The sequence below is a fragment of the Phocoena phocoena genome, chromosome 1 (assembly GCF_963924675.1).
Source record: "Phocoena phocoena chromosome 1, mPhoPho1.1, whole genome shotgun sequence".
Lineage (NCBI taxonomy): Eukaryota > Metazoa > Chordata > Mammalia > Artiodactyla > Phocoenidae > Phocoena > Phocoena phocoena.
The window spans coordinates 9,935,786-10,007,077 of record NC_089219.1 but is presented as its reverse complement, the minus strand read 5'-3'; the positions used below and the strand labels follow the sequence as shown (position 1 = coordinate 10,007,077).

The window sequence follows — 71,292 nt, the reverse complement described above, 5'->3', positions numbered from 1 at the left end:
TCTCAGTAAAGAGTGGGCATCACTGAATTTTAATAGTAAGATACATACATAAAATGCTTCCTACTCAGGTTTCCTTCAGCCCACGTTTGGGCCACAGGCACGCATATCTCAGGCCAGGTAAGGCTTCTGGGTGATGTGCATAGTGGACCCACCAGGGCAAGATCTCAGGACATCAATTGAGGTTGCCAGTCTGCAGGGGCTCAGTTACATTCCTGCATCATCTGCAAACCATCTACCAGTTTTTATTCTGCTTCAGGCTCCTGCTCTATTACCAGCATCTCCAGAACCACGCATTATCCATATATTAATTACCTTATCAGGAGGAAAAAACAACCTTTTGCAAACAGGGAATTTGAGATAGGCTCATGTGGTCACAGCACTGGTGAGCACAGAGCTTCCATTTAGAAGTGCTCAGGCCTGATGGAGTTTTCCCTCTTCAATGCCCCCTTCCCTTAGTTATTTTCTTAATTCATCTAAACCAAGCTATCTCTTCCTAAAGAAGAAATCATATACCCACACCACTAGATCCTAACCCCTAGTCCATAGCTTCCTAGCAGGGTGTCCCTCTCTAGAGGCTCTATCCCAGTTTGGGTCCCTACCTTGATTTGCGCGGTTATGCGATACCACAGTTCAGGATAGAGAAGCAAAAGGGACAGTGCTTTGGATATTCTAGTGTTGTGTTCGCTGTTACCTGAACAATGGTGCACTCTCACCTGAGCATCTGGTCCAGGCAGCCTTCAAGGAAGGAGTGAGATTCCAGATGGAGATCCCGGAGGTGGTGCAGCCTGAGGAACTGAGAGGTAATTTGGACAATGTGCCGCTGTTCCTGCCCCTCAAGTGCAGACATGTGGATGTTGGAGAGAAGGAGTCTCCGCACGTTACCCATCTGGCCCAGGAGAGGAGCAAACACGGCCAGGGTGGACAGATGCCAGGTGGAGTTCACTTGCACCTCCTGGATACAGTCCAGTTGCATCCTGCTCAGGACCTTCATAATATTTTCTATGGGAAATGAAAGGATCCTCAGCTTCTTACAGCACAGGTGTATGGAAGCTTTTCTCTGCTCCACCCACCTGATGAGGTATGTGAGGAATCCATCCAAGGTCCTTTCCTTGAGATGAAGTTCTATGAATACCTCCAAGGGAGCCCTGGGCTGTTTTGTCCTTGACCTGTCCTCAGCCACTTGTGCCATCAGTGAGCTTGAACATCCATGGACCCTGTATCCAGACCACATCCTCCAGAAGTCCTGGCTGGTATTTCTTAAATCCAGCACCCGCAGTTTGCACCTCCTGTGGGAAAACAGCAGATTGGCAGCTATGGCTTAAGATCCACACATAATGAAACCACAGTCTCAGCATTTAGGCAACACTCAGACTTCCCACCCGAGCTTTTACTTCTCATCCCTGACATCACCTGCTGTCTTGCCCTCTTCTTCCCTCTCTGCCTCACATTCCTCCATCTCCTTTCCCCTCCCCTTCCATCCTTCCTGGCTTTCTACACCTATTACCCTTACGCATCCCTGGCTGAGACATGTAATTTCAGGCTCCCCTGCATCTTAGGCTCTCATACACTGCTGGAAGGCATTTCCCCAAATGAGCTCAGCAATGGCCAAGTCTCTGTGTCTCTTCATTGGCATCATCGAAGCCTCTGTTCCATCCCTTGTCCAGCCACCCTCCTGACTTCAGCTTTCTCTTCAGAGCTGCCCAAAACCTTACTAGGCTCCCTTGATCAGACTCACCTGGGATGATCTTTCTGTGCAAGCAGGATATCAAGCCCAGCCAGCACTGCTTGTAAGGTTCCCAGGTGAGGCACCTTCATCAGGCCCCCCAGAGGCAGGCGTACAAAGGGCCAGGCTTGCACCATGGCCTTCAGGGTCTCGCTGTATCTCCCATAGAAGGCCTCCATGAACACCGGGGGGAAGAGCTCTGTGGGCAGATCCTTCAGAGCCGTGATGGTCGAGGCCTCATCCCTCAGCAAGCTCATTCCCGCCAGGTCCAGGAGTCTCAGGGGGTTCTGGACGCTCATCGTGACTCTGCTCCTAAAGGAATCCTGTGGAAACTTGCAGGGAACAAGGCATCTTTCTCAGGTTAAGCATGAACACCCCTTACTCGGTCTCCCCACCCTTCAGAAGAACCAACTCAGAGCCAAAGTCACTGCTCTGGCAGTGGTGGAAGAGCCTCAGTTTCGCAGAATTCCACTCTGGGCTCAGTGGGCCCAAAAGCCACAGCTTTGCCCTTGTGGGCGCCGGAACAAGCTTCTCACAAGTACCAAGGAGGAAGAAACCCCACCACTCGTCCGTCCATTTCCATTCACTGCTTTGCTCAATTAGGTTGCACTGGGAAGTGGGTACCATGAGCCTGAAGGCTGACCCCAGTCTTTTTCGGGGGAAACCTTTCAGACCACCACTTAGGGCCCTAAAACTATGGGAATAAGAGCATCTTGTGGCCCAACACAGTCTCCAATCTCAGTTTCCACAGTTAACTGCACTGGGGAAGATGAAGCAGATATGCCTAAAATGAATGTCATTTGTGCAAACTAAATCTTTTTTTTCTTTTTTTAATCTTTTGGCCGCACCACAAGGCATAGGGATCTTAGTTCCTCAACCAGGGATTGAACCCGTACCCCCTGCATTGGGGGCGTGGAGTCTTAACCCCTGGACCACCAGGGAAGTCCCTGTGCAAACTAAGGCTTTTTAATGTAAAAAAATAAAATTCCAAACAGATGTTTTCATTAAAAAATAAAATCTGGTTGGTTAAGAGATTTTTAAATGATATAAACCAAAGTACAAATCAAGATGTTTGGGATTAAGGCAAAATTACAGTTAGAGGCAAAATCAAAGCCTTACATTTGTACATCTGAAGAGAAAGAAAAATCTCCCTGCCATCCATAGCTACATGCCATCATTCAAAACCTGCTGACCATAGATAAGATGAGAGTGTCTTTAGCGGAGGTCTGTAACTTACCAGCTCTGATGTGACAGGGTGCTCAGACCTCAGATGGGGTAGAGAACCCAGGCAGTGACTCCAGAGAAAGAAATTTCTGCATATCTTCTTTGGTGCCTGAGGCTTTTATAGGCCTTTTTAATCACATCTTCCCCCTTCGCAACTACTGCCATCCAATCAGAATGCGATGCCTGGTTGGATTCCAGACTGTCCATCAGGTTAATCCTGATTGGATCTTTGCCTATAACCAGGTGAATTGATTGAATCTGGTATTCATTCAGGAGGGAATAAATGGGGGGAGGGGATTGGAGGACTCAATCATTGATTCACTGCACAAACACTGATTGAGTTTTACTAATAGGGTCAGTTATAGCCAAGAGTGTGTGACAGGGAAGAGATTATTGGTTCCTGACATTGAAAAGATAAAACAAAACTTGAAAGCATCATTGTTGGGGAATCTTTGGCCAGATCAATGTGATCAAAATGTCCCACAATTAAAGCGACTTCAAAAACACATTGGGGTCATTCCCAAAGGAAACAACATAAACTCCCATCTGTATCAAGTTGTCACTTAGATTTTACATCAGAAACATAACAGATCATGAGCCTATTCAGGGAGCAAGGGAAATGCAATTGGAGATGTTCACGATCCCCCAGGCTAAAGTCAGGGCTCCTCTGAAAGAAGTCAGGTCAAAATCACAATAAGGAGGAAGGGTGGGGACTGAGCAGTGTGGAGTAGGCCATTCCTAAAGGCACCCTTTGAATGACCCAAACAGTGTGAAATATTTTTTTTCTCTTGGGGAAGAGGGAGACTAAATGACTTTTCTCTTGGTGGAGTTTAGCAATTAAAAAGGGAAACAGTGTTTGGGGTGTTTCCTTACAGAAAGATGGGCTCAGCACAGCAAACTGGCATGAAAAGATTAAATATGAGAATGTGAGCAGAGGGAGAGGCTGGGAGCCCTGGGAAGTCAGACATTTCCAAGACTGAGACCCCTGAGGGTGGGCACTGTGGGCTGTTCGGGAGCTTGGATACAAGGGGAGACATGAACGTGGATAAGGTGCACCAAACCCTGTCCTCATCGTGGTGGCTGCTACCAGTAAATATTTTCTTTTAGGTTCTTCCCACAGAGGACGCTCCCAGATGGCAATTAGCTCCAGCCATTTTCCTGGGGGCTTGGTAGCCAAATCATAATCCCATTGGCCCCTTTCCACGTATATTATGATAATTACTATTTCCTCAAAATTAGGAAAGTTCAGCAGAAATTCTGACCAAAGTGACATCATTAGCCACAGAAATAAAATTCTGCTCTTCTCATATTAAGCACTCTTCACAAATACCAACACCATTCCCTACAAAGTTCAGAAGCTATGTTTGGTTTTTAAGGATCTGCTCATGGGTGACACCCACCCTGGGCTTCATCACATGGAGATTGTTTTGCAGTTTCAGGATGCAAAGAAAGTGTGACCCTCCCTCCACCCCTAAGAGTTCTTCTTGACTTCCGTTCCTCCATTCACTGCGATGTCCAAGTAATTCAATTGTAAAACTGCCAAAGAAGGCTAGGAGTTTTGAAGAGTGTTCTCCACCTTGGTATCTTTCCGGAAGATTCCTTTCACCACATTCCTGCTATGGGTATAAATGCCTTGTGCATAAAATTAGGTTAAACTGGATTGTACTCAATAGGTATTTTAACTCCCAGGCCACCGAACCCTTTTCTTAATAAGCTGCAGTAGAGTGAGATTAGTAACAATGATGATCACAAACCTCTCTGTTTATTGAACACGACGTGGTGAGCAATGGTGTCAGCACTTTTCATCCACTACCTCGATTAACCTTCACAGGAAATGAAAGGTTCACTGCTCTTTTCCCATTTTTAGGCTGGTGGATTCAGGTGTGGGCTTGGGATAGAAACCTGCCCACTTCCACACTGTGAATAATTGGCAGATTCCCTCAGGTGACGGGTACAGAAGGCCCCCCGAGTTGTCAGACAACCTAAGTGGTAGGAAGGACTGACTGACGGACTTCAGGTTATGTCAGTGTAAATGGGCAAATAGCAGAGTCCAAGCCGGGGATGTCTCTATAGGATCATAGCTTCTGTGAGATCCAAGGAGCTATGAGGGGTCAAAGTGTTGGAATGTTCTAGAAAAAAGCCCAGACCTCTCCCTTCCCCCTGGGTAGAGTGTAACCTCCTCTGACCACCTCCACTCAGAGCCTGTTTGCTCAGGGGACACACTGAGCATCGAGGAGGAGGGAGCACAGGTGCCGTCCTTCCCGCCCAATTCTGGGCCCAGCAGGACTCCCAGGGTCAGGTGAGGAGCCTGGATTTAGCATTTCTACCCTGTGTTCATGACCTCATTTGCAGCCCAGGTCAGAGCAGTCCTCTGAACCCATCAGGGGTACGTCCTGTCCTGCTTTTCCAGTCACAGGATCTCAAGTGAGATTCCAAAACATTGCTCCAGGGTCTTTGTTCAGGGGTTTAGAATGTTTCTGTGCATCCAGTTCCCTTTCCAGGATGAAGCAACTCGGCAGTCCTCTCTTTCTGCAGCCCACCAACATCACCTCTTCTAGAAACTGGAGGCTGGCTACAATGCTGGGACACCCTTCCACTGGGATCAGCAGAAATCCAGGAATTCTGCTTTAATTCCTCTGAGTTATTTTGGAGTTTATGACTAACCCCAAGGCATAGAGTTCCCCTCTGGATCCATTGAGGCACCCAGGAATGCTGGGGGGAGACCCCCCCCCCCAGGTTACAGAGGAGGATCTTGACTCTTCTGGTCTTCCTAGAGATAACAGCTGATGGGAGGCCCTGGGGACCAGTCCCCTGCAGAGGCTCTCCCCTCCGTGGCTCTCTTGTTCCAGCCCTTGAGCTGACAAAGTTCTCCTCAAGCCCAGTACGTCTTTTTTCTCTCCCAACTCAGATCCCTTCTTGCCCTGAGATGTCTTGTCCTCTGTGCCTTTTTGAAAGTTCAGGTCTCTGTGTTGGCCTTCCTTGCCCCCTCTAGTTCTCAACAGGCTCTGGTTCCACTCTAGATCCACTAATATCTTGCTATAAACAAGGAGCTGTTGATCTTTCTTCCTCATCAATAAAGGTTTGATGAGAACATTGCCCTGGGTCCAGGCAATTAATCCCGAGGGACAGGTTTGTAGAGCCATGGTGGGTGGGGAGGATGTCTGGGACCCTCTCCAGGAGGGATTGGACCATAGGGACTGAAGGAAGGAAGAGGGAGAGGGCAGAGAATTTCCAGAGGACCTGCTGTAGGGCCCAGAATGAGGGAGGGAAAAGAGAAATGGCAGCTGAGCAGGAGACCATGTCCTCAGCACTCACAGGGCTGTGTCCCTTCAAGACTGGGGACTTGTGTCTGAGGCCATTGGGAGCACTGAGGGCCAGCGCTTGGGACTGGGAGTTCCCAAGAGACTGGATTTGCTTGGCCTGACCTGCCTTAGGCTCCAGTGGCTACCCCTACCCCCAGCCCAAAGTCACAGGGTCTGTCCAATGGGCAGTCTGGAGAGAGCGGGTAAATAGCAACCATTCTTGATGCAAAGACGACAAGCAAGTTAGGTGGGAAGTGGAGGGTCCCCGTCTTTGGTATTTAGGCCAAGGAAAGGGATGCTCTTTGGAAATTTTGCCATTTAGCGTCGTCACGCAACACAGCGTCCATACTTTGAGAATTGTGCTTTTCAGGAGGAAATGAGAAAGGAGGTCTGACACTGTCTTTGTCATCCAAGCGACACCAGATTGTCTACTTTGACCCATAGAAAGGTCATGGGAAATAAAAGTCAAACCAGGATCCATTGCTTGCCCAGCACAAATGAAGGAGGAGCGCAGGGACGACCTGCAATGGCCTCAGGGGCACTGGCCTCCCGTGTGTGGGAAAACTCCTCTAATGACCGGGTTGAGGACAGCAGGAACCCATCGAGGTGGGGACCCTGTGGGCACTTTCACTAGGAAGTATCTAGCACACATGACACCCCCTAATACCCAATACTGCCTCCTCACTGCTTTCTACTTGATCCATTTAAATGTACTTATTTATTCTTCATATAACTGAAAATGTTTACCTTTCTCCCCATTCCCCCTGGCCGAGTGCCTGGCAACCACCATCCTATTCTGTTTCTGTGAAATTGTTCTTTTCTTTTTTGATTCTACACATAAAGATTCCATATAATAGTTGTCTTTTGACAGGATTTCCTTCTTTTTTTTTTTATTTATTTTATTTTATTTATTTATTTATTTATTTTTTAAACATCTTTATTGGGGTATAATTGCTTTACAATGGTGTGTTAGTTTCTGCTTTATAACAAAGTGAATCAGCTATACATATACATATGTTCCCATATGTCTTCCCTCTTGCGTCTCCCTCCCTCCCACTAGGATTTCCTTCTTTTTATGGCTGCATAATATACCATTATGTACATATACCGCCTTTTCTTTATCCATTCATCCATCAAAGGACATTTAGGTGTTTCCACGTTGTGGTTATTGTGAATAATGCTGCAATAAACATGGGTGTTCAGTTTTCTCTTCAAAAATCTAAGACACACACAGTGACTATAGTTAATAGAACATTGTATACCTGAAATTGCTGAGAGTAGACCTTAAGCATTCTCACTCCACACACAAAAAGAATTAACTATTAGGTGATGGGTGTCTTAATTATCCTGATCTTGGTAACCTTTTCACAGTGTATGTGTGTAATATCTCACATCATCATCATTGCACAATTTAAATATCCACGATTATATTTGTCAATCAGAAAAATGTATTTACTTAGTATCTAGAGTGTGCCAGCTGCTACTCTGGATGTCGGGGAAGCATCCAATGAATGTGACCCACTCTTATGTTAGGTCACATGTAGAGACCTTACATTCTATTGAGGTAGGCAAAAAACACATAAGCTGAAAACATAAATTTAATACAAGCAGAACTGTACCTAGACCACAGTAGCGCAGGAGGGTGAAGGGATTAAAAACGCCACCCCCCAAATGTGCCACATTGTTATGCATATTTTTGGAGCTATAGGCAATCAAGACACAGCCAATTGAAACAAAGAAAACCTTTTCCCTCTCTCTGCACTACCTAAAAGAATTTAGAAAGGGGGCCTGGCCAGAGAGAGAGAGTTATTACCAAGAGATAACTTTAACTGAATGAGGTACCTGTATGGCTGGACAAACATCTAATCACCAAACACCTGCTCTTCTGTGAATCACCCTCCTCCCCTTTGAAGCCTGGGGCCCCTCTCGCATTCTGTGTCATGAGATCACACGTAAGCCTCCATTGCTCAGCTTCTCCTGGGGTCTCACTGTGCTTGTGGGACTCCTGAACCTTCCCAATTAAACTTCTTTTTCTCTTGTGTTAATCTGTCTTATGTCAACTTGATTATCAGATCAGTTGAAGAAAGTAGAAGGTTAGAGGAATTATTCTTCCCCAACGATAATAAAAATGAATGTGCAAACTGAAACTACAACACAATCTTAATAATCAGAAGAAAAAATTATGGTTATCCCCTGACCTTTAAAACAGTTAAGAACTCTTGGGCTTCCCTGGTGGCGCAGTGGTTGAGAGTCCGCCTGCCGATGCAGGGGACACGGGTTCGTGCCCCGGTCCGGGAGGATCCCACATGCCGCGGTGCGGCTGGGCCCGTGAGCCATGGCCGCTGAGCCTGCACGTCCGGAGCCTGTGCTCCGCAACAGGAGAGGCCACAACAGTGAGAGGCCCGCGTACCGCAAAAAAAAACAAAAAAAAATTAAGAACTCTTTTGCTGTGATTATAAATATACAGATAAATAAAAACTAGTCAACTACCATTGACTTAGCACACTGTAATTTAAGATGTTGAGAATTAAAGTGTTTTATTTCCTTGTGAGAAACTTATCAGAAGTAGTGTGAGCAGTGGCTGCCTCCTTCTCATAACTGATGACAGGACATCCGCATCTTTTCTATGCTTTGTAAATTGTCATCCTCCTTACTAAGTTGGTATCAGCCTCCCACATTTGATCCTTTGGACTTCCAATGTCATGAAATTCCCCCAGAGTTCTGTGAGTGTGAACTTTCTGACCAGTGTCACCTCGTCTGGAGCTTCTTCATTCTTTTCTTCACACACTTTCCTCTTTCCTGCATCTCTGGGAGATACGGGCTGTGAGCCTGAGAGGAACAGAGACCATGGAGAGAGGGGATCCCTTGACTGGTTCAAGGTCACACATGGGAAAATGGAGGGAGAAGGGTCTGGATTTACCTGCATTTTATCCACATGAAGCACCTCACCAGTGCAGGTTGGCTCCATTTGAAGGAGAAAGGTCCTGGATCAGCAAGTCCCTGGAACAGCAGATGGGAAACATTCCTAACAGTATTAATATGGTGTACCTGATCAAAGCTGGTTTCTGTTTCCCGGCGGAAACTCATAAGACCGTGGGGATCAAGGACCAGATTGACCAGGGAGCTGGGAGGAGTTTGTTCTCCTTGGGCTGGGAACCCAGGGGATCGGGGTAAGGTTTGAGGCCACACCCACTGGACTCTGGATCTCGGGAAGGGAGAGGATGAGCCGCTGAGACCAGGACCCACACCAGGGCCTGCAGTGCAGGTGAGCCCTTTCCCTCTATCAGGTGCAGAGTCAGAGAACAGCTGGCTCTGGGTTCCTCACATATTCCTGTGTCCCTCCTCTAGAGAAGTCTCACCTGCAGGACAGCTGCACCTGTCCCTGTGCAGGAGAGGACCCCAGCACCCACCTGGGTGCAAAGTCCATAAGGGGACCAGAGGCATTTGGCAGTGGGTGGGGGAGTGTGGGAGAGGTTGTCTCCCTGGCTCTTCTCCCTGCCTTGAGTTCACGGCAGGTTTCCTTCCCTCCAAGTCCTCCTGGGATACTTGCACCTGGAAGTCAGGCAAGGGTCAGCCAAGGTCCAGTGTGGAGGAGAACTCTACTCAATATTCTTTCATAACCTATATGGGAAAAGAATCTGAAGAAGAATGGATGTATGTATATGTGTAGCTGAATCACTTTGCCGTACACCTGAAACTAGCACAACATTGTAAATCAACCATACTCCAATATAAAATAAAAATTAAATTCCCGAAAAAGATGAACTACTGACATAGTAGTAAATTATGTCCCAATAAAGAGTTTATATTTTTTAAATAAGACACTTCACATTACTTTAAAAATTTTTTTATTTATAGTTTTGGAAAACATAACAACTTTTGGTAAAAATGTGTCATTTATGTCACAGGTTGGTACTGTTATGCATAATTGAATTGATAAATGAGTTTTAAATATTTTCCCATTGTAACTAGATGACAAATATTGACAAATATAACCCAGATACTCAAAAGCTCTTTAGGATCATCGATATATTTTTAAAATATAAAGGCATCTTGAGACTGAAAATTTGAGAACAGTGGCTCTAGGAAGAGAATTTACCAATAATGAAAGCAGTGGTTTTTCCCTACTGGTGAGAAAAGTGAAGTTTCTTTCCCCCTTGTACTGTTATTTAATCCTGCACACACCATCCAAACATGCGAGTTATGGTCTGTGTGGTGAGGGTGAGCACAGGGTGGTACAGCCACACTCTGTCTACTGCTTCTCCGCTGGCTATCATAGTTCACACAGCTAAGTCAGTCAGACATGCAAATATTTGTGGGGGTTTTTTCTTTTTCACTGTAAAAGCCCTGTCTCCTTATTTTTTTTCATTTTTCTTTTGGCATATTTTCCTAGAAGAATTTTTCCAGTTTTATTGAGGTATAATTGACCTATAACATTGTATTCCTTTTCCAGTGTACAACATAACGATGTGACATGTATACATTGTGAAATGATCACCACAAGAAGTTTAGGTATCATACATCACATCACATAAATATGTTTTTTTCTCATGATGAGAATTTTAAAGATCTACTCTCTTAGCAACTTTCATACACGACACACAATGTTTTTAACTTTTGTCACTGTGCTACGACAGACACATTCCATCCCCTTGACTTATTTATTTTGTGACTGGAAGTTTGCACCTTTTAACCACTTTATGTCTTTCCCCATAGGTCTTTCTTTACTTATTTCACTTAGCACAATGCCGTCACGGTCCATCCATGTTACCGAAAGTGGCAGGACTTCTTTCTTTTTTATGGATTTATGGCTGAATAATATTCATATATATATATAAATATATACATTCATATTTTCTCCATCATCCATTGATGGACCCTTAGATTGTTTACATGTCTTGCTACTGTAAACAATGCTTCAGTGAAACTGTGGCTGCAGATTTTTTTTGAGATACTGATTTCATTTCACTCATATATACACCCAGAAGTGGAATAGCTGGATTATACGGTAGTTGTATATTTAATTTTTTGAGGAACCTCCGTACTGTTTTCCACAGTGGCTGCATCAACTTACATTCCCAGCAACAGTTTCAAGGGCTCTCTTTTCTCCACGTCCTCATCAACACTTGTTATCTCTTGTCTTTATAACAGCCATACTAAATATTCCGAGGTGATATCTCCTTGTGGAGTTTTTTCTCTTTTTTTAAATTTTTATTGGAGTATAGTTGATTTACAATGTTGTGTTAGTTTCAGGTGTACAGCAAAGTGATTCAGTTATACATATACATATACATATGTCCATTCTTTTTCAGATTCTTTTCCCATATAGGTCATTACAGAGTATTGAGTAGAGTTCCCTGTGTTATACAGTAGGCTCTTATTAGTTATCTTTTTTATATATAGTAGTGTGTATATGTCAATCCCAAACTTCTAATTTATCCCTCCCTATCCCTTTCCTCCTTGGCAACCATAAGTTTGTTTTCTACATCTATAACTCTATTTCTGTTTTTAAAATAAGTTCATTTGTACCATTTTTTTTAGATTCCACATATAAGTGATATCATATGATATTGGTCTTTCTCTATGTGACTTCCTTCACTCAGTATGACAATCTCTAGGTCTATCCATGTTGCTGCAAATGGCATTATTTCATTCTTTTTTTTGGCTGAGTAATATTCCATTGTATATATGTACCACATCTTCTTTATCCATTCCTTTATCAATGGACATTTAGGTTGCCTCCAGGTCCTGGCTATTGTAAATAGTGTTGCAATGAACACTGGGGTACATGTATCTTTTCAAATTATGGTTTTCTGCAGATATATGCCCAGGAGTGGGCTTGCTGGATCATATGGTAGCTCTATTTTGAGTTTTTAAGAAACTTTTATGCTGTTCTCCATAGTGGCTATGCCAATTTACATTCCCACCAACAGTGTAAGAGGGCTCCCTTTTTTCCACATCCTCTCCAGCATTTATCGTTTGTAGATTTTTTTTGATGATGGCCATTCTGACTGGTGTGAGGTGATACCTCATTGTAGTTTTGATTTGCATTTCTCCAATAATTAGCGATGCTGAACATCTCTTCATGTGCTTTTTGGCCATCTGTATGTCTTCTTTGGAGAAATGTCTATTTAGGTCTTCTGCGCATTTTTTGATTCAGTGATTTGTTTTTTTGATATTGAGCTGCATGAGCTCTTTGTATATTTTGGAGATTAATCCCTTATTGGTTTCTTCATTTGCAAATATTTTCTCCTATTCTGTGGGTCGTCTTTTCATTTTGTTTATGGTTTCCTTTGCCGTGCAAAAGCTTTTAAGTTTAATTAGGTCTCATTTCTTTATTTTTGCTCTTATTTTCATTACTTCATGAGGTGCATCAAAAAGATCTTGCTGTTATTTATGTCAGAGGGCATTCTACCTGTTTTCCTCTAAGAGCTTTATAGTATCCAGCCTTACATTTAGTTCTTTAATCCATTCTGAATTTATTTTTGTGTATGGTATTAGGGAATGTTCTAATTTCATTCTTTTACATGGAGCTGTCCAGTTTTCCCAGCACCACTTACTGAAGAGACTGTCTTCTCTCCATTGTGTTGATATACTCTTGCCTCCTTTGTCATAGGTTAGGTGACCATTGGCACATGGGTTTATCTCAGAACTTTCTATCTTGTTCCATGGTTCTATATTTCTGATTTTGTGCCAGTACCATACTGTCTTGATTACTGTACCTTTGTGTATAGTCTGAAGTCAGGGAGCCTGATTCCTCCAACTCCGTTTTTCTTTCTCAGGGCTGCTTTGGTGATTTGGGGTCTTTTGAGTTTCTATACAAATTGTAAGATATTTTGTTCTAAATCTGTGAAAAATGCCATTGGTAATTTGATAGGGATTGCATTAAATCTGTAGGTTCCTTTGGGTAGTATAGTCGTTTTCACAATATGGATTCTTCCAATCCAAGAACATGGTATATCTCTCTATCTGCTTGATTTCTTTCATCAGTATCTTATAGTTTTCTGAGTACAGGTCTTTTGCCTCCTTAGGTAGATTTATTCCTAGGTATTTTATTATTTTTGTTGTGATGGTAAATGGGATTGTTTCCTTAATTTCTCTTTGTGATATTTTGTTGTTAGTGTATAGGAATGCAACAGATCTCTGTGCCTTAATTTTGTATCCTGCAACCTTACCAAATTCATTGATTAGTTCTAGTAGTTTTCTGGTGGCATCTTTAGGATTCTCTATGTATAGTATCATGTCATCTGCAAACAGTGACAGTTTTACTTCTTCTTTTCCAATTTGTATTCCTTTTATTTCCTTTTCTTCTCTGATTGCCGTGGCTAGAACTTCCAAAACTATGTTGAATAATAGTGGTGAGAGTGGACATCCTTGTCTTGTTCCTGATCTTAGAGGAAATGCTTTCAGTTTTTCAGCATTGAGAATGATGTTTGCTGTGGATTTCTCGCATATGGCCTTTATTATGTTGAGGTAGTTTCCCTCTATGCCCATTTTCTGGAGAGTTTTTACCATAAATCGGTGTTGAATTTTGTCAAAAACTTTTTCTGCATCTATTGAGATGATCGTATGGTTTTAATTCTTTAATTTGTTAATATCACATTGATTGATTTGCATATATTGAAGAATCCTTGCATCCTTGGGATAAATCCTACTTGATCATGGTGTATGATCCTTTTAATGTGTTGTTGGATTCTGTTTGCTAGGATTCTATTTTGTTGAGGATTTCTGTGTTTATGTTCAACAGTGATGTTCATCTGTAATTTTCTTCTTTTCGTGATATCACCGGTTATGGTATCAGGATGACGGTGCACTGTAGAATGAACTTGGGAGTGTTTCTTCCTCTGCAATTTTGTGGAATAGTTTCAGAAGGATAAGTGTTAACTCTTCTCTAAATGTTTGATAGAACTCGCCTGTGAAGCCATATGGTCCTGGACTTTTATTTGTTGGAAGCTTTTTATTATTATTATTTGTATGCTCTTATTTATTTATTTTTCGTATTGCACCAATATTTACTTTAAAAATGGTGCTAACCATTTTTTAAACATCTTTATTGGACTATAATTGCTTTACAATGGTGTATTAGTTTCTGCTTTATAACAAAGTGAATCAGTTATACATATACATATGTTCCCATAGCTCTTCCCTCTTGGGTCTCCCTCCCTCCCACCCTCCGGGTTGGAAGCTTTTTAATCACAGTTTCAATTTCATTACTCGTGATTGATCTGTTCATATTTTCTATTTCTTCCTGGTTCAGTCTTGGAAGGTTGTACCTGTCTAAGAATTTGTCCATTTCTTCCAGATTGTCCATTTTGTTAGCATATAGTTGCTTGTAGTAGTCTCTTATGATCCTTTGTATTTCTGTGGTGTCAGTTGCAATTTCTCCTTTTCCATTTCTAATTTTATTGATTTGAGTCCTCTCCCTTTTTTTCTTGATGAGTCTGGCTAAAGGTTTATGAATTTTGTTTATCTTCTCAAAGAACCAGCTTTGAATTTGATTGATCTTTGCTATTGTTTTCTTTGTTTCTATTTCATTTATTTCTGCTCTGATCTTTATGATTTCTTTCCTTCTACTAACTTTGGGTTTTGTTTGTTCTTCTTTCTCTAGTTGCTTTAGGTGTAAGGTTAGGTTGTTCATTTGAGATGTTTCTTGCTTCTTAAGGTAGGAGTGTATTGCTATAAACTTCCCTCTTAGAACTGCTTTTGCTGCATCCCATAGGTTTTAGGTTATGTTTTCATTGTCATTGCGGTATTTTTTTTATTTCTTCAGTGAGCTCTTAGTTATTTAGCAGCATGTTGTTTAGCCTCCATGTGTTTGTGTTTTTTTACAGTTTTTTTTCCTGTAATTGATTTCTAATCTCATAGTGTTGTGATCAGAAAAGATGCTTGATATGAGTTCAATTTTCTTAAATTTACCGAGGCTTGATTTGTGACCCAAGATGTGATCTATCCTGGAGAATGTTCCGTGTGTACTTGAGAAGAAAGTGTATTCTGCTGTTTTCTGATGGAATGTTCTATAAATATCAATTAAATCTATCTGGTCTAATGTGTCATTTAAGCCTTGCGTTTCCTTATTTATTTTCTGTCTGGATGATCTGTCCATTGGTGTAAGTGGAGTGTTAAAATCCTCCAGTATTATTGTGTTACTGTGAGTTTCCCTTTTTATGGCTGTTAGCATTTGCCTTATGTAATGAGGTGCTCCTCTGTTGGATGCATAAATATTTACAATTGTTATATCTTCTTCTTGGATGGATCCCTTGATCATTGTGTTGTTTCCTTCTTGTCTTGTCTCTTGTAATAGTCTTTATTTTTAAGTCTATTTTGTCTGATATGAGTATTGCTACTCCAGCTTTCTTTTGATTTCCATTTGCATCGAGTATCTTTACCATCCCCTCACTTTCAGTCTGTATGTATCCCTAGGTCTGAAGTGGGTCTCTTGTAGACAGCATATATATAGGTCCTGTTTTTGTATCCATTCAGCCCGTCTGTGTCTTCTGGTTGGAGCATTTAATCCATTTACATTTAAGGTAATTATTAATATGTATGTTCCTATTACTTTTTCTTAACTGTTTTGAGTTTGTTTTTGTAGGTCTTTTTTTTCTTCTCTTGTGTTTCCTGCCTAGAAACTTTCCTTTAGCATTTGTTGTAAAGGTGGTTTTGTGGTGCTGAATTCTCTTATCTTTTGCTTGTCTGTAAAGCTTTTGATTTCTCCATGGAATCTGAATGAGATCCTTGCTGGGTAGAGTAATCTTGGTTGTAGGTTTTTCCCTTTCATTTCTTTAAATATATCTTACCACTCCCTTCTTGCCTACAGAGTTTCTGTTGAAAAATCAGCTGATAACCTTATGGGGATTCCCTTTGTTATTTGTTGCTTTTCCCTTGCTTCTTTTTTTTTTTTTTTTTGCAGTATGCGGGCCTCTCACTGTTGTGGCCTCTCCCATTGCGGAGCACAGGCTCTGGACGCACAGGCTCAGTGGCCATGGCTCACGGGCCCAGCCGCTCCGTGGCATGTGGGATCTTCCCGGACCGGGGCACGAACCCACATCCCCTGCATCGGCAGGTGGACTCTCAACCACTGCACCACCAGGGAAGCCCCATCCCTTGCTTCTTTTAATATTTTTCTCTGTATTTAATTTTTGTCAATTTGAATAACATGTGTCTCAACCTGTTTCTCCTTGTGTTTATTCTGTATGGGACTCTCTGTACTTTCTGGATTGACTATTTCCTTTCCCATGTTAGGGAAGTTTTTGACTCTAATCTCTTTAAATATTTTCTCAGACCTTTCCTCTTTCTCCTCTTCTTCTGTGACACCTATTATTTGAACGTTGGTGTGTTTAATGCTGTTCCAGATGTCTCTGACTCCTCATTTCTTTTCATTCTTTTTTTTTTTTTAATTCTGCTCCCTGGCAGTTATTTTCACCATTCTATCTTCCAGCTCACTTATCCGTTCTTCTGCCTCAGTTATTCTGCTATTGATCCCTTCTAGTGTATTTTTATTTTCAGTTGTTGTGTCGTTTATCACTGTTTGTTCTTTAGTTCTTCTAGGTCCTTGTTAAACATTTCTTTTCAATCTGTGAAGATTTTGGTTCATCTTCACTATTATTATTCTGAATTCTTTTTCAGGTAGATTGCTTATCTCCTCTTCATTTAGTTCTTCTTGTGGGTTTTTATTTTGTTCCTTCATTTGCAACATGTTTCTCTGTTTCTCATGTTTTGTCTAGCTTTCCGTGTTCATGGTTTCCTTTCTGCAGGCTGCAGGACTGTAGTTCCTCTTGCTTCTGGTGTCTGCCCCCTGGTGGGTGAGGTTGGTCCGTGGGCTTATGCAGACTTCTCAGTGGGGGAGGACTGGTGTTTGCCCTCTTGTGGGTGGAACTGGGTCTTGTTCCTCCGGTGGGCAGGCTGTGTCAAGGAGTGTGTTTTGAGGTAGTTGTGAGAACAGTTGTGAGAACAGTACGACTTTATGCAGCCTGTTTGCTGATGGGTGGGGCTGTGTTCCTGTCTTGCTGGTTGTTTGGCCTGAGGGGTTCCAGCTCTGGAGCCTGTAGGCTATTGGGTGGGACTAAGTCTTGGTGCCAAAACGGGGACCTCTGGGAGAGTTCACACTGATCAATATTCCCTGGGGCCTCTGTGGCCTGTGTCCTTGTCCCCACAGTGAGTTACAGCCACCCCCCACCAACCTAGGAGACCCTCCAGGACCCCTAGTTAGGTCTACCCTGGTTCCTATGGAAGTATTTCTTTGTGCTGGGTCACGGTGCCTGTGAGTTCTTGTGTGCACCCGACAGGAGTGGAGACTCAGCTTCTCCCAGCCCTGTGGAGCTATTGCACTCAGGCCCCACTGGCCTTCAAAGCCAAATGCTCTGGGGGTTCTTCCTTTCAATTCCTGACCCCCAGACTGTCTTGGAGGGCATTTTTGTAGGTGGGAATGTCCCTGTGTAGTCAGCGTGGTTTTAATATTTTTGGGGGTGAGGGCTGTTTTTAATATGTATATCTGCCTCCTCTTTCCTCAGTGTATGCTGGCTATTATCCCATTGATAGGAGGTGTGACTGATGTTGTGGTGACCTGAGCCTGTACTGAATATTGAAAGGGGCCTCCTTTTTACTCTGTGGTTGTCACTACCCTGTCAGGGGCAGGGCTTGCTCCATAGTTGTTGGAGTAGAGGCCCCCAAATCTGTTTCTGAGCTATGTTTCTCATCTGTGATGTGAGGTAGGTGGGATTGGAGCACTCCCACTGGGAGAGAAGCCATGGAGTTTTCCTCCTCTGGAGGTGTTCACCTGTGAGGGTACTCTGTTGTCACTTTTCACCCATTGTGCTGGCCAACACATTACACTGCTTTTGGAACAGCTCTCAGCACCACCTAACTGTGGGTATGCCGGCAATTGGTCCTGATGTCTGTCAGGTGTTGTTTCTACCAGGCTACCAGTGCGGATCCACCAAAGTCAGGTCTCAGGACTGCAGTAATCATGCACCTGGACCTGCTGTGGGAGCTATGGTGGCAGCTCAGATTCTGGCCTGAACCAATCCCCATGTGTACATGTCCACAAAGACCACAGCTGCTAAAGCTTGACCAGTCTCAGCTGCAGGAGCACTCGTTTGTTCAGATGTTCTGCAGGCGCTGAGTTACAAAGCCGGCCGTGGGTGTGTAAATCCGTGGTTCCTACAGTTGCACAGAAAGATTTCAGCTCTTCTCCCTTAGCTGCACCGCCCCTGGAGCTCAGCTATAGTTTCAACCCCACCTCTGCTTGTCAGCCTCTCACCAGCATCTGCTCTAGATGCTGCCCCAGAGCACATGTGCCCACCCAGGTGGACATTGCAGGTGGCAGCAGGTGGGGAGTGTGAGCCTGCTCAGGTGGGAGCTGCTCCTTGTGCCCATGAAGGCAGGGTTCAGCATGTGGGGAAGAGGGCTCCCATGGAGGGCCTGCCCCTTGTGTACAGCTCAGTAGTGGCACCCTGCTTTTATGGTGGTCCAGGCTTCTTCCACGAACATTCCTGGCTGTGGAGCTCCTTACTCCTGTGCCTTCAGGCTGTCTGTTTGCAACCAACAGCAGTCCCCTCACTGTGTTTGCTCTCCAAACCCCACGTTCCAGAACCCAGCTTGCATCCACAATAGCAGACACACATCTCAGGCTGGGGTGTGCAGGGCTGTGGCATGGACTTTCAGTGTAGGTCTTACTCTCTCCTGCCTGCCACAGACCAGTTGCTGCGCTGTCCTCTGAGCCCCCAAATCTTCCCTTCTGTCCCAGCTGATCTTCCCGTCAGTGAGGGGGCTTCCCTGGGTGTAGGAACCTCTCGTCTCCTTTAGGTTCCCCCCCAAAGGTGCAAGTCCCATCCCATTTTCTCTTTTCTTTTTTTTTCCCTTTTTTCATCTTACCCGGTTGCCTGGGTATTTTTCTTGTCCTTGTAGGTGTCCAAGTCCTCTGCTAGTGTTCAGCAGGTGCTCTGTGAGAACCGTTCCATTCGTAGATGTAGTCTTGATGTACTTGTGGGCAGAAGCGAACTCCACATCCTCCTATTCTGCCATCTTGACTCCACATCAAGAGGTTTTAAAGGTCCTTGAATTTGATTAATGTCTAAACTATTATTATTTGTCTTGCTTCACTGTTTCCCCATCTACAAATGAGAGGCAGGAGGAGAACATGGGGTGATCTGCCCTGGGACGGCCTCACAGTGTCCTGCTTAGTTACACTTCCATGTTCAATTCACACGTACAAATGTATTGACCACAAGGTCTGTTGCTTCCATATCCAATTAATTTATGTAATTGGTAGACAGCTAATGTTGATTTCCCCCAAATTTGCACTGCAGTGCAAAATAACATTTGCGTACAAACTGATGTTAATGATGTCTATGCACCCCCAGTAAGAAGCATTTACTGCCACACCAGGCTTTTTTTTTTCAGTTGTGGGATCACAGGGTGATAGAGACACAGTCCCTGCCCTTTATGAGACAATCTCTAACAGGTAAAATTGTCAAAAGAGAAAAATAATTGCAATGCACACCTTTTTTATTTATTTATTTATTTATTTATTTTATTTATTTTTTTGTGGTACGCGGGCCTCTCACTGTTGTGGCCTCTCCCATTGCGGAGTACAGGCTCCGGACGCGCAGGCTCAGCGGCCATGGCTCACGGGCCCAGCCGCTCCATGGCATGTGGGATCTTCCCGGACCGGGACACGTACCCGTGTCCCCTGCATCGGCAGGCAGACTCTCAACCACTGCGCCACCAGGGAAGCCCAATGCACACCTCTTTTATATGATCCAGCAGTCTCACTCCTTGGTATCTACCCAAATGTGTTGAAAACTTATATCCATATCAAATGTGCACACAGATGCTTATAGCAGCAAACCAAGGAAGCAACCAAGATGTCCTTCAGTAGATGAATGAATAAATAAACTCTGATATATTCAGACGATGGAATATTATCAAAACATGAAAAGACATGGAGGAAACTTACATGCTTATTACTAACTGGGAAGCCAATCCGAAAAGGCTACATACCGGATGATTCCATTTATATAATATTTTAGAAAAAGCAAAGCTCTGGGGAAAGCAAAAAGGTCAGTGGTTGCCAGGGCTGCAGGAATGGAAAGATAAATAGCAGAGTAAAGAGGATTTTTAGGGCAGTAAAACTACTCTATAGGACACTACAACTAAATATTTGCCAAAACTCATAGAATATACAACTCCAAGAGTGAACCTCAGTGTAAACTATGAAATTTGGGTGATAATGATGCCTCAGTGTATGTTCGAGAATTATAACAAATGTATTCCTGTGGTGGAGACGCCAATAGTGTGGCTGTGCACGTATAGGGGCAGCAGTTAGATGGGAACTCTCGGTACTTCCTGCTCAGCTTTACTATGAATCTAAAACTGCTCTGAAAAATAAAGTCTACTTTAAAAACTATAACTGTAATCCTTCCAGCTCTAAAATTTGATTATTCTAAATATTTTTAAGGGAGAAAAATAATCCGTGTTCATTGATTTTTAAAATCGGTTTTAAAATCCTATTTGTTTTGAGGCTCCAAACCAAATAAAACATTTTTTTAAATCCACATCTATTCTTTAAAAGTACTAAATATTTTTTATAATTTTAAAATGACACATATCTTTAACAGATAGATCACAGCCCAATGATTTAGTCAACTGACATTTACATAGCAGCAGGGTTTTGGTTTGTTTTTTGTGTTTTTAAAAAAATTAATTAATTTATTATTTATTTTTTAGATGTTGGGGGTAGGAGTTTATTAATTAATTTATTTATTTTTGCTGTGTTGCGTCTTCGTTTCCATGTGAGGGCAAGCGGGGGCCACTCTTCATCGCCGTGCACGGGCCTCTCACTATCGCGGCCTCTCTCGTTGCGGAGCACAGGCCCCAGACGCGCAGGCTCAGTAGTTGTAGTTGTGGCTCACGGACCTAGTTGCTCCGCGGCATGTGGGATCCTCCCAGACCAGGGCTCGAACCCGTGTCCCCTGCATTAGCAGGCAGATTCTCAACCACTGCGCCATCAGGGAAGCCCTAATTTATTTTTTTAATACTGAACTGTAGAGTCCTGCTTACCAAACTAATTTTTATCCTCTGGTCTGATCTACCAACAGGTGGCCTAGGAGACCTGAGGCTCAGAATGTCTATCACAAGAGATGACTCTGATCTCTCTTATGCCCTCCCCACGCCCTTCCTGCCCTGGCTGAGACATATGGACCCACAAGGAGAACCATGAGGGCTGCTCATATCCAGGGTCATGGTCTGAATGAGCAGTGAGGGCCCTGCCAAGAACTCTCATTCCAGTGGCTCATTGACCACTGAGTATGTTCGCCTTTGTGTGTATTAACCTACTGAGCAGCCACAGAAATAAGGATGGAAGAAAGAGATGCCCCAGACAGAATAAAGAACTTGCTCGAATGGTAACGTTTCAGATCACAGACAACTCAGTGCCTTTTTTTTTTTTTTCCCCATCAGTAACCAGGAGTTTGCTGAGTTATAAACTGAGAAAGCTGAATAATACGTCATGGAGGGCAGCAGTCAGTTTACACTGAGGGTCTCTTTATTTCTGACCATTTCTTTACAAAATCCACCCAGGGAGAGCTCCAACATATGTGTCTCAAGCCCGAATCCACCTAAAGAAACTTAGATTCATATTTCTGACTCTATAGGACACATGTCCGCTAAAGGCCTATTACCTGTCAGAGTTAACTTTTCCCTCTGCAATCCTGCACCCTCGCTTAATCACGTTTTCTTTTCACATTTACATTGAGCAGATATCTGAAACCCTGGGTCTCTTTTCCCTTTACGATTCAACTATGTCCTAGATTTCAATTTCCAAGTGCTCAGAAGAAAGCTTTTGACAGATGCACCCAAGTAGTTAGGGGGATTTCAGCGGTATACGATGGGCTGGGGATGAGAGAATGTGTTATCTCCACAGTGCAGACAGGGGCTGGAACTAATCCAAATGATCCTGGGACGTCCTAAGACTCTCAGAATCTCAAACAGTTCAGCCCGACACTGTGCAAGTCTCCCAGGTTGGAGGATTCGCTGAGAGCTGTAACTCTCCTGAGGGACAGGATACAGCTCTTGACTTAAACTGGGCAGCCCGGAGGTGTGTCGCAGCAGCTTCTCCATGACGGCCATGGAGATGAGGTTTCCACGCAGGCTAAAGAACATGAGCTGGGAGCAGCGGCTCAGGGGCTGCAGGATGGTCTCGAGGTGAGAGTCCATGATCCCACATTGCTCTAAATACAGTTCCTGGAGGGTGGCTGCAACTTTCTCCAACAGAACCGGGAGGAGCTCAGGACTAGAGTAGGTCAGGGTGATGCCACTCAGATCCAGGCCCTTTAGCTGACTGATGTTCGGACACTGGGACAGATGGCTCAAGTCTGAATCCGAAAGGAGGCAGTGAGTTATCGCAAGGTTGTCCAAGGGGGTTGTCAGACACCTGGGGAGAAAAAGAGGAATTATGTCTTAGAAACTGGGGTGGAAAGTGAACTTAAGGTGGGAGACAAGTGATCTGCCCCAGGTTAAGTTTGGTCTCACCATCTGATAATGATCAATACCCAGAATGCACAGTCTCATTTTATCCTGAGTTCTTTCACCTTCTTTGTGTGACTGGATCAAGTCCACAGAACATTGAAAGCTCTCTTTCCTCATCTGCTAAAAGGGTACAACATACCCCACTTTCTTTTGAGGATGAATGAAGATAACGGAATGCACTAGAACATGCTCAGCGGAGAGCCTGACACCATGTGTCAATCAAGAGTGGGCATCACTGAATTTTAATAGTAAGTGACATCCCTAAAATTCTTCCTACTCAGGCTTCCTTCAGCCCATGCTTGGGCCACAGGCACCCATAACTCAGGCCAGGTGAGGCTTCTGGGTAACATGCATAGTGGACCAACATGGGCAAGATCTCACAACATCAGCTGGGGTTGCCGGTCTACAGGGTCTTAGTTACATCCTTGCATCATCTGCAAACCATCTTCCAATTTTTATTATCCCTTTGGCTCCTGCTCTATTACCATCATCTCCAGAATCACGCATTTTCCATATATTAAGTACCTTATCTGGAGCAAAAAACAACCTTTTACAGACAGGGAATCTGAGACAGGCTCAACGTGGTCACAGAACTGATGAGCACAGAGCTTCCATTTAGAAATGTTCAGGCCTGATGGAGTTTTCATTCTTTAAGGCCCCCTATTTTCCTAAGTCATCTAAACAAAGATATCTCTTCCTAAAGAAGAAATCACATACTCACACCCACTAGATCCTAACCTCTAGTCTATATCTTCCTAGCATGGTGTCCCTTTCCAGAGCCCCTATCCCAGTTTGGGTCCCTACCTTGATTTGTATGGTTATGTGATACCACACTTCAGGATAGAGCAGCAAAGCGGACAGTGTGTTTCACGTTCTAGTGTTGTGTCCATCATTACCTGGTCAGTGGTGCACTCTCACCTGAGCATCTCATCCAGACAGCCTTCAAGGAAGGAGGGAGATTCCATGCAGAGATCCCGGAGGTGGTGCAGCCTGAGGAACTGAGAGGTAATTTGGACAACGTGCTGCTGTTCCTGCTCGTCAAGTGCAGAGACGTGGATGTGGGAGAGAAGGAGTCTCCGCACGTTACCCATCTGGCCCAGGAGAGGAGCAAACACGGCCAGGGTGGACAGATGCCAGGTGGAGTTCACTTGCACCTCCTGGATACAGTCCAGTTGCACCCTGCTCAGGACCTTCATAATATTTTCCATGGACATTGAAAGTATCTTCAGCTTCTTACAGCACAGGTGTACGGAAGCTTTCCTCTCCTCCACCCACCTGATGAGGTAGGTGAGGAATCTATCCATGGTCCTTTCTTTGAGGTGAAGTTCTATGAACACCACCACGGGAGTCAAGGACTGCTCTGCCCTTGACCTGTCCTCAGCCACTGGTGCCATCAGAGTGCTTGAGTACCCATGGGCCCCATCTCCACACCACTTTCTCCAGAAGTCTTGTCCAGTATGCCTTAAATCCAACACCCGCAGTTTGCACCTCCTGTGGGGGAAACAGCAGATTGGCAGCGATGGTTTAAGAGCCACACATAATGAAACCACAGTCTCAGCATTTAGGCAGCACTCATTTCCCACCTGAGCTTTTACTTCTCATCCCTGACATCACCTGTTGCCTTGCCCTCTTCTTCCCTCTCTGCCTCACCTTCCTCCATCTTGTTTCCCCTTCCATCCTTCCTGGTTCTCCACTTCTAGTACCTTAAGCATCACTAGAAAGATGTGGGGACGTGTTCCTTCAGGTGCCCTTTCATCTTAGGTACTCCTACATTTCTGGAACTCAGCAATGGCCAAGGCCTCTGAGCCTCTTCATTTGGCATCATCAGAAGCCTCTAGTCCATCAACCGGCCATCCACTCTTATGACACCAGCTGCCTCTCAAGGATGTCTAGGACTCTACCAGGATACCTGGATCAGACTCACCTGGGGCGATCCTGCTGGGCAACTAGGACATCAATACCATCCAACACTGCTTGTAAGGTCCCCCGGTGAGGCGTCTGCATCAGACCCCCTAGAGGCAGGCGGACAAAGGGCCAGGCTTGCACCATGGCCTTCAGGGCCTCACTGTGTCTCCCACAGAAGGCCAAAATGAACAGTGGTGGGAAGAGTTCGGTGGGCAGATACTCCAAAATGGAGATGACCGAGGTCTCATCCCTCAGCAGGCTCATTCCCGCCAGGCCCAGGAGTCTGAGTGGGTTCCAGGCACTCATGCCGACTCTGCTCCAAAAGGAATCCTGTGGAAACTTGCAGGGAACAAGGCATCTTTCTCAGTCAAGCATGAACACCCCTTAATCCGTCTTCTCACCCTGCAGAGGAACAAACTCATAGCCCAATCACTGCTCCCACAGTAGTGGAAGAGCCTCTGTTTAGCAGAATTCTACTCTAGTCTCTGTGGGCACAAATCCATAACGCTGCCTCTACAGGAACCAGAGCAAGCCTCCTTCCAAGGAGGTAGAAAACCAACGACTTGCCCATTCATTTCCATTCACTGCTTTGCTCAATTGTATTGCACTGGGAAGTGGGTAACATGAGCCTGAAGGCTGACCCTAATCTTTTTGGTGAAAACTTTTATAAAATCGCTTAGGTCCCTAAAACTATGGGGATAAGAGCCTTATGTGGCCCAACACAGCCTCCATCCACAATTCCCACTGTTAACTTGGGCTGGAAAAGACGAAGGACATACGCCTAAAATGAGCGCTCTTTTGTGTACAGACTAAATATTTTAAATGTCAAGAAATAAAATTCTAAACAGTTAGATGTTTTCATTAAAAGGAAAATCTTCTTGGTTAAGATAATTAAAAATGATATAAACCAAAGGACAAATCAAAATGTTGAGAGTGAGGCAAAACTACACTGAGAGGCAAAACCAAAGCATTAAATTTGTTCATCAGAAAAGAAATAACTAAAGAAACCACTCTCCCTGCCATCCTGAGCTACGTGGCACAATTCAAGACCAGCTGACCATACCTAAGAGGAGAGTGTCCTTAACTGAGGTCTATAACTTACCAGCTCTGATGTGGTTGGCAGGGTGCTCAGTCCTAAGACCGGGTGGAGAACCCAGACAGTGACTCCAGAGGAAGAAGTTTCTGCATCTCTTCTTTGATGCCTGAGGCTTTTATAGGCCTTTCTAGTCACGTCTTCCCCATTTCCAACTACTAACAACCAATCAGAAAGCGAAGCCTGATTGGATTCCAGACTGTCCATCAGGTTAGTCATGATTGGATCTTCGCCTACATCCTGATGAATTGATTGAATCTGATTTTCATTCAGGAGGGAATAAATGGGGGTAGGGGATTCAAGGACTCAATCATTGATTCACTGCACAAACATGGATTGAGTTTTACTAATAGGGTCAGTTATAGCCATGGGTGTGGGAAGAGATTATTGGTTCCTGATATTGGACAGAAACAACGAAACTAGAAAGCATCATTGTTGGAGAATCTTTGCGCAGATCAAACTCATCAAGATGTCCAACAATTAAAACATTATAAAAATATGGTTATGTCATTCCCAAAGGAAACAACATAAACTTCTACCTGCATCAAGTTGTCCCTCAGGTGTTACATAAGAAACATAGCAGATCATGAGCCTATTCAGGGAGCAAGGGAAAGGCAAGGGGGGATATGCTTGGCACTCTGGGCTTAAGTCAGGGCTTCTCTGAAGCAGGTCAGGTCAAAATCACAATAAGAAGGAAGGGTGGGGACTGGGCAGTGTAGAGCTGGGCATTCCTAAAGGGACACTGTGAATGAATCAAGACAGTGTATGGTATGGGTAAATTCTTTTTCTCTTGGGAAAATGGAGACTAAAAGACTTTTCTCTGGCTGGAGTTTAGAAATTAAAAAGGGAACCAGCGTTTGTTTGAGGTGTTTCCTCCCAGAAAGATGGGATCAGCACAGCAAACTGGCATGAAAAGATTAAATATGAGAATGTGAGCAGAGGGAGAGGCTGGGAGCCCTGGGAAGTCAGACATTTCCAAGACTGAGACCCCTGAGGGTGGGCACTGTGGGCTGTTCGGGAGCTTGGATACAAGGGGAGACATGAACGTGGATAAGGTGCACCAAACCCTGTCCTCATCGTGGTGGCTGCTACCAGTAAATATTTTCTTTTAGGTTCTTCCCACAGAGGACGCTCCCAGATGGCAATTAGCTCCAGCCATTTTCCTGGGGGCTTGGTAGCCAAATCATAATCCCATTGGCCCCTTTCCACGTATATTATGATAATTACTATTTCCTCAAAATTAGGAAAGTTCAGCAGAAATTCTGACCAAAGTGACATCATTAGCCACAGAAATAAAATTCTGCTCTTCTCATATTAAGCACTCTTCACAAATACCAACACCATTCCCTACAAAGTTCAGAAGCTATGTTTGGTTTTTAAGGATCTGCTCATGGGTGACACCCACCCTGGGCTTCATCACATGGAGATTGTTTTGCAGTTTCAGGATGCAAAGAAAGTGTGACCCTCCCTCCACCCCTAAGAGTTCTTCTTGACTTCCGTTCCTCCATTCACTGCGATGTCCAAGTAATTCAATTGTAAAACTGCCAAAGAAGGCTAGGAGTTTTGAAGAGTGTTCTCCACCTTGGTATCTTTCCGGAAGATTCCTTTCACCACATTCCTGCTATGGGTATAAATGCCTTGTGCATAAAATTAGGTTAAACTGGATTGTACTCAATAGGTATTTTAACTCCCAGGCCACCAAACCCTTTTCTTAATAAGCTGCAGTAGAGTGAGATTAGTAACAATGATGATCACAAACCTCTCTGTTTATTGAACACGACGTGGTGAGCAATGGTGTCAGCACTTTTCATCCGCTACCTCGATTAACCTTCACAGGAAATGAAAGGTTCACTGCTCTTTTCCCATTTTTAGCCTGATGGACCTGGGTCTGGGCTTGGGATAGAAACCTGCCCACTTCCATCCACTGAATAATTGGTGGATTCCCTCATGTGAGGGGTTCAGAAGGTCCCCTGAGTGTTAGGAAGGACTGACTGACAGACTTCACATGATGTCAGTGGAAAGGGGGAAACTGCAGACTCCAAGCTGGGGATGTTTCCCAGTTTCTGTGAAATCGAAGGAGGTAGGAGGGGTCAAAGTGTTGGAACGTTCTAGAAATTATAAAAGCCCAGCCCTCTCCCTTCCCCCTGAGTAGAGGGCACCTCCTCTGTCCAACTCCACACAGAGCCTGTTTGCTCAGGGGACATACTGGGTGATAAGGAGGAGGGAGCACATGTGCACAGAGGTGCCATCCTTCCCACCCAATTCGGGGCCTGCAGGACTCCTGGGGTCTGGTGAGAAGCCTGGGTTTGACATTTCTACCCTGTCCTGATTGCCTGTTTCAAGACCTTGTTTGCTGCCCAGGTCAGAGCAGCTCCCTGAGCCCATCAGGGGGTTGTCCTTCCCACTTCTACTGTCACACAATCCCAAGTGACATTCTAAAACATTGCTCCAGGGTCTTTGCTCAGGGGGTTAGCATATTTCTGTGCATCCAGTTCCCCCTCCCAGCATGAACTGACTTGGCAGCCCTCTCTTTCTGCAGCCCACCAACATTACCTCTCCGGGAACCTGGAGCCTGGTTACAATGCTGGGACACACTTCCAATGGGATCAGCAAAAATCAAGTACTTCTTTTCTAATTCCTCTGCGCTATTTTGGACAAATTGACTAACCCCAATGCATAGAGTTCCCCTGTTGCTTCTCTGGATCCATCGACGCACCCAGGAATGCTGGGGGGCGACACATCCTGGGTTACAGAAGAGGACCCTGACTCCTCTGGTCTTCCTAGACATGACAGCTGATGGGAGGCCTTAGGGACCAGTCCCCTGCAGAGGCTCTCCCCTTTGTGGCTCTCTTGGTCCAGTACTTGGGCTGACAATGTTCTCCTCAGGTTCAGTAAGTTTTTTTTCTCTCCCAACTCAGATCTCTTCTTGCCCTGAAATGTCTCACTCTCTATGCCTTTTTAAAAGTCCAGCTGTCTGTGTTGGCCCCCTTGCCTGTTCCCCCAGTACTCAACAGGGTCTGGTTCCACTAATATCTTGCTATAAACAAGGAGCTGTTGCTCTTTCTTCCTCATCAATAAAGGCTTGATGACAACAGTCCCCTGGGTCCAGGCAATTAATCCCAAAGGACAGGCTTGCGGAGACATGGTGGGTAGGGAGGATGTCTGGGACTCTCTCCAGGTGGGATTGGGCCACAGGGAATGAAGGAAAGAAGAGAGAGGAGTGCAGAGAATGTACAGAGGAGCTGCTGTAGGGCCCAGAATGAGCAGAGGAGTAGAGAAATGGCAGCCTAGCAGGAGACCATGTCCTCTGGCTCTCACAGGACTGTGTCCCATCAAGTCTGGGGACTTGTGTCTGAGGCCACTGCAGACACTGAGGCCCTGGATTGGGGCCTGTGCGTTCCCAGGGTCTGGATTGCTTTGCCCTGACTGGCATTAGGCTCCAGTGGCTGCTCTCGCACTCACCGCAAGGGCGCAGTGTCTGGCCAGCGAAGAGTCTGGAGAGAGAAAGAGCGGTGAGCATCCAGTCTGGATGCAAATACCAGGGGCAGGTTAGGAGGGAAGGCGAGGACCCTCACCTTGACATTTATGCCAGAGGAAGGGATGCTGTTTGGAAATTTTGCAGTTTTGTCTCCTCACTCATCACAGCTTCCAGACTTTGAGAATTGTGTTTTTCAGGAGAAAATGAGAAATAATGAGGTCTGTTACTGTGTCTCCGTCATCCAAATGACAGCAAATTGCCTACTTTAATCCTTATGAAGGTCATAGGAGATGAAAGTCAAAGCAGTACCCATTGCTTGTCCAGCACAAGTGAAGGAGGAGCGCAGGGACCTGTACTGGCCTCCCTCTTGTGGGAAAATTCTCTAATGTCCCAGGCTGAGGACCGGCAGGAACTTCTGGTGGTGGCGGTGGGGGGAGGGCTCTGTGGACAAGTTCACTGGGGTGTCTCCAGCACATGTGACACAGCCTAATACTCTTAGCCTAATACTCTCCTTGATTCACTTAAAAGTATTATTTAGGGCTTCCCTGGTGGCGCAGTGGTTGAGAGTCCGCCTGCCAATGCAGGGGACACGGGTTCGTGCCCCGGTCCGGGAAGATCCCACATGCTGCGGAGCGGCTGGACCCGTGAGCCATGGCTGCTGAGCCTGTGCGTCCAGAGCCTGTGCTCCGCAACGGGAGAGGCCCGTGTACCGCAAAAAAAAAAAAAAAAAAAAAGTGTTATTTATTCTTCTCGTAACTGAAAATTTGTACCCTTTGACGTATTTCTCTCCATTCCCTCTGGCCCAGCCCCTGTCAACCACCATTTTATTCTCTGTTCATGAGAAATTGATTTTCTTTTCCTTTTTTTGAGTCTACATATAAATGATACGATGTAATATTTGTTTTTCTCTCTCTGGCTTACTTCACTTAGCATAACGTCCTCCAAGTTTATCCATATTTTCACAAATGGCAGAATTTCCTTTTTATGGCTGAATAATATACCAATATGAACATATACAACTTTTCCTTTATTCATTTGTCCATCAAAGGACTTTTAGGTTGCTTCCATATTGCGGCTATTGTGAATACCGCTGCAGTGAACATGGGTGTGCAGACGTCTCTTCAAGGATCTAGTTCACTCACAGTGACCATAGCTAATAATATAATATTGTATATTTAAAATTTGCTGAGAGTAGATCTTATAAGCATTCTCACCACACACACACACACAAAGAGTTAACTATGAGGTTGTGGATGTCTTAATTATCTCGACCTTGGTAATCATTTCACAGTGTATACGTATATCACATCACCACATTGCACACTTTAAATATCTACAATTATATTTGTCACTTATCAAATTAAAATGTGTTTCCTGAGTATCTACAGTGTACCAACTGCTATTCTGGGTATCAGGGAAACATCCAATTAATGTGATATGTCCCACTACCATGTTATCTCATACGTACAGACTTTACATTCTATTGAGGCAGACAAAAAGCACATAAGCTGAAACATGAATTTAATACAGGCAGATGTGTACCTAGACCACAGTAGTGCAGGAAGGTAAAGGTACGAAAAAAGAGCCCTTCCCAATGTGCAACACTGGTATACTTATTGTTTTGAGCTGTAGGCAATCGAGACACAGCAGACTGAAACAAAGGAAACCTTTTACCTCTCTCTGAACTACCTAAAAGAATTTAGAAAGGGGGCCTGGGCCAGAGAGAGAGCTATTATCAAGAGATAACCTTATCTGAGTGGTGTATCTGTACGGCAGGACAAACATCTAATTACCAAACAAATTACTAGCTCTTCTGCGAATCACGTTCTTCCCCGTTGTAGACCTGGCACTCTCTCCCATCCCGTGTCCTGAGATCACACATGAGCCTCAATTGTTTGGCTTCTCCTTGGGTTTCACTGCACTTGTCTGACTCCTGTAGGTTTGTAATTAATTTTGTTCTGTTTTTCTCTGATTAACTTGATTATCATACCAGCTGAAGAACGTTGAAGGGTACAGAAAACATTTTTCCTCCCCAGTAAAAATAAACATGCAAACTGAAATTACAGCACAATATTAATAATCCATAGTAAAAATGATGATTATTACAAAACCTTTAGAAAAGTTAAGAACTCACTTGCTGTAGTTATAAATATATAGGTAAATGTAAAAACGGTAAAAGGAATATTTATTTAGTACACTGGATTTTAAAGCTTTGAGAATTAAAGTGCTGTATTTCTTTGTAATAAACGTATCAAGAGTAGTATGATCAGGGACTGCTTTCTTCCCATGGCATAATTGTCAACGGGGAGCCAACATCGTTTCTATGCTCTGTAAATTGTCATCCTCCTTTCTAAGTTTGTATCAGCCCCCAACATTTGATCCTTCATCCTTCTGACGTCAGGAAATTCCCGGAGAGTTTCGTTAGTCTGAAATTTCCAGCCCATGTCACTTCCTCCGGGGCTTCTTCATCTTTTCTTCAGGTGCTTTCCTCCTTTCTGAATCTCTGGGAGAAGAGGGGTGTGAGCCTGAGAGGAACAGAGACCATGGAGAGAGAGGGTCGCCCTTGACTGGTTCAAGGTCACATGCAAGAAAATGGAGGGAGCAGGGTCTGAATTTACGTGCCTTTTATCCACATAAGGCACCTCACCAGGTTGTCTCCCTGTGAAGGTTGGCTCCTTTGAAGGAGAAAGGGCTCTAGTCAGCAAGTTGCTGGAACAGCAGGAGGGAAACATTCCTACCAGTATTAGTGTGGTGTATCTGACCAACCAGAATAATATATATTGTATATTATTCACATTTTCTTCATCATCCATTGACAAGCACTTAGATTGTTTCCATATCTTGCTACTGTGAATAATGCTTCAGTGAACATGGGGGTGGAGATATCTTTCTGAGACAGTGATTTCATTTCCTTCCCAGAAGTGGAATTGCTGGATCAAATGGTAGTTCTATTTTTTTATTTAAAATTCACATCCATGCTGTTTTCCATACTGGCTGCACCAAACTACATCCCCAACAACAGTGCAGGAGGGCTCCCTTTTCTCCACACCCTCATCAGCACTTCTTGTCTCTTGTCCTTTTGATAACAGCCATTCTAAATTTTGTGAGGTGATATTTCACTGTAGTTTTGATATGCATTTCCCTGATTAGTGATGCTGAGCATTTTTTCAAGTACCTGTTGGCCATCCATCTGCATGTCTTCTTTGCCAGAATGATATTTAGTATGAATTGTGAGGTCAGAAACATGCAGTCCCCTGCAAATAGGCAGACTGTAGAGAAATATGGGTTGCAGGTGAACTTGAAATGTGTTTTCTGTAGGATAAGGCAAACCAGGCAGAAACTTCTGGTCTGCGGTAAGAGGGTAACTCCCCCTGGAGGCCTCTCCATGGTGGGACCCAAGAGACTCTGTTCCAATCCCTTGGCTCTGACCCAGAACCACACACCTAGCCTGGTGGTGCCTGAACTAGTCACCTGCACTGCAATTTTGTTATTGTGGATTACTCTTGGGACACACATTCCCTCCTGGAGCACCACCAAAACATCAATTCGACAAAAGTCACTGGTCTTGGGAAGTAAATTATGCCCCCTGAACCCCCTATTAATAGAAGCACAAATCCTCGTCTCTGTAAACGAAATTTCATCCTTAGCACCCCTAGATCTCACTGTGCACAGTTATTGAGGCCACCTCAGAACACTTCTCATCCATGTTCTCAGGACGCAGCTCTTCAGACTTTGGAAAAGTGGACACATGAGGAGTACTGGGATGCTGCAACACTGCTGACGAGTCAGTCCCAAACTCCCATCCTCCATTCCTGTTAGCATCATTGATCCCCTGTGTAGTATTCTGATGATACCTCTTTTTTCAGGAGCCCCTCATACCAGCCTCTGTCCATTGAAGAGAAGAACCTGCAGGAAGAAGGTGACTTAGAGCCCAGGACCCAGGATGTGGCTGACAACTAACCCAGACACAGCCCAGTGTGCTCTCCTGCATAGACATAAATGCTGCTCTGATGGAAGGTTCTGGAGAAGAGCTTTATATTGTTAATCAATAGTAACCCTGAGGCCAACTGCTCTCCAATTCCAGCTCTATTTCCATAACCCCAGCAATCTGGCACCATTCCAGAGGGGACTGAATTAGAGGTTCCTCACTCAGTAACACTCTTGGTCTTCTTCTAAGCTTTTGCTCTTCCAAGGCCTGTCCCTAGTCCAGTGTCCTATCCTCTCTCATCTGGCTACCTCTGGGCTTCACCCCTTGCCCAGTTGTCCAGAAGATCTTGGGTCTCCAGCCAGAAACTAACACAAACAGATGTAAAGATATACCATGTTCATGGATTAGAAGAATCAATATTGTTAAAATGACCATACTTCCCAAGGCAATCTAGGAATTCAGTGCAACCCCTACCAAAATAACAACAACATTTTTCAGAGAACTAGAATTATTTTAAAATTTGTACAGAAACAGAAAAAGACCACAAATAGCCAAAACAACCTTGAGAAAGAAAAACAGAGCTGGAGGTATCATGCTGCTGCTTTAGACTACATTGCACAGCTACACTAATCAAAACAGTATGGTACTGGCAAAACAAACAAACCCAGAAACATAAAAATATGGAACAGAATAGAGAGCACAGAAAAAAATCCTACACACTTATGGTCAATTGATCTATGACAAAGGAGGCAAAATATACAATGGAGAAAAGACAATCTCTTCAATAATTGGTGCTGGTAAAATTGGACACCTACATGTAAAAGAATGAAATTAGAACATTTTATAACACCATACACAAAAATAAACAAAAAATGGATTAAAGACCTAAATGTAAGGCCCAAAATCATAAAACTCCCAGAAGAAAACTTAGGTGGAACACTCTTTGACACAAATCATAGCAATATTTTTTTGATATGTCTCCTAAAACAAAGGAAACAAGAGCAAAAATAAACAAATGTTCCCTAATTAAACTTAAAAGCTTTTGCACAGCAAAGGAAACCATGGACAAAATAAAAAGACAACCTGCTGAATGGGAGAAAATATTTGCCAATGATATGACCAATAAGGAGATAATATCCAAAATAACATATAAACAGCTGATACAACTCAACAGCAAAAAAAAAAAAAATGGGCAGAAGACTTGAATAGACATTTTCCCGAAGAAGACATACAGATGGCCAACAGTCACATTGAAAGATGTTCAGTGTTGTTAATCATCAGGGAAACGCAAATAAAAAACACAATGAGATATCACTTCACACCTGTCGGAAGGACGATCATCAAAAAAACCACAGATCGCAAATGTCGGCCAGGGGTGGAGAAAAGGGAACCCTCATACACTGTAGGTTGGAATGTGAATTGGTGCAGCCACTGCGGAAAACAGGACAGAGGTTTCTCTAAAAACTAAAAATATCAGATGACTCAGCAATTTCACTACTGGGTATATACCTAAAAACCCCAAGTACAATCATTCCAAAAGATACACGCATCCCAATGTGCACAGCAACATTATTTAAAAAGCCAAGATATGGAAGCAGCCTAAGTGTCCATCAACATTTGAATGGATAAAGAAGTGGTATATTCCACACACACAATGGAATACTACTCAGTCATAAAAAAGAAAGGAATTTTAACATTTGCAACAACATGGATGGACTTGGAGTGTATTATGTATAATGAAATGTCAGACAGAAAATATAAATACTGTATGACATCACTTATATGTGGAATCTGAAAAATAAAATAAACTAGTAGATATAACAAAAGAGAAACAAACTCACAGATACAGAGAACAAACTAGTGTTCACCAGTAGGGAGAGGGAAGGGAGAGGGGTAAGATAGGGTTAGGGGATTAAGAGATACTAAGTACAATGTATAAAATAAATAAGCTAGGAGTATATATTGTACAGCACAGAGAATATAGCCAATGTTTTATCATAATAACTATAAAACTAGTATAAACTTTAAAAATTGTGATTTAGTATGTTGTACACCTGAAACTTATATAACATTGTACTTCAACTATACCTCAATTAAAAAAAACAGTAAAGCAGCTCAGCCTACTGATAGAAGCACTGGAGGATGATTTGAAATCCAGTGACATTTTCTTTTCCCCCTTTTTGCTAATTAAAACAATAGAATATAGTGGTGAGCTTGACATAAGTTGAGGAAATTATCTTCTAAGAGGATGAAATGGATAATTCAGGAACAACAGGGCTGTATACAGGGAGAAAGCATTGAGAAACCAAAGAGAAGCTTTGGGGAGTACAAGGATTTTTATTACTCTATGGTTGGCAAGAACAGCAAAACATTGGAGCAACTTAAATTTACATAAGGAGACTAAGTGTTAAAATGTGGGCCATTCATTTTATGGACTACTATACGCCCGCTGATATGAATGAGGACTGATCCTTAAGACCCACCCTTAAACGTAAAAAAGCAAGATGATCTGAATCACTAAGACACCGTTTCTATAAGGGAAGCTGAACCAGATGTTAGCACATGCAAAAATAAATGTACAGAAAGTCAGAGAGAAGTCTGGAAAGTACACTAAACTGAACTCTCTGGAGAGGGGCCTGGGATGAAGAGGAAGTTCAGGGGAGATGTTTCTTCTCTCTGTATGGTTGGGATGTTTTACATTGAGAGTATAGTCCTGTCTTACTTGGGCAAAACCAACAGAAGTATGGGAAACAAATGAAGGTTTCTTTTGTTACTGAGCCAAACTCAGGTCCACTGATCTGTGTGCAGTGAAGCCAATCTACTGATACTGAGAGTGATGAAGGAAAGTGTAGCATTTATTGCAGGCACCAAGCAAAGAACAGGGGCAACTGATGCTCAAAAGACCCTAATTCCCTGATGACTTTCAGGAGAAGATTTTTAAAGACAGGGTGAGAGAGAGTGTTGTAGGGTGTGATCAGCTCATGGACATTCTTCTGGTTGTTGGTGATGAGGTAATCAGGAATAAATATCATCAAACTTCTGCTTCCAACCCCTCTGGTCTCTATGTGCTTGCAGTCAGCCTGGAGTTCACTTCATTCAGTGTTTTCAAAGTAGCTCAAGGATATGGCTCAGAATGTTATCTATAGCCCTTGAAGAGGAACTAAGGGTCTTTGAATTTGTTTAATGGCTAAGCTATTATTATCTTATCCTGCTTGATTATTTTCCTTTGTTTCTGCATTTTGTCATATTTTCTGTGTATTCTTTGGAACTCAGGATAGGCCTAGGAGGATAAAGGTTTGCTACAAACAAGAGGCAGGTGCAGGACATGAGGGGGAGTCTGTCCTGGGAAGGGCCCACAGGGTTCTGCTCAGTTACACTTCCAAGTACAACTTATATGTACAAATGCATTGACCACAAGTGCTATTTCTTCCGTATCCAATTTATTTGTTCTTGGTAGACAGCTAGTGTTGACCTTCCCCAAATGTGCATTTCAGTGCAAAATAACGTTTGGCTATAAACCGTTGTTAAATATGTCCGTGCACCCACAGTTATAAGCATTTACTGCCACACCAGGCTTCTTGTTCAGCTGCAGGACAACAGGGTGATAGAGACACAGTCCCTGCACTTTATGAGACTATTAATGTTGCTGATGAAAATTCAATTACCCCTCCAGTTAAGAAGAAAAGAAAGGGAATTTTATTTGAGTCAAACTGAGGATTATAACCCAGGAAGCAGATTCTCAAAAAGCCCTGCGAACTGTTCCATGTGTTAGAAGTCAAAGGCACAGTCATATACATTTCTGAGTCAAAGGATCGTACATCAAAATGACATCCTGATATTGTACATAAAGTTCACCAAGGATACATAGTCCAGGTAAGCACGTACAAAGAGAGCAGCAAGTCACCATGAACCCCTGCAGAGCTGGGAAAGAACACTGTTCTTTTAAGAAGTTACATTGCTGGCATCAGAAGAAAAGAAATTGATCTTTAACGTTGAGCAGGCACTCCCATCTTTAAGGAGCTCATTGCATATTAGGTAGGCAGGAGGCCCAAACAAACACAGAGAGAGACTTTTCTGTTTAATTTTTTTCTTGACCTGCCTTAAAATATAAATTTTATTTCATCATTGTCTAACAGGTAAGTTTGTCAACAGAAAAAATTGTAATACGTACTCTTTTCATATGATCCAGCAGCCTCGTTCCTTGGTATCTATCCAAATGAGTCAAAAATGTGTGTCCAAACCAAACATGCACATAGATGATTTTAGCAGCAAACCAAAGAAGCAAGAAAGCTGTCCTTCAGTATATGAGTGAGCAAATAAACCGTGGTGTATTCAGACAAGGAATGGGATCAAAACATGAAAAGACATGGAGGAAACTTAATAAGTGAAAGAAGTCAATCTGAAAAGGCTACATACTGTATGATTCCAGAAATATGACATTTTTTCTTTTCTAAAAATTTTTATTGGAGCATACATGATTTACAATGTTGTGTTACTTTCTGCTGTACAGCAAAGTGAATCAGTTCTACATATACATATATCCATTCTTTTTTAAATTCTTTTCCCATATAGGTCATTACAAAGTATTGAGTAGAGTTCCCTGTGCTATAAAGTGGGTTCTTACTAGTTATCTATTTTATATATAGCAGTGTGTATATGTCAATCCCAATCTCCCAATTTATCCCTCCCCCACCTTTCCACCCTGGAAACCATAACATTGTTTCCTACATCTGTAACTCTATATGACAATTTGGAAAAGGCAAAGCTCTGGGGAAAGCAAAAATATCAGTGGTGGCCAGGGACTGGGGGGTAGAAAAGATAAATAGGCAAAGAAAAGAGGATTTAAAAAAAAAATTTTATTGGAGTATAGTTGATTTACAATGTTGTGTTAGTTTCAGCAAAGTGAATCAGTTATACATATACATATATCCACTCTCTCTCTCTTTTTTTTTTTTTTTACATTTGTTTCCCATACAGGCCATTGCAGAGTATTGAGTAGAGTTCCCTGTGCTATACAGCAGGTTCTTATAAGTTAGGACAGTGAAAATACTCCATATGATACTACACTAGTAGATACATGCAACTATACATTTGTCAAAACCCATAGAACGTACAACCCTAAGAGTGAACCTTGGTGTAAACGATGCAGTTTGGTTGATAAGGATGTCTCAATGTAGATTCATGAATTATAACAAATGTACTCTTCTGGTGGGAGATTTGGATATCCAGGGAGTCTGTACACGTGGGGGCAAGAGACGGGAACTCTCTGTACTTTCTGCTCAATTTCACTGTGAATCTAAAACTGCTCTAAAAAATAAAGTCTACTTTAAAAAATATAATTGTAATCCTAGCTCTAAAATTTTATTATTGTAAATATTTTTAAAGGAGAAAAAATCTCATTCATTGATCTCTAAAATCAGTTTTCATGTCTTATTTGTCTTGAGATGCCAAAGGAAGTTCAACATTTTTTTAAAAATCCACATGCATTCTTTACAAGTACTAAATTACCTCTATAATTTTCAAAGAAATTTCATGTATTTAATATTCATATCAATGTGCAAATATTTAAACTCAACTAGTATTAACAGGACAGCAAAATTTTTAAAAAGTACTGACGCATACAGTCCTGCTTACAAAACCGATTTATATCCTCCTGTCTGATCTACCAGCTGGTGGCCTAGGAGACCTGAGGCTCAGAATGTCTATCACTAGAGATGAATCCAATCTCTCCTATGCCCTCCCTTCCTCCTCCCTGAACTGCCTGAGAGAGCAGCTTGAGTGAACTATGATTCATTGGTGTCCACATGTGAAAGGTGAGACACATTTCAGGCCCTGGGTTTGCTCTCCACCCTGTTGTAAGGAATAGAGGGTAAGCTAGAGAAATGTAGATACTGAGGCTTTTGCAAAAGGCAACCGAGGCTTTTGATTAATGTTCCTCCACCCCTATATCCACTCCATCCCTGGAGCACCAACACCCTGAATTTCCCATCAACTCCTTGAGTCAACTTTTCCCCTTCAACCTTTTTTTTTTTTTTCACTTTGAGACAATTATATATATATATATATATATATATATATATATATATATTATATATATAACATCTTTATTGGGGTATAATTGCTTTACAATGGTGTGTTAGTTTCTGCTTTATAACAAAGTGAATCAGATATACATATACATATGTTCCCATATGTCTTCCCTCTTGCGTCTCCCTCCCTCCCACCCTCCCTATCCCACCCCTCCAGGCGGTCACAAAGCACCAAGCCGATATCCCTGTGCCATGCAGCTGCTTCCCACTAGCTATCTACCTTACGTTTGTTAGTGTATATACGTCCATGCCTCTCTCTCGTCCTGTCACAGCTCACCCTTCCCCCTCCCCATATCCTCAAGTCCGTTCTCCAGTAGGTCTGTGTCTTTATGCCTGTCTTACCCCTAGGTTCTTCATGACATTTTCTTTTTCTTAAATTCCATATATATGTGTTAGCATACGGTATTTGTCTTTCTCTTTCTGACTTACTTCACTCTGTATGACAGATTCTAGGTCTATCCACCTCATTACAAATAGCTCCATTTCGTTTCTTTTTATGGCTGAGTAATATTCCATTGTATATATGTGCCACATCTTCTTTATCCATTCATCCGATGGTGGGCACTACAAATAGAACTACCATATGACCCAGCAATCCCACTACTGGGCATATACCCAGAGAAAACCAAAATTCAAAAAGAGTCATGTACCAAAATGTTCATTGCAGCTCTATTTACAATAGCCCGGAGATGAAAACAACCTAAGTCCCCTTCAATCTTGTACCCCTGCTGGGTCACCTTTCCTTTTCACATTCACGCTGAGCAGATGCCTGAAACCATAGGTCTGTGTTCTCTTCACAATGCACCTATTTCCTAGGTTTCAGTTTCCAGTGCCCAGAAGAAAGCTTTTCATAGAGGCAACCAACTAGGGAGGGACAAAACAGCAGTATATAATGGTCTTCTCATGACAGAATATCTCATTGCCCGAGCGAGGACAGGGGCTAGAGCTGATCCAGATGGTCCTGGGCCTTCCTAAGTTCCTCATAATCTCAATCAGCTCAGCCTGAAGCTGGGCAAGTCGCCCCGGGTGTAGAATTCTCTGAGAGCTGTAACTCTCCCTTGGGGCAGGATACAGCTCTAGAATTAAACTGGGCAGTCCATCAGTATGACGCAGCAGCTTCTCCATGATGGCCATGGAGAGGAGGTTCCCACAAATGCTGAAGGTCCTGAGCTGGGAGCAGTGGCTCAGGGCAGGCAGGATGGCCTCAAGTTGACAGTCCATGATTCCACACAGATTTAAGTCCAGTTCCTGGAGCGTGGCTGCAACTTTCTCCAGCAGAACTTGGAGGAGCTCAGGACTAAAGCCAGTCAGAGGGACACCACTCAGATCCAGGCCCTTTAGCTGACGGATGTTCAGGCACTGGGACAGATGTTTCAAGTCTGATTCTGTAATCAGACAGTGAGTTATTGCGAGGTTCTCCAAGGGAGTCTTCAGGCACCTGGGAGAGAAACTGAGGAATTAGGTCTTGGAAACTGGGATGGAATGTGACCTCAAAGTGGGAGATAAGTGATTTACCCAAGGCCAAGGTCATTTTGACCATCTGATAACAATCAATACCCAGAAGGCCCAATCTCATTTTAGCCTGACTCCTGTCATCTTCTTTGTTCGGCTGAGATAAGTACACAGAATCTTGAAAGCTCTCTCTCCTCATCAGTCAAGCAGGGTACAACATACTGCACTTCCTTTTGCGGATGAACGAAAATAGTGGAATTCACTAGAACATGCTCAGAGGAGAGCCTGGCACAGAGTCTCAATCAAGAGTGGGCATCACTGAATTTTCACATTTAGAGTTGAAACAAACAAAAACTACTCTCAAATCAGGGTGCTTTTAGCTCACTACTTGAGCCCCAGGTGCCCATATCTCTGGGCCAGATGAGGCTGGAGGGAGACATGCACAGAGAACCAACCTGGACAAGATCCCACATCATCAACTGGGGTTTCCAGTCTGCAGGGGCTCAGTTACATCCCTGCATCATCTGCAAACCACCTTCCACTTTTAATTTTGCTTTTGGCTCCCCATTCCTTACCACCAGAAGCATGCATTTCTCGTATATTAATTACCTAATCTGGGGCACAAGCAACATTTTACAGATGGGGAATTTGAGACAGGCTCACTGTGGTCACAAAACGGTTGAGCGCGGAGTTCCTCTAGAAATACTCAGGTCTGAGGTTCTTTCCCCTCTTCAGTGCCCTCTTACCTGTTTTTTTTTTTTTAAGTCACCTGAACAAAGACATCTCTTCCTGAGAAAGAAATCACAAACACTGATACATCTGAACCCTCCAATCTATAGCTTCCTAGCATTGTGTCCCTTTCCAGAGCCTCTATCGCACTTTGTCCCTCTACCTTGATTTGTGTGGTTATGTGATGCCACACTTCAAGGTAGAGCAACAAAGGAAACAATGCATGTGACGTTCTAGTTTTGTGTTCTCTGTTACTCGTTCAGTGGTGCCATCCTCACCTGAGCATCTTGTCCAGGCGACCTTGGAGGAAGGAGGGAGATTCCATACGGAGATCCCGGAGGTGGTGCAGCCTGAGGAACTGAGAGGTAATTTGGACAACGTGCTGCTGTTCCTGCTCGTCAAGTGCAGAGACGTGGATGTTGGAGAGAAGGAGTCTCCGCACGTTACCCATCTGGCCCAGGAGAGGAGCAAACACGGCCAGGGTGGACAGATGCCAGGTGGAGTTCACTTGCACCTCCTGGATACAGTCCAGCTGTACCATGCTCAGGACCTTCATAATATTTTCCACGGACATTGAAAGTATCTTCAGCTTCTTACAGCACAGGTGTATGGAAGCTTTTCTCTTCTCCACCCACTGCCTGAGGTAGATAAAGAATTCATCCATGGTCCCTTCATTGAGGCAAAGTTCTATAAACACCTCCAAGGGAGCCAAGGGCTGCTCTGTCCTTGACCTGTCCTCAGCCACTGGTGCCATTGATGAGCTTGAGGACACACGGACATTGGATCCAGACCACGTGCTCCAGAAGTCCTGGCCAGTATTCCTTAAATCCAGCACCCGCAGTTTGCACCTCCTGTGGGGGAAACAGCAGATTGGCAGGGATGGTTTAAGATCCACACTGAATGAAACCACAGTCTCAGAATTTAGGCAACACTCCCTTCCCACGTGTGCTTTTACTTCACGTTCCTGACGTCACCTGCTGCCTTGTCCTCTTCTTCCCTCTCTGCCTTTCTTTCCTCCAACTCCTTTCCCACTTCCATTCTTTCTGGTTTTCTACTTCTAGTACCTTTAATCATCACTAGAAGGCTGTGGGGGCATGTTCTTTCAGGCTCCCCTGCATCTCAGGCACTCCTACACTTCCAGAAGGCATTTCCCGAAGTGAGCTCAGCAATGGCCAAGGCCTCTGAGCTTCTTCCTTGGCATCATCAGAAGCCTCTGGTCCATCCCTTGGCTATCTACTCTTATGACACGAGCTGTCTCTTCAACAATGTCTAGGACCCTACCAGCCTACCTGGCAGACTCACCGGGGGCAATCCTTCTGGGCAAGCAGGACATCAAGCCCATCCAACACTGCTTGTAAGGTCCCCACATGAGGCATCTCCATCAGGCCTCCCAGAGGCAGGCGGACAAAGGGCCAGGCTTGCACCATGGCCTTCAGGGTCTCGCTGTGTCTCCCATGGAAGGCCTCCATGAACAGTGGTGGGAAGAACTCTGTTGGTAGATCCCCCAGAGGAGCAAAGGCCAAGGCCTCATCCCTCAGCAGGCTCATCCCCACCAGGTCCAGGAGTCTGGGTGGATTCCAGACACTCATTCTGATCTTTTCCAAAAGAAAACCTGTGGAAGCCATCAGAGAACAAGACATCCTTTTCATGCCAAGCATAAGCAAGCCTCCATTGTCTCCCCACCCTTCAGAGGGATTTAGCGCAGTGGTAGAAGTGCCTCAGTTTTCCCCAATTCCACTCTAGGTTCAGCGGGCACAGAGCCATAACTCTTTCCCTACTAGCAGCAGAACAAGTATCTCACAAGTACCGAGGAAAAGGAAAGGCAACCACTAGTCCATCCATTTCCACCCACTGCTTTGCTTAATTCATGTCCCAGTGGTAAGTGTGTACCATGAGCCTTAACAATGTCCCTTATCTTCCTCGGGGGAAAACTTTCAGAGCATCACTCAGGGCCCCAAGACTATGGGAATAGGAGCATCGTGTGGTCCAGAACAGCCTCCATCCTCAATTCCCACAGTTCACTTGGCTGAGGAAGATGAAGGAGACACCCCTAACACGAATGCTATTTGCACAAAGTAAATATTTTAAACGCCAAGAAATAAAATTCCAAAGAGATACTTTTCATTAAAAAGAGTATCTGTTTGGTTAAGACATTTAAAAATAATATAAACCAGGCTTCCCTGGTGGCGCAGTGGTTGAGAGTCCGCCTGCCGATGCAGGGGACACGGGTTCGTGCCCTGGTCCGGGAGGATCCCACATGTCGCAGTGCGGCTGGGCCCGTGAGCCATGGCCGCTGAGCCTGCGCGTCCGGAGCCTGTGCTCCACGACGGGAGAGGCCACAACGGTGAGAGGCCCGCGTACCGCCAAAAAAAAAAAAAATATCCGTTTGGTTAAGACATTTAAAAATAATATAAACCAAAACACAAATCAAAGTATTTGGGATTAAGGCAAAATTACACTTAGAGGTAAAACCAAAATCTTAAACCAGTTTATCTGAAAAGAAATAAGAAACCTTCCATACCAAGCTACATGCCACCATTCAAGACACAGAGATCATGGGTAAGATGAGGGTGTCCTTTGCTGAGGTATGTAACTGACCAGCTCTGATGATATTGGCAAGGTGGTGCTAGGACCTCAGACTCCTCGGAAAATCCAGGAGGTGACTGGATTCTGCATCTCTTCTTTGGTACGTGAAGATTTTATATACCTTTCTAATCACAACTTCCTTCTTTCCAACTACTAACTTCCAATCAGAAAGCATACCTGATTAGATTCCAGACTGTCCATCAGGTTAATCCTGATGGGATCTTTGTCTATCTCAGGAGGAATGGATTGAGTCAGGTATTCATTCAGGAAAGAGAAAGAATGAAGGAGGGGTATTGGAGTCAAAGGCACGTTCCTTGATTCACTCCACAAATATTCACTGGGTTTGACCAATACCAATAGTTATACCTGTGGGTATGAGACAGGGAAGGGGCTATTGATTTGTGATATTGGATAGGAAAAACCAAAATTTAAAGCATCAGTGTTGGGGGATCTTTGGCCACATCACAATTATCAAAATGTCCCAGAATAAAAACAGCTTCATGAGGACAGTGGTGGTGTTCCCGACGGAAACACAATAAATCCATCCCTGTATCAAGTGTCACTTAGGTGTTACGTCGGAAACATGGGAGACCATGAATTTATTCGGGCAGCAAGGGAAGTTCTTTTGGGGATGTGGTTGGTTTTCCAGCCTTATGTCAAGGCTTCTCTGAAGGAGGTCAGGTCAAAATCACAGTGAGAAGGGTGGGGCTGGGCAGCATGGAGCTGGGCATTCTTAAAGGGACCATGTGAATGAGCCAAACAGTGGAAAACATAGTTGTTGTTTTTGGTTTTTCCCCTGAGAAGGGAGAAGATTTAAAGGCTATTCTCTGGGTGGAGTTTAGAAATTAAAAGGGAGTGGCTAAGAGGAGGCAGTGTCATCTCTGACGGTGTTTCCTCCCAGAAAGATGGTGTCAGCACAGCAAACAGGCATGAAAAGGTTAATCTGAGAATGTGAGAAGAGGGAGAGGCTGGGAGCCCTGGGAAGTCAGGCATTTCCAAGACTGAGACCCACTGAGAGTGGGCACTGTGGGCTGTTTGGGAACTTGGAACCAGGGGGAGACATGAACGTGGTCAGTCACAAATAACCCTGTCATCCAGGGGCAGCCGCTAAGAAGAGATGTTTTCCTTTAGGTTTTTTCCCTACAGAGGATAATTCCCAGATGGCAAATAGCCCCACCCATTTTCCAGGGGTCTTGGAAGCTGAACTATAGTCCCATTGTCCCCTTTCCAAGTATATTTTGATAATTACTGTTTTGTAAAGCTTAACTAAGTTCAGCACAGATTCTGATCAAGGTAATAGCAATGGGCACAGAAATAAAATTCTGTTTTTCTCTTCATATTAAGCACTGTTCACAAATACCAACACCTCTTCCAAACAAAATTCAGAAGCTGTATTTGGTGTTTAAGGATCTGCCACGTTCAGGTATGAGTTCCACCCCAGCTACAGCACACAGAGATTCTTTTGAAGTTTCAGGACACAAAGAAAGCTGGACCTTCTCTCCACCCCCAGAATTTTCCATGTCTCCCACCCCCCATTCAATACAGTGCCCAAACAATTCTTGTATACCACTGGCTGCCAAGGCAAGGATTATTTGAGATTGTTCTCCATCTTGGTATCTTTCCTGAAGATTCTTTTCACCATATTTCTACCATGGGTATAAATGGCTTTTACATAAAACTGGGCTAAACCAAATTGTACTCAATAGACTTTTAACTCCCAGGCCATCAAGCACCTTTACTAATGAGTTGCAGTATAGTGAGATTTGCAACAAGAGTAATCATAACCACCTCTGTTTATTGAACACAAACTGGGTGAGCACTGGTGCTGACGCTTTTTATCCACTAGTTCAGATAAGCTTCACAGAGAATCTAGAGGTCACTGCTATTTCTCTGCATTTTTAACCTGGTGGATTGGGGTTTTACTCAGTAGAGGAATCTGCCCACTGCCATGCAGTGAATAACTCGTAGATTCCCTTTGTTGATGGGATCAGAAGGAACCAAGGAACCCTGAGTTGTCAAACAACCTAAATTTTGGAGAGGACTGACTGAGAGACTTCACTCGAATGTTAGTGGAAATGGGGAAAGTGCAGTGTCTCAGGTGGGGATGTTTCTATGGGTTTGCAGCTTCCATGAGATCCAAAAAGACCACTGTTTTATTTATTTTTTTGCGGTACGCGGGCCTCTCACTGTTGTGGCCTCTCCTGTTGCGGAGCACAGGCTCCGGACGCGCAAGCGCTGAGCGGCCATGGCTCACGGGTCCAGCCCCTCCGCGGCATGTGGGATCTTCCCGGACCTGGGCACGAACCCACGTCCCCTGCATCGGCAGGCGGACTCTCAACCACTGCGCCACCAGGGAGGCCCAAGGCCATTGTTTTAAAGTGGCAGGTTGTAACTAATTCTCTGAAGAAAACTCCAGGGATGAAATGGAAAGGTCCAAAGTGGGCAGACTCGAAGTTGAGCCTCTCTGGGATATTTGGGAATTTGCAGGATACTGGGAAGGAGCTTTCTTGCCTGAGCAGTAATCAACTGTGGGAACTGTGTCAGAGAAAACCAGAGACAGACACAGGTTTATACGGTAAAGGCGAATTTCATTCAGGATTATTGCAACAGAGGAAAAGATACACCAGTATGGAACTGGTCTCCATTCACAATACAATGAAGACATTTGGGGATTCACAACCAACAAGCAGGGGGTTCTGTGGCTGGAGAATTACTATGAGGAGACCTCAGCTCTGGGGGAAATCTGGCTAAACCAGTGTAACAGGATTCCTACCGAAGGCTGTCCAGGGTGATCAGACACCAAGAGTGGGGAGTCAGGAATTTGGATCAGATATTATTGGAATATCAGGTATCAAAATTGTGGATTCTTCTAAAACTGACTAATCAGGGTTCTTCCTAAAGCTGGATTTTACAAGGATGTGCACAGATGGGCCTAGCAGAAGGTCAGGAGACTGACTTAGAGTTTTCAAGTGTACATGCCAGTTGAGGGGATCGTGTTGGAGCCATGGGTGCATTGTGCAAATCCTGATGTAGTGAAGAGCTTGGCCAACTTGAGAACAGGAAGAAAGCCACTGAGGCTGGGCAAAGAGGTGCAGGCAGTTCAGGAAGGATCCATCGGAAGATTTTCATGATCTTATTAATTCTTTCCCTACTGGTGAAGAAAGTTAGGGGAAGATAGTTTTATTCTTATATTGTTATTTATTCTGGTACACACCATCCAAGCACACCTGGTATGGTCTGAGTGGTGAGGGTTAGCACAGGGTGATACAGCCACACTCTGTCTATTCCTTCTCAGTTGGTTCTTTTAAGTTTATACAGCTAAATCAGCCCTAAGTGCAAATATTTGCTCTTCTCTTTTCCATTGTAAAAGCCTTGACTCTTTTCTTTTTTCAGTTTTCTTTTGGCATATTTTCCTGTAAGATTTTTTCCAGCTTTATTGAGATATGATTGACCTCTTTTCAGTGTACAACATAGTGATCTGATATGTGTATACACTGGGAAATTATCACCACAATAAACTTAGTTATCATCCATCACTTCACGTAGTTAAAATTTTTTCCTGTGGTGAGAACTTTAAAGATCTACTCTCCTAGCATTTTTTTTCAAGTACACAATACAGAATTGTTAACTTTTGTCACTGTGCTATACATTACATCCCTATGACACATTTATTTATTTATTTATTTTTTCTGTACGCGGGCCTCTCACTGTTGTGACCTCTCCCATTGCGGAGCACAGGCTCCAGACGCGCAGGCTCAGCGGCCATGGCTCACGGACCCAGCTGCTCCACGGCATGTGGGATCTTCCCGGACCGGGGCACGAACCCGTGTCCCCTGCATCGGCAGGCGGACTCTCAACCACTGCGCCACCAGGGAAGCCCGACACATTTATTTTATAACTAGAAGTTTGTACCTTTTGACCGCCTTTATTCATTTCCCCATAAATCTTTCTTTGACTTGTTTCACTTAACATAATGCCCTAATGATCTGTCCATATTGTTGAAAATGGCAGGATTTTCTTCTTTTTTATGGTTTTAATTCTGAATAATATTCATATATATACATATATGAATATATATGTATTATATATATATTCACATTTTCTTCATCATTCATTGATGGACCCTTAGGTTGTTTCCCTTTCTTGACTATTGTAAATAATGCTGCAGAGAGCTTAGGGCTGCAGATATCTTTTTGAGAAAGTGATTTCATTATCTTCATATATATACCCAGAACTGAAATTGCTGGATCTTATGGTACCTCCATACTGTTTTCCACATTGTCTGCACATTCTTGCATTCCCAGCACAGTGGCTACACAAGGGCTCCTTTTTCTTCACACCCTCACGTCACTCATTATCTCTTGTCTTCTTGATAACAGCCATTCTAAAAGGTGTGAGGTGATATCTCCTTGTGGTTGTGATTTGCGTTTCCCTGATTAGTGATGCTGAGCATCTTTTCAAGTACCTGTTGGCCATCCATCTGCATGTCTTCTTGGCAAGAGTGAAGTCAGCAATGGACAGTCCCCTGCAAATAGGTAGAGTGTAGAGAAATACAGGATACAGGTCAACCAGAAGTGTGTTTTTTCTGTAGGATACGGCAAACCAGGTGGAGAACTTGGGGTCTGGGGTGGGGGGTAGTTCCCCTGGAGGCCTCTCAACAGTGGGGCTCAAGAGACTCAGTTCCATCCCCTGGCTTCAAGCCAGCCCGGGAGTACCTGAACGGCTCATCTGTTCTGCCCTTTCATTATCGTGCTTTACCCTTGGAACACACACTGCCTCCTGGAATGTCACCAAAAAAGCAAATCAACAAAAGTCGCAAGTGTCTTGGGAAGTAAATGCTGTCCCCTGAACTAATGAATAGAAGCACAAGACCTCATCTCTATAACTGGAATTTCCTCCCAAGCATCCCTGGTTCTCACTGTGCACGCTCACTGAGGCTGCCTCAGAACTCTTCCCATCCCTGTTCTCAGGACACAGGTCTTCAGATCTTGCAAAATCAGGCACATGGGGAGGGTTGCAACGTTGTCCTCAGGGCTGTCTCAAATCCCCAAACTCCCATCCCCCGTTCCTGTTACCATCACTGACCTTCTGTGTAATATTCTGATAAGGAAGGAGGTGACTCAGTCCAAGACACAGAAAGTTCCTTGATAACTGACCTGGACACAGTCCAGTGTCCTCTCCTGCACAGACATGGGTGCTGGTCTGATGGGAGGCCCTGGAGAAGAGCTATAGGCCCATCCTGAGGCCAACGGCATTCTTGTTCCAGCTCCATTTCCGTAACCCAGAGAGTAGGGCCATCCCAGAGGGGACTCAGTTAGACTTTCCTCTCTGTCTGATGCTCTTGGTCTTCTCCTAAGCTTTTGCTCTTCCAAGTCTTTTCCCAAATCTACTATCCTGTCCTCTCTCACCTTTCTTCCTCCAGGCCTCACCCCTTGTCCAGCAGTCTAGATGATCTTGCATCTCCAGCCACCAGGGGACACTGTGGGCCCAGAATTGGCTGCAGTGCAGGGTTCCAGGAGGGAGGCGAGAGAGATTGCATGACCTTGAACTAGGGGGCAGCCAGGGAGTGGAGGCTGGGGTGATGGGGGGAGACTGCCCAGGCAGGGGCTTGTTAGGGGACCCTGGAATTTTGTAAGTAGGGTTGTGACATAACCTGATGGGTGTTTCCCAGCCCCCCTGGCTACTGTTGGTTAGTGTTCTGGGGGAGTTAGCAAGGAAGCAGGGATGCCAGAAAGAGACCCTTGGTGGCTCCTGGCGGCAGATCCTGGCTTGCACTTTAGGTACCTTGGGGACAACTTCAGGGATACTTGGAGGCAGAATCAACAGCACTTCGCTCTCAGAGTGAAGGTGGGGCATGAGGGTAAAACAGGGATTGAGGGACCTCCTAGAGCCTTGTGGTGACTTCTTAAAATTGGGAGGAATGGGAAAGGAGCAGGTATGAAAAAAAGGTAAAGAGTCCGCTGGGCCATGTTATTCTTCAGATGATTATGAAAAAAGATGAAGTACAGAGTAACACCTGAAATAAATATATATATATATATATATATATATATATATATATATATATATACACACACACACATACATACATATATAATCATATATATTCTTATTCAAGAGCTATTTGCAAATGCCTCCCATGGACTTTATATTTATACATGGTGTTGCAGTACTGTGGGGTGCAAAGGGGATTATAGGCCCTGCAGTTTCAAAGCCAGGCTCCTGACTAAGGTCAATCTCTGGCCCAGAAAAACAAAGTCATGTGGTTTCTTTTCTGTTGTCTTCAGTGTCACTGTGGGTCAGGTCAGAATGCTATGCCGGGCATTTCTTTCTCCATAGTAGAGGCTGCAGGGTGGCACTCCAGAAGCCAAATGTATCCTACAGACATGTTTTAACAAATAAGATTTGTGGCCAGAGGTTAAAAATCAAGTTTTGTATCATAATTTACTCCCCAATATCCCTTGAAGAAAAAAATCTTAAAAGAAAAATGTAGCATCACTGAACCCACATCCCTAAGTGGTATCACTGGGCATGAACTGCGAGGCAGCTTACCAGATGTGGGGACCCGTGCCCTCCAGGTCTCCATGGTCCCTGCCTGCAATCCTTCACTCACCCCCTGCCTGGTCCTGGGTTCTGTGGGGTTTGTGTCTCATGTAGGAAGATGGCCAGGCAATTTGCCCTGAGACTGGGAGAGAAGGAAACTCTTCACCCACTCCTGCGGTGGACAAAGGGTGGGAAGACCCCAAAGTGGGATTTGGGGACCTGGGCTACAGAAACTGCATGTATCCAAGTTGTTCCTACTCCAGTGACTATGGGAACCTTAGTTCAAGAAAAAAAAAAAAGAAATCTAGCACAAAATCCAGATTCAGGAGTATATCTGGAAACTCCAGTGAACTGGGGACCTCAGAGACGGTTTCTTTTCAGACAAAGAACCGGAGGCCCAGAGCATGAAATGTGCCAGCAAGAAATGTCTGACCAGAACTGGGACCTCGGAGTGAGCCCCACAGGGTTTGCTGGTCAACACGGCTATGCCTTCAAATTCATGGATGAATTTTCTGAGCATTGGCGCACCCGAGTTCACCAACAGCACCCCAGATGTTTGCCAAGAAGAAACAGAAAATCTCTGGGGGCAGGGGGCAATCAGGTGTTGACTTATTTTCGCATCTGCTCCCATGAGTTAGCGCCAATCAGACAGACCCTGATCCTGAAGCCATAACCACCTGCAAATTGGTGTCAAATTGGCCACCAGGGGGCTTGTGTCAGCCAATGGGCTGAACTCTAGGGGGTGGCCCAGGCTTGGCTCCTAAGGTGCTGGGTTCCACAGTCAAACCAGCACATCTTGGCAGAGGGACCAGCTGGCAGGTTACTGGACGCTGCTGCAGAGCCGGGTCATTCCCTGGGGCCTGGCTACTTATGCCTGTGGTCTTTGAATGTCAAGAAACAGCTGCTGCCATTTTTGGAGGATTTATTCGGCAACAAGTTCTGGGCTCAGTGTTTGTATCTGAGTTAGAGATCATCATGGTACCCATTCAATAGCGGAAGACATAGATTCAGAGAAGGACAGAAACTTCTTCAAGGACACACACCAGTAAGTGTTAAAACTGGAATTCTGGGGCTTCCCTGGTGGCGCAGTGGTTGAGAGTCCGCCTGCCAATGCACGGTACACGGGTTCGTGCCCCGGTCCGGGAAGATCCCACATGCCGCGGAGCGGCTGGGCCCGTGAGCCATGGCCACTGAGCCTGCGCATCCGGAGCCTGTGCTCCGCAACGGGAGAGGCCACAACAGTGAGAGGCCCGTGTACCGCAAAAAAAAAAAGAAAACTGGAATTCTGTCCCGTCTGTTTGTCAGTGCTCTTGAATATTGCACTCTGCTGCCCAGATACTGGCAATGCACTGCTCACTTTAACATTTGTAATAAAATTTTCAGTCATTTGACTCCTACCTTGCTGGAAGACCTGAGAGAGAATCTGGTCCAGATATTTACTACCTTGTTTTAACTGCAGAATCTATTATTCCAAAGAAATTGCACAGATTAAAAAAATAAAAGTAGAGCAGTTCAGCCCATGGATACAAGTACTGGAGGATGAGATGAAGTCATGTGAGGATTTTCTTTTCTTCCTTCTTGCTTTTTTTTTTTAATGGAAGATAGTGGAGAGCCTGCCATAAGTTGATGACATTGATCTAAGATAGGATAAAATGAATAATTTAGAGAGATGGAGAAAACATTGAGAAACCAAAGAGAAGCTTTCCTGAGCGTAAGGATTTTTGTAGTATATGGTTGGTAAATAACAACAAGAACAAAAATGGAACAAACTAAATTTACACAAACAGGCAAAGGGTTAAACTGTGGACCATTCATTTTTATGGAATACAATATGCAAGTTAATACGAATAAGGACAGAGTTTTAAGACCTACCCTTAAGTGAAGAAAGCAAGATGATCAAAATCACACTAAGACATCTTCTCTATAAGGGAAGACAAACCAGATATTTCTACATGCACGTATAAATGTATAGAAAGTCAGAGAGAAGTCTGGAAAGTACACTAAACTTTGCCCTCTGGAAAGGGGCCTGAGGAGCAAGTTCAGTGGAGATGCCTGCTCTATCTGTACTATTGGAATGTTGTACATTGAGAATGTGTCCTGTATTGCTTTGGGCAAAACAAAAAAAAAGTATGGGTCTTCCCTGGTGGTGCAGTCGTTGAGAGTCTGCCTGCCAGTGCAGGGGACATGGGTTCGAGCCCTGGTCTGGGAAAATCCCACATGCCGCGGAGCAACTAGGCCCGTGAGCCACAACTACTGAGCCTGCACGTCTGGAGCCTGTGCTCTGCAACAAGAGCGGCCGAGGTAGTGAGAGGCCCGTGCACCGCGATGAAGAGTGGCCCCCGCTTGCCGCAACTAGAGAAAGCCCTCGCACAGAAACGAAGACCCAACACAACCAAAAATAAATAAATAAATTTTTAAAAAGTATGGAAAACAAAACTTTTCTTTCATGTCCATTTACATGTACAAATATATAGACTACAATTGCTATTTCTTCCATATCAACTTATCTACGTTATTGGTAGCCAGAAAATGTTGATTTTGCACAAATCTGCATTTCAGTGAAAAGTATCATTTGGCTATAAACTGATGTTAAAGATTTCCACACACCATGCAGTTCAGGCTTTGTGTTCAGCTGTACTACCACAGTGTGAGAGACACAGTACCTGCCCTTTATGGGACAATCTCTAACAGGTGAGATTGTCAAGGTAAATAATTGTAATACACACCCTAATCATACAATCCAGCAATCTCACTCCCTGGTAGCTACCCAAATGAGTTTAAACCTTATGTCCACAACAAATGTGCACACAGATGCTTATAACAGCTTTATTCATAATTGCCAAAACTTGGAAGCAACTAAGATGTCCTTCAGTAGGTAAATGAACAAATAAACCGCACTATTCAGACAATGGTATGTTATCAAACCATGAAAATACTTGGAGGAAACTTAAATTTGTATTAATAATTCAAAGAAGCCTATCTGAAAAGGCTACATATTGTATGATTCCAACTATGTGACATTGTGGAAAAGACCAATCTCTGGGGACAGCAAAAGAGATCAGTGGTTGCCAGGGAATGGGGGAGAGGGAGGGATGAAAAAGAGCAAATAGGACTTTTATGGCAGTGAAACTCCTCTCTACGATATCATAATGATGGATATATGTCATTATATGAGAGCCAAAACCCATAGAAACTACACTGCCAAGAGTGAACCTTAATGTAAACTATGGACTTTGGGTGATAATGATGTGTCAATGTAGGTTCATCAGTGTAACCCATGTACCAACCTGGTGAAGGAAGTTTATAGTCCTGAAGGCTGTACACGTGGTGGGGTAGGAGTTAAATGGGAGCTCTTTGTACTTTCTGCTCATTTTCAAGATGAACCTAAAACTGCCCCAAGAAATAAAGTCTACTGTAAAAAAATATAACTGTAAACTTTCCAGCCCTAAAATTTTATTATTCTAAATTTTTTTAAAGAAGAAACCATTCTTGTTCATTAATGTTTAAAATCAGTTTTAAAGTCTCATTTGTTTAGAGGCTCCAAATCAAGTTAAACTTTTCCTAAAAGTAAACATTCATTCTTTAAAAGTATTAAATTTACATTATAATTTTTTTCTTAACATTTTTATTGGAGTATAATTTCTTTACAATGATGTGTTAGTTTCTGCTGTATAACAGAGCGAATCAGCTATATGTATACATATATCCCCATATCTCCTCCCTCTTGCGTCTCCCTCCCACCCTCCCTATCCCACCCCTCTAGGTGGTCACAAAGCACCGAGCTGATCTCCCTGTGCTATGCAGCTTCTTCCCACCAGCTATCTATTTTACATTTGGTAGTGTATATATGTCCATGCCACTCTCTCACTTCGTCCCAGCTTACCCTTCCCCCTCCCCGTGTCCTCAAGTCCATTCTCTAGTACGTCTGGGTCTTTATTCCCGTCTTGCCCCTAGGCTCTTCATGACTGTTTTTTTTTAGATTCCATGTATATGTGTTAGCATATGGTATTTGTTTTTCTCTTTCTGACTTACTTCACTCTGCATGACAGACTCTAGATCCAACCACCTCACTACAAATAACTCAGTTTCATTTCTTTTTATGGCTGAGTAATGTTCCATTGTATATATGTGCTACATCTTCTTTATTTTTTTTTAACATCTTTATTGGAGTATAATTGCTTTACAATGGTGTGTTAGTTTCTGCTTTACAACAAAGTGAATCAGTTATACATATACATGTGTTCCCATATCTCTTCCCTCTTTCATCTCCCTCCCTCCCACCCTCCCTATCCCACCCCTCTAGGTGGTCACAAAACACCTAGCTGATCTCCCTGTGCCATGTGGTTGCTTCCCACTAGCTATCCACCCTACGTTTGATAATGTATATATGTCCATGCCAATCTCTCACTTTGTTACAGCTTACCCTTCCCCCTCCCCATATCCTCAAGTCCATGCTCTAGTAGGTCTGTGTCTTTATTCCCGTTCTACCCCTAGACTCTTCATGACATTTATTTTTCTTATATTCCATATATATGTGTTAGCATACGGTATTTGTCTTTCTCTTTCTGACTTACTTCACTCTGTATGACAGACTCTAGGTCTATCCACCTCACTACAAATAACTCAATTTCGTTTCTTTTTATAGCTGAGTAATATTCCATTGTATATATGTGCCAAATCTTCTTTATCTAGTCACTTGTCAATGGACACTTAGGTTGCTTCCATGTCCTGGCTATTGTAAATAGAGCTGCAATGAACATTTTGGTACATGACTCTTTTCGAATTATGGTTTGCTCAAGGTATATGCCCAGTAGTGAGATTGCTGGGTCATATGGTAGTTCTGTTTTTAGTTTTTTAAGGAATCTCCATAATGCTCTCCATAGTGGCTGTATCAGTTTACATTCCCACCAACAGTACAAGAGGGTTCCCTTTTATCCACACCCTCTCCAGCATTTATCATTTCTAGATTTTTTGATGATGGCCATTCTGACCAGTGTGATATGATATCACATTGACATTTTGATTTGCATTTCTCTAATGATTAATGATGTTGAGCATTCTTTCATGTGTTTGTTGGCAATCTGTATATCTTCTTTGGAGAAATGCCTATTTATGTCTTCTGCCCATTTTTGGATTGGGTTATTTGGTTTTTTTGATATTGAGCTGCATGAGCTGTTTGTAAATTTTGGAGATTAATCCTTTGTCAGTTGCTTCATTTGCAAATACTTTCTCCCATTCTGAAGGTTGCCTTTTCGTCTTGTTTATTGTTTCCTTTGCTGTGTAAAAGCTTTTAAGTTTCATTAGGTCCCATTTGTTTATTTTTGTTTTTATTTCCATTTCCCTAGGAGCTGGGTCAAAAAGAATCTTGCTGTGATTTATGTCATAGAGTGTTCTGCCTATGTTTTCTCTGAGTTTGATAGTGTCTGGCTTTACATTTAGGTCTTTAATCCATTTTGAGTTTATTATTGTGTAGGGAGTGTTCTAATTTCATTCTTTTACATGAAGCTGTCCAGTTTGCCCAGCACCACGTATTGTATATTTTTTTCTCCATTGTATATTCTTGCCTCCTTTATCAAGACACATATTAATCAAAGTATCAAAAATTAAATACAAAGAAAAAGTATTAAAAGCAACAAGGGAAAAACAACAAATAACATACAAGGGAATCCCCATAAGGTTAACAGCTGATCTTTTCAGCAGAAACTCTGCAAGCCAGAAGGGAGTGGCAGGACATATTTAAAGTGATGAAAGGGAAAAATCTACAGCCAAGATTACTCTACCCAGCAAGGATCTCATTCAGATCTCACAGAAAAATTAAAACCTTTACAGACAAACAAAACCTAAGAGGATTCAGCACAACCAAACCAGCTTTACAACAAATGCTAAAGGAACTTCTCTAGGCAGGAAGCACCAGAGAAGGGAAAGACCTACAATAACAAACCCAAAACAATTAAGAAAATGGTCATAGGAACATACATATCAATAATTACCTTAAATGTAAATGGATTAAATGCTCCAACCAAAAGACTAGACTGGCTGAATGGATACAAAAACAAGACCCATATATATGCTCTCTACCAGAGACCCACTTCAGACCTAGGGACACATACAGACTGAAAGTGAGGGGACGGAAAAAGATATTCCATGCAAATGGAAACCAAAAGAAAGCTGGAGTAGCAATTCTCATATCAGACAAAATAGACTTTAAAACAAAGACTATTAGAAGAGACAAAGAAGGACACTACGTAATGATCAAGGGATCAATCCAAGAAGAAGATATAACAATTGTAAATATTTATGCATCCAATATAGGAGCACCTCAATACATAAGGCTAATACTAACAGCCATAAAAGGGGAAATTGACAGTAACACAATCACAGTAGGGGACTTTAACACCCCACTTTCTCCAATGGGCAGATCATCCAAAATAAAAATAATAAAGAAACACAAGCTTTAAATGATACATTAAACAAGATGGACTTAATTGATGTTTATAGGACATTCCATCCAAAAACAACAGAATACACTTTCTTCTCAAGTGCTCATGGAACATTCTCCAGGATAGATCATATCTTGGGTCACAAATCAAGCCTTGGTAAATTTCAGAAAATTGAAATCATATCAAGTACCTTTTCCGACCACAATGCTATGGGACTAAATATCAATTACAGGGGGAAAAAACTGTATAAAATACAAACACATGGAGGCTAAACAATACACTACTAAATAACCAAGAGATCACTGAAGAAATGAGAGAGGAAACAGCAAAAGCAGTTCTAAGAGGGAATTTTAGAGCAACACAATCCTACCTCAAGAAACAAGAAACATCTGAAATAAACAACCTAACCTTACACCTAAAGCAATTAGAGAAAGAAGAACAAAAATAAAACACCAAAGTTAGCAAAAGAAAAGAAACCATAAAGATCAGATCAGAAATAAATGAAAAAGAAATGAAGGAAACGATAGCAAAGATCAATAAAACTAAAAGCTGGTTCTTTGAGAAGATAAACAAAATTGATAAACCATTAGCCAGACTCACCAAGAAATAAAGGGAGAAGACTCACATCAACAGATTTAGAAATGAAAAAGGAGAAGTAACAACTGACACTGCAAAAATACAAAGGATCATGAGAGATTACTACAAGCAACTCTATGCCAATAAAATGGACAACCTGGAAGAAATGGACAAATTCTTAGAAATGCACAACCTTCAGAGACTGAACCAGGAAGAAGTAGAAAATATGAACAGACCAATCACAAACACTGAAATTGAGACTGTGATTAAAAATCTTCCAACAAACAAAAGCCCAGGACCAGATGGCTTCACAGGCGAATTCTATCAAACATTTAGAGAAGAGCTAACACCTATCCTTCTCATACTCTTCCAAAATATAGCAGAGGGAGGAACACTCCCAAACTCATTCTACGAGGCCACCATCACCCTGTTACCAAAACCAAAGATGTCACAAAAAATGAAAACTACAGGCCAATATCACTGATGAACATAGATGCAAAAGTCCTCAACAAAATACTAACAAACACAATCCAACAGCACATTAAAAGGATCATACACCATGATCAAGTGGGGTTTATCCCAGGAATGCAAGGATTCTTCACTATATCAATGTGATACAGCATATTAACAAATTGAAGGAGAAAACCCATATGATCATCTCAATAGATGCAGAGAAAGCTTTCAACAAAATTCAACACCCATTTATGATAAAAACCCTCCAGATAGTAGGCATAGAGGGAACTTACCTCAACATGATAAAGGCCATATATGACAAACCCACAGCCAACATCGTCCTCAATGGTGAAAAACTGAAACCATTTCCACTAAGATCAGAAACAAGACAAGGTTGCCCACTCTCACCACTCTTATTCAACATAGTTTTGGAAGTTTTAGCCACAACACTCAGAGAAGAAAAAGAAATAAAAGGATTCCAAATCAGAAAAGAAGAAGTAAAGCTGTCACTGTTTGCAGGATACTATACATAGAGAATCCTAAAGATGCTACCAGAAAACTACTAGAGCTAATCAATGAATTTGGGAAAGTAACAAGATACAAAATTAATGCACAGAAATCTCTTGCATTCCTATACACTAATGATGAAAAATCTGAAAGTGAAATTAAGAAAACACTCTCACTTACCACTGCAACAAAAAGAATAAAATACCTAGGAATAAACCTACCTAAGGAGACAAAAGACCTGTATGCAGAAAATTATAAGACACTGTTGAAAGAAATTAAAGATGATACAAATAGATGGAGAGATACACCATGCTCTTAGATTGGAAGAATCAACATTGTGAAAATGACTCTACTACCCAAAGCAATCTACAGACTTAATGCAATCCCTTTCAAATTACTACTGGCATTTTTCACAGAACTAGAATTAAAAAATTCACAATTTGTATGGAAACACAAAAGACCCCAAATAGAAAAAGCAATCTTGAGAAAGCAAAACAGAGCTAGAGGAATCAGGCTCCCTGACACCAGACTATACTACAAAGCTACAGTAATCAAGATAGTATGGTACTGTCACAAAAACAGAAATATATATCAATGGAACAGGATAGAAAGCCCAGAGATAAACCCATGCACATATGGTCACCGTATCTTTGATAAAGGATACTTTATAATTTTTAAGGAACATTTATATCTTTATTATTTATAGAAATCACAGTGCAGTTATTTACTCAACTAGGATTTACATAATATAAGATTGATAGGGACAGAGTAAAGGGACAAAGTAGGTAATTAAATAGTTAATCCCACTAGGGGATTAAGTAAAAAAAATATATGGGAACCCCTGTAAGTTAATGATCACTTAAGAAAACAGGTTTGCTTGACCACAAAACCAAGCAGGCATGCTTAGCAACAAAACCATGCAACAGAAACATGAGACATGCCCCCAAACAATAAAAAAATGGTGGCATGAGACCCACATCCTTCCCAATGAGCTCAGAATGTTAATGGCCCCTAGGACATGCTCTCTACCCACATGAAAAACAATAATTTATGGAAAGGTGGCATTTCAAAGTGAAAGACCCTCATTGTACTGAGACCTAAAATAATTTTTCCATAGTACCATGACAGTCCAGGCTTGACCACGTAGGGACAAGAAAACTCCCCTGTCCAACTTGGAGGAGGAGCTGATGATGGAGGCATGACATCTACTTAAGAATGAAGAAGAAGGTGGTCTTTTCTTCCTCCCCACTTTTCCTTTGATTATTAAACTGTAGCCCACTAAGTTCTCCAGGGCAGCACCCTGTTGCCCAACCACTTGTATGCCTCACAAGCATCCTATTTTAATAAATCACTTCTTATCTATCACTTTGCCTCTCACTGAATTCTTTCTGCATGGAGGACATAAAGGACCCAAGCTCTTCAGAGCCCCCCAAAATGCCACATAGCGGTTTCAAGATTTTTTTAAATACTGAATTATATAGTTCTGCTTGCAAAACTAATTTATATCTTCTGGTCTGGTCTACCAGTAGGTGCCTAAAAGTTCTGAGGCTCAGAATGTCTACCTAATAATCACTAGAGATGAATCCAATCTCTTCTCTGTCCCCCTCTCTGCACTGGCTGCTAAAGCACCCTTGGTGAATCAGGATTCTTTGGTGCCACGGGTATAAGCTGAGTCCCACTTCACACCCTGGATTCTGCTCTCCTTGAGGTTGTCAGGAATAGAGGGTAAACTAGAGGATGAAGATAGTGGGTGTGTCCACCAGGAGGAAAAAACAAGGGAAAGACCCTATTGCTGAGCTCTTACTGCATGTCAGGTCCTGTGCCAGGCCACCAACTAACATAGTCTCTTTGATTCGTGCTGAAATCCTGTAACTTGAGTGTGTGCCATTATCTTCATGTTACAGGGAAAATGAGGCCCTTGTCTAAAGTCCTCCCACCCTTTTATCCTATTCCTCCCCCGAGCCAATAACACCAGTCTTTGATTTTGTAACGAGGAGTCTTCATATGGGTGCCTTTTGTTTAGGGCGACTGTGGTGGTTAATTTTGAGTCACCTTGTTGAAGGAATGCCCAGATATCTGGTAAAACAATAATTCTGGGTGTGTCTGGGAGGGTGTTTCTGGAAGAGATAAGCATATTAATCCATAGACTGAGGGAAGAGATCTGCCTTCACCAGTGTAGGTGGGCATAATCCTATCCTTTGGGGGCCTGAATGGAACAAGAAATCCAATTCTCACCTTCTCTCTCTTCTTGTCCATGAACATTGAAGCTTGTAGCTCTAGAGCCTTCATACTCCGAACTTACACCAGGGGTCCTCTGGTTCTCAGGCCTTCAGCCTCAGACTTGGAATAACACTGTCAGTTCCACCATTTTTCAGCCTTAAACTTTGGTCTGGGTTATACCATCAGCTTTGCTGGTTGTCTAGCTTACAGACAGCAGACTGTAGGACTTCTCAGCCTCTGGAACCACGTAAGCCCATTCCCATAATAACTCCCCTCTAATACATAACTATATATACAGCTGACACTGGAAACATGGGTTTGAACTGCTTGGGCCCACTTACATGAAGATATCTTTCAATAGTAAATATAGCACTAAACCATCTGAAGTTGGTTGAATCCAAGGACATGAAACTGATGAGTTGTATGAGGTACATAACAGGTATTTGATATATATCCTGATATGCTGATGTCAAAACATTCTATGCCAGTTTTCCATAACAGGGAGAGTCAGGAGGTACTAAGAGAATATAGTCAATCTCTAATTGACATGAACTAGTCCCCCCAAATGGTATAATTTTTTTTTTAGAAGATGTTGGGGGTAAGAGTTTATTAATTAATTTATTTATTTTTGCTGTGTTGGGTCTTCGTTTCTGTGCGAGGGCTTTCTCTAGTTGTGGCAAGCGGGGGCCACTCTTCATCGCGGTGTGTGGGCCTCTCACTATCGTGGCCTCTCTTGCTGCAGAGCACAGGCTCCAGACGCGCAGGCTCAGTAGTTGTGGCTCACGGGCCTAGTTGCTCCGCGGCATTTGGGATCCTCCCAGACCAGGGCTCGAGCCCGTGTCCCCTGCATTGGCAGGCAGATCCTCAACCACTGCGCCACCAGGGAAGCCCAAATGGTATAATTTTTAACACACTATAAAAATACTAAAAACATGTTACATGCCTTCATGGTTTTAAAATTTTGCTAAAAGGAATTTGGATGTCTATACTGACCACAGCTAGATTAATTCACGAAGGACCACTAAGCACCCATGACAGGCATGGGTTGGTGAGGACCAGAGGCTCAGCTTAGATGTATAGATACACCTTCCAGAACCATGGGCATTGCCTTGTGTAGTGAAGCTTTTTCCCAGCACATACAAAGACCAGAAACTCAGACTAAAGAACCCACCAGGAGAACTGTGAGGACTGCTCATGTCCAGGATCATGGCCCGAGCCAGCAGTGAGGACCCTGCCAAGAACTCTTCATGCTATTGGCTCATTGGCCACTGAGTATGTTCCCCTTGTTGTGTGTATTAACCCACTGAACAGCCACAGAAATAAGCAATGCGGTAAGAGATGCCCCAGATAGAATAAAGAATTTGCGGGAAGGGTAAGGTTTCAGATTATAGACAACTCAGTGCCTTTTTTTTTTTTTAACCAGTAACTGAAGATGACTGAGGTATAAACTGCAAAAACAGAATAATACATCATGGGAGGCAACAGTCGGTTTACACTGGGGTCTCTTTATTTCTGACCATTTATTTACAGCCATCCACCCAGGGATAACTCCCACATGTGTATCTCAAGCCTGAACTTCCTTCCAGAAATTTAGATCAATATTTCAGACTCTATAAACACATATTCCTGAATGTCCCATCAGCTACCTGAGTCAAGATTTCCCCCTGCAATCCTGCACCCTCGCTGGATCACCTTTCCTTTCCCCATTCACATTGATCAGATGTTGGAAACCATGGGTCAGTTTTCCCTTCAGGATGCACCTTTGCCTAGATTTCAGGGTCCAGGTGCTCAGAAGAAAGTTTTTGATAGAGAACTAGGCAGAATACCAACTAGGCAGGGTATTGTAGCTGTATACAACAGGCTCGGGATGATAGAATGTGTTTTCTCCACAGTAAGGACAGGGGCTGGAGCTAATCCAGATGGTCCTGGGACGTCCTAAGTCTCTAAGAATCTTCAACAGCCCAGCCTGAAGCTGGAGAAGCCTCTCTGGGTGGAAATCTCCCTGAGGGCTGTAACTCTCCCGAGGGGCAGGATACAGCTCTTGACTTAAACTGAGCAGCCCGGAGGTGTGTCGCAGCAGCTTCTCCATGACGGCCATGGAGAGGAGGTTCCCACACATGCTGAAGGTCCTGAGCTGGGAACAGCGGCTCAGGGCAGGCAGGATGGCCTCAAGTTGGGGGTCCATGATCCCACACAGATCTAAGTCCAGGTCCTGGAGTGTGGCTGTAACCTTCTCCAGCAGAACCTGGAGGAGCTCAGGACTAAAGCTGGTCAGAGTGACGCCACTCAGATACAGGCCTTTTAGCTGACTGATGTTCGGACACTGGGACAGATGTGTCACGTCTGATTCTGTAAACGGGCAGTTGGTTATTGAGAGGTTGTCCAAGGGGGTCTTCAGGCAGCTGGAGAGAAACCAATGAATTAGGTCTTGAAAACTGGAGTGGCAGGTGAACTCCAGGTGAGAGAAAAGCCCAAGGTCAAGGTTGTTCTGACCATCAGATAAAGGTCAATACCCAGAATACCCAATCTTATTTTAGCCTGAGTCCTTTCATCTTCCTTGTGTGACTGGGTCAAGTTCACAGAATCTTGAAAGCTCCCTTTCCTCATCTGTCAAGCAGAATAAAATTTACTCTACTTCCTTATGAGGATGAATGAAGATTATGGCGTGGACTAAAACATGCTCAGAAGAGAGTCTTACACAGAGTTTCAATCAAGTGGCACCACTGAATTTTAATATTGGGAGACACGAAAAAAAATGCTTTCAACTCAGGTTCCTTCAGTCCATGCTTAGGCCCCTAGCACCTATATCTCAGCCAAGTGAGAGTCCTGGGTGATAAGCATAGAAAACCAACCTGTACAAGTTCCCAAATCATCAACTGTGATTTTCCAGTCTACAGGGGCTCACTTACACCCCTGCATCACCTGCAAATCACCTACCCCCCTTTTTTTTTTTTTTTTTTTTTGCGGTACGCGGGCCTCTCACTGTTGTGGCCTCTCGCGTTGCGGAGCACAGGCTCCCGACGCGCAGGCTCAGCGGCCATGGCTCATGTGCCCAACCGCTCCACGGCATGTGGGATCTTCCTGGACCGGGGCACGAACCCGTGTCCCCTGCATCGGCAGGCGGACTCTCAACCACTGTGCCACCAGGGAAGCCCACCTACCCCCTTTTATAATCCTTTTGGCTCCAGCTCCTTAACCATCCTCTCCAGAATCAAGCTTTTCCCATATGTTAATTACCTTATCTGGAGCACAACACAACTTTTGCTGAAATGAATTTGAGACAGGCTCACTGTGGTCACTAAACGGGTGAGCACAGAGCTTCTCTTTAAAAATGTTCAGGTCAGCTTACATATTTTACTAGGTCATCTGATTAAAGACAGATATCTCAAGGCAGAAATCACAAAATCTCCATTGATAGATCTGAGTGGTCTAATCTGTACCATGGTGTCCTTTTCCAGAGCCTCTCTGCCAGTTTAGCCCTCTACCTTGATTTGTGTGGTTATGTTATACCACACTTCAAGATAGAGCAGCTGGGGCTTCCCTGGTGGCGCAGTGGTTGAGGGTCCGCCTGCCGATGCAGGGGACGTGGGTTCGTGCCCTGGTCTGGGAAGATCCCACATGCCGCAGAGCGGCTGGACCCATGAGCCATGGCCGCTGAGCCTGCACGTCCGGAGGCTGTGCTCCACAACGGGAGAGGCCGCAACAGTGAGAGGCCCGCGTACCGCAAAAAAAATAATAATAATATAGCAGCAAAGGAGACAATGCATTCACATTCTATTGTTTATTGTTATTCAGCCAGTGTGGCCAGACTTACCTGAGCATTTGGTCCAGGCAGCCTTCAAGGAAGGAGGGAGATTCCATATAGAGATCCCGGAGGTGGTGCAGCCTGAGGAACTGAGAGGTAATTTGGACAACGTGCTGCTGTTCCTGCTCGTCAAGTGCAGAGACGTGGATGTGGGAGAGAAGGAGTCTCCGCACGTTACCCATCTGGCCCAGGAGAGGAGCAAACACGGCCAGGGTGGACAGATGCCAGGTGGAGTTCACTTGCACCTCCTGGATACAGTCCAGTTGCACCCTGCTCAGGACCTCCTTGATGTTTTCTGTGGCCATTGTAATGATCCTCAGCTTCTTACAGCACAGGCGTATGGAACCTTTTCTCTGCTCCACCCACCGGATAAGGTAGATGAGGAATTCATCCAGGTTACTTTCCTTGAGGTGAAGTTCTACAAACACCTCCAACAGAGCTAACGGCTGCTTTGTTCTTGAACTGTCCTCAGCCACTGATGCCATCATTGATCTTGAGTGCACATAGTAATTGGATCCAGACCACATCCTCCAGAAATACTGTCCAGTATTCCTTAAATCCAGAACCCGCAGCTTGCACCTCCTGTGGGGGAAACAGCAGATTGGCAGCGATGGTTTAAGATCCACACTGAATGAAACCACAGTCTCAGCATTTAGACAGCACTCATTTCCCACCTGAGCTTTTACTTCTCATCCCTGACATCACCTGTTGCCTTGCCCTCTTCTTCCCTCTCCGCCTCACCTTCCTCCATCTTGTTTCCCCTTCCATCCTTCCTGGTTCTCCACTTCTAGTACCTTAAGCATCACTAGAAAGATGTGGGGACGTGTTCCTTCAGGTGCCCTTTCATCTTAGGTACTCCTACATTTCTGGAACTCAGCAATGGCCAAGGTCTCTGAGCCTCTTCATTTGGCATCATCAGAAGCCTCTAGTCCATCAACCGGCCATCCACTCTTATGACACCAGCTGCCTCTCAAGGATGTCTAGGACTCTACCAGGATACCTGGATCAGACTCACCTGGGGCGATCCTGCTGGGCAACTAGGACATCAATACCATCCAACACTGCTTGTAAGGTCCCCCGGTGAGGCGTCTGCATCAGACCCCCCAGAGGCAGGCGGACAAAGGGCCAGGCTTGCACCATGGCCTTCAGGGCCTCACTGTGTCTCCCATAGAAGGCCAAAATGAACAGTGGTGGGAAGAGTTCGGTGGGCAGATACTCCAAAATGGAGATGACCGAGGTCTCATCCCTCAGCAGATCTATTGCTGCTAGGTCCAGGAGTCTGAGTGGGTTCCAGACACTCATGCTGACTCTGCTCCAAAAGGAATCCTGTGAATATTTGCAGGGAATAAGTCATCCTTCTCAAGCCAAACATGAGCAGACCTTCATGTGTCTCCTTACCCTTCAGAGGAACCAATTCAGGGCCAAGGTCACTGCTCCAGCAGCAGTGGAAGAGCCTCTGTTTATCCGAATTCCACCCTGGGCTCTGTTGACACAAAGTCATAGCTCTGCCCCTTCTGGCACCATAAGAAGAGTCTCACAAGTACCATGGAGATGGAAATATCAACCACTAGCCTATCCATTTCCATCCATTTCTTTGCTTAATTATGTCTTGCTGGGAGGTGGGACTCATGAGCCTGAAAGCTGACCCCAATCTTTTTTGGGGGCAAACTCTCAACATCTCTTAATGTCCTAAGACTATGGGAATAGGAGAGCTATGTGGACCAACACAGCCTCCATCTTCAGTTCCCACAGTTAACCTGGCTGGGAAAGATTAAGGAGATACCCTTAAAATGAGTGTCATTTGTGCACAAACTAAATATTTTAAATGTCAAGAAATAAAATTCCAAATAGATAGATGTTTGTCATTCAAAAGTAAATCTTGGGAGACGGGGGAAGATGGCGGAAGAGTAAGACGTGGAGATCGCCTTCCTCCTCACGGATACACCAGAAATACATCTACACGTGGAACAACTCCTACAGAACACCTACTGAATGCTGGCAGAAGACCTCAGGGCTCCCAAAAGGCAAGAAACTCCCCACGTACCTGGGTAGGGCAAAAGAAAAAAACAGAGACAAAAGAATAAGGACGGCACCTGCACCAGTGGGAGGGAGCTGTGAAGGAGGAAAAGTTTCCACACACTAGGAAGCCCCTCCGCGGGCGGAGACTGCGGGAGGCGGAGGGGGGAGCTTCGGGACCGCGGAGTAGTGCACAGCGACGGGTGCGGAGGGCAAAGCGGGGAGATTCCTGCACAGACGATCGGTGCCGACCAGCACTCACCAACCCGAGAGGCTTGTCTGCTCACCCCAGAGACGGGCGCGAGCCGCGACTGAGGGCGCGAGCCCCCGAGACGGGCGCGAGCCGCGGCTGGAAGCGCGAACCCCAGAGACGGGCGGGAGACGCTGGGGCTGCTGCTGCCGCCACCAGGGGGGCTGTGTGCGAGCACAGGTCACTCTCCGCGCCCCTCTTCCGCGTAGCCTGTGCAGGCCGCCACTGCCAGGTTCCCGGGATCCAGGGACAACTTCCCCGGGAGTACGCACGGCGGGCCTCAGGCTGGTGCAACGTCACGCCGGCCTCTGCCGCAACGTCACGCCGCCTCTGCCGCCGCAGACCCGCCCCGCACGCAGTGCCCCTCCTTCCCCCATCCCCCAACCCCCGGCCTGAGTGAGCCGGAGCTCCCGAATCAGCGGCTCCTTTAACCCCGTCCTGTCTGAGCAAAAAACAGACGCCCTCCAGCGACCTGCGCGCAGGGGCAGGGCCGGGTACAAAGCTGAGCTCCTGTGAGCTGTGAGAGCAGGGAGGAGAGGGGGAGGTCTCTCCCGGCAGCCGCGGAGGCGGCGGATTGAAGCTCCACAATCAACTTGATGTGCCCTGCATTGTGGAATACCTGAATAGACAGGGAGTGATCCCAAATTGAAGAGGTGGAATTTAAGAGCGAGATCTGTGATTTTTTTTCCCTTTTCCTCTTTTTGTGAATGTGTGCGTGTATGCTTCTGTGTGAGATCTTGTCTGTATACTCTTGCTTCCACCATTTGTCCTAGGGCTCTATCCGTCCATGGTTTTTTTAAAAAAAAATTTTTTTTCTTAATAATTAATTTTAATTGTAATAACTTTATTGTACTTTACCTTCGTTCTTTCTTTCTTTCTTTCCTTCCTTCCTTCCCTCCTTTAGACAGCGAATCACCCCAGGTTGAGGAGGTGGTCTCTGGGAGCAGGATTTATGATTTTTTCCCCCTTTGCCTCTTTTTGTGAACGTGTATGTGTATGCTTCTGTGTAAGATTTTCTCTGTATAGCTTTGCTTCCAACATTTGTCCTAGGGTTCTATCCGTCCCTTTTTTTTTTTTTTTTCTAAATATTTTTTAGTACAATAACTATATTATACTTTATTTTATTTTTACTGTATCTTCTTTCTTTCTGTCTTTTTTCCTTCTTTCCTTCCTTCCTTCCTCCCTCCCTCCCTCCCTCCTTTCTTTCCTTCTTTGCTTCTTTCTTCCTTCCTTCCTTTCCTCCTTTCCTTCTTTCTTTCCTCATACTTCTACTAATTCTCTCTACATTTTCTCCTTCTTTCCCTCCTTCCTTCCTTCCTTCCTCCCTCCCTCCCTCCCTCCTTTCTTTCCTTCTTTGCTTCTTTCTTCCTTCCTTCCTTTCCTCCTTTCCCTCTTTCTTTCCTCATACTTCTACTAATTCTCTCTACATTTTCTCCTTCTTTCCCTCCTTTCTTCCTTCCTCCCTCCCTCCCTCCCTCCTTTCTTTCCTTCTTTGCTTCTTTCTTCCTTCCTTCCTTTCCTCCTTTCCCTCTTTCTTTCCTCATACTTCTACTAATTCTCTCTACATTTTCTCCTTCTTTCCCTCCTTCCTTCCTCCCTCCCTCCCTCCCTACCTCCCTCCTTTCTTTCCTTCTTTGCTTCTTTCTTCCTTCCTTCCTTTCCTCCTTTCCTTCTTTCTTTCCTCATACTTCTAATAATTGTCCTACTTTTTCTCCCTTTTATTCTGAGCCGTGTGGATGAAAGGCTCTTGGTGCTCCAGCCCAGGAGTCAGGGCTCTGCCTCTGAGGTAGGAGAGCCAACTTCAGGACACTGGTCAACAAGAGACCTCCCAGCTCCACATAATATTAAACGGTGGAAATCTCCCAGAGACCTCCATCTTAACACCAGCACCCAGCTTCACTCAACGACCAGCAAGCCACAGTGCTGGACAACCTATGCCAAACAACTAGCAAAACAGGAACACAACCCCACCCATTAGCAGAGAGGCTGCCTAAAGTCATAATAAGGCCACAGACACCCCAAAACACACCACCAGACGTGAACCTGCCCACTAGAGAGACAAGATCCAGCCTCATCCAGCACAACACAGGCACTAGTCCCCTCCACCAGGAAGCCTACACAACCCACTGAAACAACCTTAGCCACTGGAGACAGACATCAAAAACAACGGGAACTACGAACGTGCAGCCTGCAAAAAGGAGACCCCAAACACAGTAAGATAAGCAAAATGAGAAGACAGAAAAACACACAGCAGATGAAGGAGCAAGATAAAAACCCACCAGACCTAACAAATGAAGAGGAAATAGGCAATCTACCTGAAAAAGAATTCAGAATAATGATAGTAAGGATGATCCGACATCTTGGAAGTAGAATGGACAAAATGCAAGAAACAGTAAACAAGGACCTAGAAGAACTAAAGATGAAACAAGCAACGATGAACAACGCAATAAATGAAATTAAAAGTACTCTAGATAGGATCAATAGCAGAATAACTGAGGCAGAAGAACGGATAAGTGACCTGGAAGATAAAGTAGTGGAAATAACTACTGCAGAGCAGAATAAAGAAAAAAGAATGAAAAGAACTGAGGACAGTCTCAGAGACCTCTGGGACAACATTAAACGCACCAACATTCGAATTATAGGGGTTCCAGAAGAAGAAGAAAAAAAGAAAGGGACTGAGAAAATATTTGAAGAGATTATAGTTGAAAACTTCCCTAATATGGGAAAGGAAATAGTTAATCAAGTCCAGGAAGCACAGAGAGTCCCATAAAGGATAAATACAAGGAGAAATACGCCAAGACACATATTAATCAAACTATCAAAAATTAAATACAAAGAAAGCATATTAAAAGCAGCAAGGGAAAAACAACAAATAACACACAAGGGAATCCCCATAAGGTTAACAGCTGATCTCTCAGCAGAAACCCTACAAGCCAGAAGGGAGTGGCAGGACATACTGAAAGTGATGAAGGAGAAAAACCTGCAACCAAGACTACTCTACCCAGCAAGGATAACATTCAGATTTGATGGAGAAATTAAAACCTTTACAGACAAGCAAAAGCTGAGAGAGTTCAGTACCACCAAACCAGCTTTACAACAAATGCTAAAGGAACTTCTCTAGATAAGAAATGCAAGAGAAGGAAACGACCTATAATAACGAACCCAAAACAATATAGAAAATGGGAATAGGAACATACATATCGATAATTACCTTAAATGTAAATGGACTAAATGCTCCCACCAAAAGACACAGATTGGCTGAATGGATACAAAAACAAGACCCTTATATATGCTGTCTACAAGAGACCCACCTCAGACCTAGAGACACATACAGACTGAAAGTAAGGGGATGGAAAAAGATATTCCATGCAAATGGAAACCAAAAGAAAGCTGGAGTAGCAATTCTCATATCAGGCAAAATAGACTTTAAAATAAGGACTATTAAAAGGGATAAAGAAGGACACTACATAATGATCAAGGGATCGATCCAAGAAGAAGATATAACAATTGTAAATATTTATGCACCCAACATAAGAGCACCTCAATACATAAGGCAAATACTAACAGCCATAAAAGGGGAGATCGACAGTAACACATTCATAGTAGGGGACTTTAACACCCCACTTTCACCCATGGACAGATCATCCAAAATGAAAATGAATAAGGAAACACAAGCTTTAAATGATACATTAAACAAGATGGACTTAATTGATATTTATAGGACACTCCAAAAACAACAGAATACACATTTTTCTCAAGTGCTCATGGAACATTCTCCAGGATAGATCATATCTTGGGTCACAAATCAAGCCTTGGTAAATTTCAGAAAATTGAAATTGTATCAAGTATCTTTTCTGACCACAATGCCATGAGACTAGATATCAATTACAGGAGAAGATCTGTAAAATATACAAACACATGGAGGCTAAACAATACACTACTTAATAATGAAGTGATCACTGAAGAAATCAAAGAGGAAATAAAAAAATACCTAGAAACAAATGACAATGGAGACACAACGACCCAAAACCTATGGGATGCAGCAAAAGCAGTTCTAAGGGGGAAGTTTATAGCAATACAAGCCCACCTTAAGAAGAAGGAAACATCTCGAATAAACAACCTAACCTTGCACCTCAAGCAATTAGAGAAAGAAGAACAAAATAGCCCCAAAGCTAGCAGAAGGAAAGAAATCATAAAAATCAGATCAGAAATAAATGAAAAAGAAATGAAGGAAACGATAGCAAAGATCAATAAAACTAAAAGCTGGTTCTTTGAGAAGATAAACAAAATAGATAAACCACTAGCCAGACTCATCAAGAAAAAAAGGGAGAAGACTCAAATCAATAGAATTAGAAGTGAGAAAGGAGAAGTAACAAATGGCACTGCAGAAATAAAAAAAATCATGAGAGATTACTACAAGCAACTCTATGCCAATAAAATGGACAATCT

The 71,292-nt window shown here is 43.7% G+C and overlaps 4 protein-coding genes across 4 annotated transcripts in view; all 4 read right to left on the bottom strand.

Moving 5' to 3' along the window:
- The window catches only part of LOC136118676 (PRAME family member 12-like), a 2,877-nt gene extending 855 nt beyond the window's left edge, over positions 1-2,022 (bottom strand). Inside the window, exons 1-2 of the mRNA XM_065871957.1 lie at positions 1,736-2,022; positions 714-1,286 (exon numbers count right to left, since the gene is read on the bottom strand). Coding sequence (XP_065728029.1) covers positions 714-1,286; positions 1,736-2,022 — 860 coding nt within the window. The remainder of the gene's footprint in view (positions 1-713; positions 1,287-1,735) is intronic.
- A 20,097-nt stretch (positions 2,023-22,119) lies between these two features.
- LOC136118586 (melanoma antigen preferentially expressed in tumors-like) lies at positions 22,120-24,984 on the bottom strand. Its single transcript, XM_065871849.1, has 3 exons — positions 24,698-24,984; positions 23,692-24,264; positions 22,120-22,678 (listed from the first exon to the last, which is right to left on the bottom strand). The coding sequence occupies exons 1-3, from the start codon at positions 24,982-24,984 to the stop codon at positions 22,120-22,122; spliced, it is 1,419 nt and encodes a 472-aa protein (XP_065727921.1).
- A 15,146-nt stretch (positions 24,985-40,130) lies between these two features.
- On the bottom strand, positions 40,131-43,036 carry LOC136118482 (PRAME family member 12-like). Its single transcript, XM_065871759.1, has 3 exons — positions 42,750-43,036; positions 41,726-42,298; positions 40,131-40,704 (listed from the first exon to the last, which is right to left on the bottom strand). Exons 1-3 carry the CDS (start codon positions 43,034-43,036, stop codon positions 40,131-40,133), a joined length of 1,434 nt encoding a protein of 477 aa, XP_065727831.1.
- Positions 43,037-62,585: 19,549 nt separating this feature from the next.
- Positions 62,586-65,879, bottom strand: LOC136118374 (melanoma antigen preferentially expressed in tumors-like). Its single transcript, XM_065871685.1, has 3 exons — positions 65,593-65,879; positions 64,587-65,159; positions 62,586-63,174 (listed from the first exon to the last, which is right to left on the bottom strand). The coding sequence occupies exons 1-3, from the start codon at positions 65,877-65,879 to the stop codon at positions 62,586-62,588; spliced, it is 1,449 nt and encodes a 482-aa protein (XP_065727757.1).
- Between the last annotated feature and the right edge of the window lie 5,413 nt (positions 65,880-71,292).

Excerpts from the sequence above, each read along its gene's own strand:
- LOC136118586 (XM_065871849.1), bottom strand. The coding sequence starts at position 24,984 with ATGAGTGCCTGGAACCCACTCAGACTCCTGGGCCTGGCGGGAATGAGC. Across the intron at positions 24,265-24,697 it reads GCCCAGCAGGATCGCCCCAG|GAGGTGCAAACTGCGGGTGT; the intron begins GTGAGTCTGATC and ends TTTCCCCCACAG. Across the intron at positions 22,679-23,691 it reads TGTCTGGATGAGATGCTCAG|GTGTCTGACAACCCCCTTGG; the intron begins GTGAGAGTGCAC and ends TTTTCTCCCCAG.
- LOC136118482 (XM_065871759.1), bottom strand. The coding sequence starts at position 43,036 with ATGAGTGTCTGGAATCCACCCAGACTCCTGGACCTGGTGGGGATGAGC. Across the intron at positions 42,299-42,749 it reads GCCCAGAAGGATTGCCCCCG|GAGGTGCAAACTGCGGGTGC; the intron begins GTGAGTCTGCCA and ends TTTCCCCCACAG. Across the intron at positions 40,705-41,725 it reads CGCCTGGACAAGATGCTCAG|GTGCCTGAAGACTCCCTTGG; the intron begins GTGAGGATGGCA and ends TTTCTCTCCCAG.
- LOC136118374 (XM_065871685.1), bottom strand. The coding sequence starts at position 65,879 with ATGAGTGTCTGGAACCCACTCAGACTCCTGGACCTAGCAGCAATAGAT. Across the intron at positions 65,160-65,592 it reads GCCCAGCAGGATCGCCCCAG|GAGGTGCAAGCTGCGGGTTC; the intron begins GTGAGTCTGATC and ends TTTCCCCCACAG. Across the intron at positions 63,175-64,586 it reads TGCCTGGACCAAATGCTCAG|CTGCCTGAAGACCCCCTTGG; the intron begins GTAAGTCTGGCC and ends GTTTCTCTCCAG.